At 36.5% G+C, this 72,089-nt stretch overlaps 5 protein-coding genes and 1 non-coding gene across 12 annotated transcripts; 2 read left to right on the plus strand and 4 right to left on the minus strand.

Moving 5' to 3' along the window:
* Window positions 1-861: 861 nt before the first annotated feature.
* Window positions 862-933, plus strand: Trnaa-cgc (transfer RNA alanine (anticodon CGC)). The gene has a single exon. It is a non-coding gene; the product is annotated as a tRNA-Ala (tRNA).
* A 345-nt stretch (window positions 934-1,278) lies between these two features.
* LOC131928727 (uncharacterized) lies at window positions 1,279-8,259 on the minus strand (the record flags this gene model as incomplete). Its single annotated transcript, XM_059284818.1, has 6 exons — window positions 8,150-8,259; window positions 6,396-6,768; window positions 3,583-3,637; window positions 2,790-2,868; window positions 2,255-2,314; window positions 1,279-1,372 (listed from the first exon to the last, which is right to left on the minus strand). Coding segments are annotated over exons 2-6 (645 nt in total), but the record flags the coding sequence as incomplete, so codon positions are not given.
* Window positions 8,260-11,198: 2,939 nt separating this feature from the next.
* Window positions 11,199-32,866, minus strand: LOC131928725 (transmembrane protein 245). Of its 4 annotated transcripts, none has more exons than XM_059284814.1 (18): window positions 32,344-32,866; window positions 30,587-30,800; window positions 29,846-29,952; window positions 29,191-29,322; window positions 28,520-28,727; window positions 28,163-28,311; window positions 27,572-27,676; window positions 26,848-26,924; window positions 26,175-26,265; window positions 25,184-25,297; window positions 24,242-24,382; window positions 22,515-22,637; window positions 21,634-21,767; window positions 21,327-21,427; window positions 20,664-20,838; window positions 19,131-19,288; window positions 17,788-17,857; window positions 11,199-15,358 (listed from the first exon to the last, which is right to left on the minus strand). In XM_059284814.1, exons 1-18 carry the CDS (start codon window positions 32,842-32,844, stop codon window positions 15,325-15,327), a joined length of 2,634 nt encoding a protein of 877 aa, XP_059140797.1. In that variant the 5' UTR covers window positions 32,845-32,866; the 3' UTR covers window positions 11,199-15,324. The 4 variants fall into 4 exon arrangements, with proteins under 4 accessions (XP_059140797.1, XP_059140798.1, XP_059140800.1 ...); XM_059284815.1 differs by lacking the exon at window positions 17,788-17,857 and adding an exon at window positions 18,492-18,513; XM_059284817.1 differs by lacking the exon at window positions 29,191-29,322.
* A 323-nt stretch (window positions 32,867-33,189) lies between these two features.
* Window positions 33,190-37,092, plus strand: LOC131928729 (uncharacterized). Of its 2 annotated transcripts, none has more exons than XM_059284823.1 (3): window positions 33,190-33,352; window positions 34,268-34,318; window positions 35,376-37,092. In XM_059284823.1, the coding sequence occupies exons 1-3, from the start codon at window positions 33,334-33,336 to the stop codon at window positions 36,359-36,361; spliced, it is 1,056 nt and encodes a 351-aa protein (XP_059140806.1). In that variant the 5' UTR covers window positions 33,190-33,333; the 3' UTR covers window positions 36,362-37,092. The 2 variants fall into 2 exon arrangements, with proteins under 2 accessions (XP_059140806.1, XP_059140807.1); XM_059284824.1 differs by lacking the exon at window positions 33,190-33,352 and adding an exon at window positions 34,031-34,138.
* LOC131928730 (uncharacterized) lies at window positions 36,901-39,051 on the minus strand. The gene is made up of 2 exons (XM_059284825.1): window positions 38,685-39,051; window positions 36,901-36,905 (listed from the first exon to the last, which is right to left on the minus strand). The coding sequence occupies exons 1-2, from the start codon at window positions 39,049-39,051 to the stop codon at window positions 36,901-36,903; spliced, it is 372 nt and encodes a 123-aa protein (XP_059140808.1).
* Window positions 39,052-51,362: 12,311 nt separating this feature from the next.
* LOC131928728 (uncharacterized) lies at window positions 51,363-54,914 on the minus strand. Of its 3 annotated transcripts, none has more exons than XM_059284822.1 (4): window positions 54,740-54,914; window positions 54,369-54,532; window positions 52,973-53,249; window positions 51,363-52,010 (listed from the first exon to the last, which is right to left on the minus strand). In XM_059284822.1, exons 2-4 carry the CDS (start codon window positions 54,530-54,532, stop codon window positions 51,492-51,494), a joined length of 960 nt encoding a protein of 319 aa, XP_059140805.1. In that variant the 5' UTR covers window positions 54,740-54,914; the 3' UTR covers window positions 51,363-51,491. The 3 variants fall into 3 exon arrangements, with proteins under 3 accessions (XP_059140805.1, XP_059140803.1, XP_059140804.1); XM_059284820.1 differs by having other exon boundaries at window positions 54,730-54,914; XM_059284821.1 differs by having other exon boundaries at window positions 54,649-54,914.
* Between the last annotated feature and the right edge of the window lie 17,175 nt (window positions 54,915-72,089).

A 72,089-nucleotide genomic window follows, 5' to 3' on the forward strand; every position in this document is an offset into this window, starting at 1 on the left:
AAACGAATTTTTATAGTTATTTCGCGTTTTAGGAAACTGTTTTAATAAATTGTAACAGGAATTGATTAAAATACTCTATGTTGACAGAGTTCAGACAAGGTTTTGGAAATACACGGTATTTTAAGAAAAATTCAGCTGTAATTTTGAGGGGGTTGTAGGCTGAGGTGAGCGGTCCTTTTTAGGGGCGGGGGGGGGGGGGGGGTGGCTGGTTTTTTTTGTGACGGAGGGGCGAGGTAAAATCGTCAAATAAAGCGTGACGTCATATATTGGATGACCCCCTATCCACGTCATCAACCCATCAGCCATGCCTGCCTTTTGGTCTTTTTATTTTTCCATCGGAGTTTTGGCTGTACACCGTACAGAGGCGTAGCGACCCTTCCCGGCGCCCGAGGACAATCTTTTCGATTTGCACCCCCTCACTCAAGATTTTGATTTGCACACCCTCCACCTTTCAATTTATTTTTCCAACCCATTTTGTCCCCCCCCCCCCTGCCTGGTTTTCTTATGGGGGGGGGGGGGGTTAGGGATTTTAACTGAATGTTATGAAATCAGTATCAATAATGCGTTGTATAGAGATTTATTTACGAAGGGACACTACTGAATTAGAATCTTCGGAAAAATAATCATAGCTTGGTTATATCCCCTATATATATAAATACTAAGGGGGAGAGGCTCTAAATTGTGCAACATTATTTTAATTGAGGTCGGGAGTCTGACTTTTGTGACGATATGCGAGTAGGGAAGGAGCCAAAATCTGGTGGTTTTTTTTTAATTGTGACGTCATAAGGTGCCTGGAAATCGGATATCTAAAAGGTGTAGGTTAAAGTATTAAACAATGGAGTAGCTCATATAGGATTCAATGGGGATGTAGCTCAGTGGTAGAGCGCTTGCTTCGCATGTGAGAGGCCCCGAGTTCAACCCTCGGCATCTCCATGTAATATTTTAATTTTTGCAAATTTCACTTTAAGAAAATGTGTTGTTTTATCAAATTAATATACACATTATACAAACAGACGGTGTCTAGATTTTTGTTGAGTTAGAGACGACTGTTCAGTTAATTGCAGTGTTGGTCTAGTGGTATGAGATTCCAATATGGAGACATCAAGAACGAAGAAAAATAAGACTGGCGGCAGCAGTGGCGTAGCGAGGTGTCACCCGGTGCGGTCCGCACCCCCCGCCCCCCCCCCCCCTCGCTACGCCTCTGGGCGGTAGTGCCCTGCTTCATATACAAGCAACCCAAGTAGAAACAATTTAGCCAACCAGAATGAAACCACTCACCACTAGAATAAAGAGAGCAGCGTCGACCCAATGTTTGCGAAGTATCTCCAAAGGGAAGTAACCCATGGCTATAGCAGCAGTCCCGTACATAAGCCTGGAATTATTTCAACAAAACGTTTATATCTGCAGCAGTCCCGTACATAAGCCTGGAATTATTTCAACAAAACGTTTATATCTATTAATATTAGTTCTGGGATCTCTATCAGTTATGACGTCATGCACCTGGTGGGAGGGGTCTCGGATGTTGTGACGTGCCACACGAAGGCAGGGGGCAGAAGAGTAGCGACCCTTTCCGGCGCCCGCGGACAAACTTTCGATTTGCACCCCCCCCCCCTCAGACTTTCCATTTTCACCCCCACCCCCTTTCGATTTGTTTTTTCCAACCCATTTTAACGCCCCCTAAGGTCGGCGCCCGGGGACATGTGCCCCCCCCCCCTCGCTACGCCTCTGCGTGGGTGTCACAGAGGAGGGTGCTACGGGGTAAGATATGAGTAAGATATGAAGCGAGGCATATGTTCTGTATATCTTAAAACTAATTTATAACATGTTGATTTTCGTTTTGTCTTGGTATATGAGGTTGGAAATCTGTCGCAGCCATCCGGCTATATGTGACACTGTGTGACGCTATGTGACGCTATGTGACAATGTGTGACGCTATGTGACACTGTGTGACGCTATGTGACACTGTGTGACGCTATGTGACACTGTGTGACGCTATGTGACGCTATGTGACACTGTGTGACGCTATGTGTCGTTGTTTGACTTTGTGTGACATTAGTGAGGGTGGGTTGAAGAAAAGGCATTACGTCATGTATAAGCGACCTGTGCACACAGACCCTACGTGGAGATGATATTCAGCTATCGAACAAATTATCAGATATCGATCAATTTATAAACTATTGAACAAAAAAATTATCCATTGAACAAAAACAAAGTCAACTATTGAACAAAATACAAAACGCCTTCACCGACTGACAGGGGTGACCATCTTAAAGGGGAAGCATTTCCGTCAAACATGTGCATCCACTCTTCCAAACTGGAGATTAAATAAAAAATGTATGTGAAAATGTAAGAATAAGGAAGTATGTTGACACCCAGGCTGAACGTTAACCTAAACTTGACCCCAACTCTAAATTAATACTGGATTTCACCTGAATCCCAAACCTTAACCTAATCCCAACATAAATCCAAAACCAAACTTTATTTGACCTGACCATTGACGCTCACAACCCGGCTATTTCAGCATCCTCCCCCCTCCCCCACCCCCATATATAAAACTGAAAATAACAGCTTTCTCATATAGTTACAATAATTGGCGACATCACTTTCTTGTGTCATTCAAAGTTTAGTTTGCATTATAGTATTTTATATATATATATATATATATATATATATATATATATATATATATATATATATATATATATATATATATATATATATATATATATATATATATATTTATTTATTTATTTATTTATTTATATATGGCTGTTTTTAGAAAATGTTACCCAAATCTGAAGATAGCGGTAAGCGAAACGCTAAATAAGAGTTGGCACAGAACCGTCAAGAGCATTTTAAAAATCATGACTGTGGATGAAACAATATTAGAATTGTGGAATCAATGGGCTTTTTTTTTTGTTAAAACGCTGCTTCAATTCAGCTCTAGATCTAGAAATTGTGCCACATGACATGACACTTGTGGCTACCACGACACTCTTGTGGCTACCACGACATTTTTGTGTCATCTACGACATTCACTTCTCACTAGATTAGACCGACCCACAAGTTCGTATAATTACGTGTCAATCTACGAAATCTACTCCAAAATTTAAACTAATTAAACCTCAGCTTCAATTTGATTATGAAATAGATTTTCCCTCAAGTACGTCAACTAATCGACTGCCCCCCCCCCCCCCCCCCCCCCCCGAAGAGATGCCTGGAAGAAACTCTGGGCACATGAAGGCTACACACCTCTCTTGTGTTAGGCCCACTACATTCCGGCTGCTTCTGCTTCAATGACGAATTATCTTTTCCAAGATTGTATACCAAGCAGAGGCGTAGCGACGCTACCTGGCGCCCGGGGACAAACTTTCGATTTGCACACCCTTCGAACTTTTCATTTGCACCCCCCCCCCCCCCCTCAAACTTTCAATTTGGCGCCCCCCTAAGGTCGGCGCCCGGGGACATATGCCCCCCCCCCCTCGCTACGCCTCTGATACCAAGACGGCAAAGTTAAATTATAATCACCCAACAACCCCCCCCCCCCCCCCCACACCCTGGAAAGTGTGTATGATAACTCACGTGACCGGATGTGCTCTTTTCTTTCCCAGTTCGGCATGGCGAGAAATTTACTCAACTGTGATAGAAAAATGGCGAGAAATTTACTCAACTGCGATAGAAAAATGGCGAGAAATTTACTCAACTGTGATAGAAAAATGGCGAGAAATTTACTCAACTGTGATAGAAAAATGGCGAGAAATTTACTCAACTGTGATAGAAAAATGGCGAGAAATTTACTCAACTGCGATAGAAAAATGGCGAGAAATTTACTCAACTGTGATAGAAAAATGGCGAGAAATTTACTCAACTGCGATAGAAAAATGGCAAGAAATTTACTCAACTGCGATAGAAAAATGGCGAGAAATTTACTCAACTGCGATAGAAAAATGGCGAGAAATTCACTCAACTGTGATAGAAAAATGGCGAGAAATTTACTCAACTGTGATAGAAAAAAAAATGTGCAAAGTTTAAGTCATAAAACTGTTGTGACCTCAATATTTACCTACCCCTAGAATACACAACTGTGGTGACCTCAATATTTACCTACCCCCGGAATACATAACCTGTGATGACCTCAATATTTACCTACCCAAGGAATACATAACTGTCGTGACCTCAATATTTACTTATCCCTGGAATACATAACTGTGGTGACCTCAATATTTACCTACCCCCGGAATACATAACCTGTGATGACCTCAATATTTACCTACTCCCGGAATACATAACTGTGGTGACCTCAATATTTACCTACCCCCGGAATACATAACTGTGATGACCTCAATATTTACCTACTCCCGGAATACATAACCTGTGATGACCTCAATATTTACCTACTCCCGGAATACATAACTGTGGTGACCTCAATATTTACCTACCCCTGGAATACATAACTGTGGTGACCTCAATATTACCTACCCCCTGAATAAATAACTGTGGTGACCTCAATATTTACCTACCCAAGGAATACATAACTGTGCTGACCTCAATATTTACATACTCCCGGAATACATAACTGTGATGACCTCAATATTTACCTACCCCCGGAATACATAACTGTGGTGACCTCAATATTTACCTACCCCCGGAATACATAACCTGTGATGACCTCAATATTTACCTACTCCCGGAATACATAACTGTGGTGACCTCAATATTTACCTACCCCCGGAATACATAACTGTGGTGACCTCAATATTTACCTACTCCCGGAATACATAACCTGTGATGACCTCAATATTTACCTACTCCCGGAATACATAACTGTGGTGACCTCAATATTTACCTACCCCTGGAATACATAACTGTGGTGACCTCAATATTACCTACCCCCTGAATAAATAACTGTGGTGACCTCAATATTTACCTACCCAAGGAATACATAACTGTGCTGACCTCAATATTTACATACTCCCGGAATACATAACTGTGATGACCTCAATATTTACCTACCCCCGGAATACATAACTGTGGTGACCTCAATATTTACCTACCCCTGGAATACATAACTGTGGTGACCTCAATATTACCTACCCCCTGAATAAATAACTGTGGTGACCTCAATATTTACCTACCCAAGGAATACATAACTGTGCTGACCTCAATATTTACATACTCCCGGAATACATAACTGTGGTGACCTCAATATTCACCTACCCCCGGAATACATAATTGTGATGACCTCAATATTTACCTACCCCCGGAATACATAACTGTGGTGACCTCAATATTTATCTACCCCCTGGAATACATAACTGTTGTGACCTCAATATTTATCTACCCCCTGGAATACATAACTGTTGTGACCTTAATATTTACCTACCCCCGGAATACATAACTGTTGTGACCTTAATATTTACCTACCCCCGGAATACATAACTGTTGTGACCTCAATATTTACCTACTCCCGGAATACATAACTGTGGTGACCTCAATATTCACCTACCCCCGGAATACATAATTGTGATGACCTCAATATTTACCTACCCCCGGAATACATAACTGTGGTGACCTCAATATTTATCTACCCCCTGGAATACATAACTGTTGTGACCTCAATATTTATCTACCCCCTGGAATACATAACTGTTGTGACCTTAATATTTACCTACCCCCGGAATACATAACTGTTGTGACCTTAATATTTACCTACCCCCGGAATACATAACTGTTGTGACCTTAATATTTACCTACCCCCGGAATACATAACTGTTGTGACCTCAATATTTACCTACTCCCGGAATACATAACTGTGGTGACCTCAATATTCACCTACCCCCGGAATACATAATTGTGATGACCTCAATATTTACCTACCCCCGGAATACATAACTGTGGTGACCTCAATATTTATCTACCCCCTGGAATACATAACTGTTGTGACCTCAATATTTATCTACCCCCTGGAATACATAACTGTGATGACCTCAATATTTACCTACCCCAGGAATACATAACTGTGATGACCTCAATATTTACCTACCCCCGGAATACATAACTGTTGTGACCTCAATATTTACCTACCCCGGAATAGATAACTGGCGACCTCAATATTTACCTACCCCGGAATAGATAACTGGCGACCTCAATATTTACCTACCCCGGAATAGATAACTGGCGACCTCAATATTTACCTACCCCTGGAATAGATAACTGGCGACCTCAATATTTACCTACCCCTGGAATAGATAACTGGCGACCTCAATATTTACCTACCCCTGGAATAGATAACTGGCGACCTTAATATTTACCTACCCCCTGGAATAGATAACTGTCGTGACCTCAATATTTACCTACCCCGGAATAGATAACTGGCGACCTTATTATTTACCTACCCCCGGTTTACATAACCGCGCGGTATTCCCTGTGCTGCGCACACTCTGGCACAGCTCTGGAACCGGCACCGCCTCACTTTCCGGACATTCTCCGCAAGGGCTCCTCGCCTGTTCCTCGAGTGTTGACGCCGCCTGCTCGGTCTCAGCCGGGCTGGGTTCCAATGTTTTCAGAACGGAGGTGCTTTTCTTCGCCACATCTTTGAGGTAGACTCCTAGATTTTTAAAAATGAGCTGCGGCATCCCGGACTGGAGGATATTGACCTGGTGGCAGTTGAAGTCGAGTATCTGAGGCTGGGGGTAGATCAGGGGCCATCGCAAGACGTGCGGCTGGGACGTCGAGTTCTGCGATGTGTTCATTTCCGTTCAGGTTGGTCTGGGAGAAGATTTTTATTTTTAGATTTTATCAAAATATTAAAAAAAAAATAACTGGTTGTTTTGGAAGCTTAATCAGATATAGTTGTTAGATCCAAGTGATGTCATCAAAATTTAAAAAAAAAGGTTCTGTACAGTCAGAGGCGTAGCGCGGGGGGGGGGGGGGTGCGGACCGCACTGGGTGACACCATTTAGGGGGGTGACACCAAGGCAAAAAATAGCAAATTATATAGAGAAAAATTATAATTCCACTTAATTAAGTGATTAATTCGAGTGTTAAATAGTCTTTTAAGAGGTGCAAATCGAAAGTTCGAGGGGGGTGGGGGTGCAAATCAAAAGTTTGAGGGGGGGGAGGGATGCAAATCGAAAATTGAAAGTTTGTCCCAGGGAAGGGTCGCTACGCCTCTGTGTACAGTGTTACTTATTGCCATGGATTTAGGCCTACTAGACAAAATACATTGTCTCAGGTACGGCGTTTTAGTAAGTCCTCCCCCCCCCCCCTCCCGTCAGATGAGGCTCGAGGATAACTGGGGACAGTAACTCTTCTAGGAGAGACAACTCTAAAATCCAACAACTGCTGCCTTGTAGTTTGTTCTTGGTTGGGCAAAGGCCATGGAAGCAAATCCAAAAAGAAAAAATCAGGCTGAAATCGGAGTCAACGGCCTTTATCGCCCAACAAGTTGGAACGTAAGATTTGATTGTGTTGGAAGGGGATCCCTTCCAACACTAGAATTAAAAGAGAAGAAAAAGAATTCTGTTACTGGAGAAGAATGTGTGTTTCTTTAATTTTTTACAAGCTTTTATTGAACTCGATAATGATTTTGTATTCGTCATGGGTCGAAACTTGTTAACAAAATTTAAACCACTTCTACCGAATCAATTTGTTTCACACTTAAATCAAAGGCGAAAACCCGATGACAATGCAATGTGACATGAAATTTGACATAACTGGATGCTACATACACGTCTTTTTGCGCTATTACACACACACGCACACACACACTTGGCACACATGTATTGCTAATCATGCAATTTTATTTTATTAACTTGTATTATTTTAAAAAATTAGAATAAAAAGGTTTCTTTATATAATAAAAGTCCACTGTTAAACAACTATAAAACAAAACGCGAGTCACATTGAATATCATCAATAAAATTATATAATCGAGCCTCGCTTTTCTTTATAGTTATTTAATACTATTAGTGTATAAATAAAACCATGAAATCATAAACAAATGCGGATATTATTGTATAATGGCATGTCCTTTGGCAGCGATACTTGAAGAAATAAAAATACATCAGTAGTACAATGACATTATTAATTCCATATTTATTAAAGATGTATTTGAATGACACTATAAATTCCAAAAATCCTGACAAACGTTCAATATCTCCGAAATGTTCTAGAAGCTTCCACGTCAGTCCATTGCCGCCTACAGACTGCCTGCTGTGTTTCGAGTGGGGAGTCAACTTGCTGTAACTACAAGAACTTTCTCCTGACGCCTTCGTTCAATCATGGTGCTCTTCAGTGTGGGCATTTTCACATCTCGAATTATTTTAACGCGCATGATTGAGTGTATTTTTGTATAGGCAGATGGGCTACGTCAGCGTGGAGAAATGACCAGTTAAACATCACCAACATCGATATGGTCTTCATTAATTTAATTTTCAGTCTGTAAAATATTGGATGAGTCATCCAAGACCAACATCGCGAACTGTACCGTAGACTAATGATTTGTAGTTTTTCTCTGATTGGAATGGTTCAGGGTACAGAGGAATCTTCGGGGTTGTTTAACATCCCCGACGAAACAGTGTTGTTTGTGTAAATGTTTTGTATTTACTACTACTAGATCTACTTTTTCGTGTTATTTTGTTTCGAAATTTGACAAAACAAATTCGCAATTGGTACAAATGTGAATTTTTTTGTACAAAACATTCACCTTAAACCACATTTAACCACTTCAACACACACTACAACACATACTCCACCAATCCCACATACGCCACCGACCCCCACAAACACGCTACAACATATACTCCACCAACCCCCACAACCATACGCTACAACACATACTTCACCAACCCCCACAAACACGCTACAACACATAATCCACCAGCCCCCACAAACACACACTACAACACATACTCCACCAACCCCCACACACTACAACACATACTCCACCAACCCCCAAAAACACACACTACATACTCCACCAACCCCCACAAACACACACTACATACTCCACCAGCCCCCACAAACACACATTACATACTCCACCAGCCCCCAGACACTACAACACATACTCCACCAGTCCCCACACACTACAACATATTCCACCAGTCCCCACACACTACAACACATACTCCACCAACCCCCAGACACTACAACACATACTCCACCAGCCCCCACACACTACAACACATACTCCACCAACCCCCAGACACTAAACACATACTCCACCAACCCCCACACACTACAACACATACTCCACCAGCCCCCACAAACACACATTACATACTCCACCAACCCCCACACACTACAACACATACTCCACCAACCCCACACACCACAACACATACTCCACCAGCCCCCACACACTACAACACATACTCCACCAGCCCCCACACACTACAACACATACTACACCAGCCCCCACACACTACAACACATACTCCACCAACCCCCACAAACTCCACCAACCTACACTACAACACATACTCCACCAGTCCCCACACACTACAACACATACTCCAGCAGCCCCACACGCTACAACACATACTCCACCAGCCCCCACACACTACAACACATACTCCACCAACCCCCAAAACAACATATACTCCACCAACCCCCACTACAACACATACTCCACCAGCCCCCACACACTACAACACATACTCCACCAACCCCCACTACAACACATACTCCACCAGCCCCCACACACTACAACACATACTCCACCAACCCCCACAACAACACATACTTCACCAACCCCCACTACAACACATACTCCACCAACCCCCACAACAACATATACTCCACCAACCCCCACAACAACACATACTCCACCAGCCCCCACTACAACACATACTCCACCAGCCCCCACACACTACAACACATACTCCACCAACCCCCACAACAACATATACTCCACCAGCCCCCACACATTACAACAGATACTCCACCAGCCCCCACACACTACAACACATACTCCACCAGCCCCCACACACTACAACAGATACTCCACCAACCCCCACAACAACACATACTCCACCAACCCCACACACTACAACACATACTCCACCAACCCCCACAACAACACATACTCCACCAACCCCCACACACTACAACACATACTCCACCAACCCCCACAACAACACATACTCCACCAACCCCCACAACAACACATACTCCACCAACCCCCACACACTACAACACATACTCCACCAACCCCCACAACAACACATACTCCACCAACCCCCACAACAACACATACTCCACCAACCCCCACAACAACACATACTCCACCAACCCCCACACACTACAACAGATACTCCACCAACCCCCACAACAACACATACTCCACCAACCCCACACACTACAACAGATACTCCACCAACCCCCACAACAACACATACTCCACCAACCCCCACAACAACACATACTCCACCAACCCCACACACTACAACACATACTCCACCAACCCCCACAACAACACATACTCCACCAACCCCCACAACAACACATACTCCACCAACCCCCACACACTACAACACATACTCCACCAACCCCCACAACAACACATACTCCACCAACCCCCACAACAACACATACTCCACCAACCCCCACTACAACACATACTCCACCAGCCCCCACACACTACAACACATACTCCACCAGCCCCCACACACTACAACACATACTCCACCAACCCCCACTACAACACATACTCCACCAGCCCCCACACACTACAACACATACTCCACCAGCCCCCACACACTACAACACATACTCCACCAACCCCCACAACAACATATACTCCACCAGCCCCCACACATTACAACAGATACTCCACCAGCCCCCAGAAACATGCTACAACACATACTCCACCAGCCCCCACACACTACAACACATACTCCACCAACCCCCCCAACACACACATTACATACTCCACCAACCCCCACAACAACACATACTCCACCAGCCCCCACACGCTACAACACATACTCCACCAGCCCCCACACGCTACAACACATACTCCACCAGCCCCCACAACAACACATACTCCACCAGCCCCCACAAACACACATACTCCACCAACCCCCACACACAACAACACATATTCCACCAACCCCCACAAACACACACTACATACTCCACCAGCCCCCACACACTACAACACATACTCCACCAAATTTTAACACAAAACCACGTATCAACTGACTATTTAATATCTGAGACTGAGCTACAAGATAGACCAGAAAAATATGCCTTGAGATCAATCCACTAATCCATCATGCAGTTACAGTAGACTCAAGTAAAGTATTGTACATTGAGGCATCAAAGCACACAGAATTCTTTAAAAATCATATAACAAAGATAATTGTAAAAAACAAAACAAGAAAAAATCCCATAAATTTTAAATATTATTGTTACTAGAAAGTGCAAAACCAGTCATTCCACAGAATGTCTAAAATAGGAAATCAAATTTGGAGGTAAATCCAACTCTACACATTGCAAACAAGGGAAGCATAGAATAGGCATTCTACTCCCAAAACATTTCACAATATTAGACTAGAGTAGGCTACTAATTCAATGCTCTAACAAGACAAGAGGTAGGCCTAGTGAAAATACCGGTACCATTAAAATTTGGAGTAAATATTCACCTATTAGCTTGTGCAAAACACTGACACAAATTTGAATACAAAAGAAATAATCTAGTTAACAATACTCTTAAAAAAGCAATGGTGAAATTCCACTGACTCTTACCCTAACCCTAAACTTAATCTTACTTTTTGAAAAAATCTCTTTCAAATATTTTGTAGTTTAAAAACAAAAAGAGCCTTTATATTGCTAACTCAGTTTTACTTCATTGTTACACATTTTGACATGAAACCTTAAACGAAAATTGACATTTTGCACTTTGCCTTAAAGAGTTCATGTCTATTTGAAGAATGCCTAGGTATTATCATAATGCCTAAGCAAAGTATACAATTATATAGCTCATATAAGATATTATGTAGGCAACCTTGCCTAAAGGCATCACCATTCAATTAGAATATTTAATTTAGGTATTCTATAGAATACATCTGCATTTCACACTTTGTCGGTAATATACATCTTATAAAAAGTAAAAGAAGAATAAGCACCATATTGAATTTTTAGCATTAGTGATCAACTCCAAAAATGAATCAGGATTTTTACAAACTAATTAGTTTTTTTTCTTAATTATGGTTACAGCTTTATATAGTGAAACGTTAATTAAAACAATTAGCTAATTTTAAGCAGGCCTATTGGTAATTAAAAAAAAAAGCTTAGAGGAAAAAGCTCAATCTAATTGTACATTTATCAGTTCAATATAAATACTGGTAGGACATAAGCAAAACTCCCTGAAATAAAAATTATATTAGAAAAATGATTATAAGCATTCGACAATTGCAAAACGGCACAATACATGAAACACAATTATATAATTCTATGACCTTGGTAAAACATTAAAAAGCCGAAAGGATAAAATACCCAATAAAATACAAGGGTGTAATAATAACACAGTGGTAAGATAAAAATAAAAAGCGTAAAATGCAAAACAAAAAGGATGAGTTCAGATATGACTGGGATGGCTAGAAGAACAAGAGGTCTAAAGAGCTACAATAAAGTAGCATAATTAGATCAAATAAATCACGGCAGAGAAAAAAAATGGTATCATGGTTATATTTTGATAAAAGCTTGAGCGTGCAGAACTTTTCAAAGAACACATTCAAACAATCTGGCTAGACAGTGGCGTCACTAGGTCAGGTGTTCTCCCCCCCCCCCCCCAGTAATTGAGGATGTCTCCGCCAAAAATGTGCATTTTTAACGTTGGTGTCATCTCTTTTGACTTCTACTTTATTTTAACTGGATAAAATATTGCTTTGACTGTTAACATTGTTTTGACAGTAAATTTAACAAATTTTTAAATTTGGTGTCACCCTCTAAATGGTGTCGCTTAGTGCAAACCGCAAACCCACCCCAACCTTGTGACGCCACTGAGCTAGAACACTGACCGGGATATAAAAAAAACAATAGTAAAGTATACAATAAACAAAACATTTACTCATAACTCAAAAACATATCAAGAATCAATGGAAAACTAAACTCTAGTTTAACTCATTACTCAAAAACATATAACAGGAATCAATGGTAAACTATACTCTAGTGTAACTCAAAACTCTACAACATATAGCAGGAATCAATACTTTTAAAAACTTATGTCAGTAGCACGCATCCGATTAACAGATAAACTAATTAGTTGTTTAAAAAAGTAAAAAAAAAAAAGTACGAACAACAGATTTCTAAGAACATTATTGTTACTTTAGTACGTGAATGTAAGATTACATATATTTCTTATTTAAAGATCAATACTCTAGATATCGGCAAACATTAAAAAAAAAACATCAGCAGAGTCTCAACAGATAAAGTTATGGGTATTGAAAAAATTGATAAAATAAGCATTTAGCTTATTTAAGATTAAAGTACAGGCTTGAAACAATTTGTAAAATGAACACCGAGTCTGTCTTTCAGCACTTGAAAAAAAGACTTCTGGGGAATATTGCACAATGCAAAAATGTTTTAAAGTTGTTGAATTTATGTCTCGATTATTTTTCACAACCATCTCAACAAATTTATAATGACCAATTTGGTCATTCCTTCAATTTTTAATCTCAACAAATGACTTTTACCATTCAATTTACCATCTGAACAAAGGACTTTATAATGACATATTTGGTCATAACATATAATTTATCATATTGATAACTGACATTACAATGACCAACTAGCTTATACTATTAATTTACCATCTCAACAATTTAATTTTTAACGACCAACTTGGTCATACCATTAATTTAACATCTCAACAATTGACTTACAATGACGAACTTGGTCATACCAGTTTTTCAACACCAGTGATGACAAACTGAGTTTTTAACAATTTGATGGAGAAATATTTGTAAATAAAAATAGACTAGAAAATTTTAAAAATTAGAAAAAAATAGTTGAAATGCTATAATTAGAACAGACATTTTAAATAGTCTGAAATAAATAATTGTGATAATAAAAAAACTAACCCAATGAACACATAAGACAAACTGTACACGAAATAATTCAGATCTTTATTATTTTTATGGCACACAATATTTCTAAGAAACTTTACAAATTATATTCTAACACTTCTTGCTAAAGAGGGAAAATTATAGAAAAATAATTAGACAAAAGACTGAGTTACTGGTGGTATGACATCAATTTTGGTTAATCTAAAATGGGAAATGGGGCTATAAAATAAAGACTGGTCAATTGCGATTCTCTAAAACCTAAACTAATGGACACAACACAGACCTAGATAATTACACATGTACACTTATTGACTTACTGAAAATGCTAATATTTTTGAAGAAATTCTTATTCTCTTGTTAATATTATGGCAATATATTTCTAATTGAGTAGAAAAATAATACACATGAAAGACATTATAATAAGGCTTTTGAGAGTTTAGTTAAAAGATTAAGAAAGATAAAATAAAATCGTGTTCAATATTTAGCATTAAAAGTAAAATTGTCTTTAGTTCTGTTTTTTAAAAAGCATACAGCAATAGTATAAGCTAGATTAGGGTTTAAACTATAATTTTTATTTGTACTTATTTCACTTGTTAACTCATGTTGGGTATTATGAAACTGCTGTTTCTACACTAGTATTCAAATTCTTTAAGAAATTGTGTAATTGCACGTTTTAAAACTTTTCATTTTTAAAAAATTCTTCAAATCAAATTCAAAATAAAAATTAAATTTAAAAATGTGTATAAATATATTTTAAAAAAAAGACAATTAGAGAACTTTTTCTTTATTCTCGAAGAACAAGGTAACACTATAAGGATAAAAAATCATTAAACCAAATGTACCAAAATTGTTTATTCTATATTAAAGAGTAAGTGATTTCAAAGACTTATAAGATACGCATTAGTAACAAAACCTATAAAAACTTTTGCGAAAGTATAACAAGGGTAAGTTTTGTGATGGAAAAAAATGTAAAACCAACTAATGGAGCATACTCACTAAAAAAAAAAATCCAACAGATTAACGATGCATTATCTCTAGGGTCTTGTTATAGGCATGGTAAAAAAAACGAATGTAAAAATATATTGCTGATCTAAGCAGTTTTTGGAGAGTGATCTACACACTTGGTTCAAGCGTCAAAGTCTGATACAGGTACAAGTCCTTTGATGTTGACATCTTCTGGCTCCTGGGATTTCTAATGCATTTTTCTCCATGCAGCGTTCCTCACTGATGACAGCTTCTTGCCCTCTGGCTAGTGCACATGGAAAGAGTCCGAGCTTACAGACCTGAAAATTATAAACAGGAAGCTTTAGTTTCATGAGTGTCTCAGTTTGTACAAATCAGTTACAACACATTGTAACGTGTACACAAACAGTGTTGTTGTGCACAGTGCTGTATAATTAAGGTCACATGCATACAAGATGTGGATATACTTCCATGCTGGATTTCCCCAAAAACTTTACTCTCAAATACTGAAAGCAAAACTGTTACAGTTTGTTACACTGTGTATACAAGTATAAGTAGGGGTGTGTCGTAATTTTTTTTCACCATTTTGTCTGTAAAGAATTATACACAGAGTGGGTCATGCTTATACCATTAATAAGAAATGGTAAGGGTTAACATTCAAACGAGAAAGAAAAGTATCAAATTATTTACAGAGTCCATTGAAATAAAGCTTCCTTTAACTACTTTATGGGTTAAAGCTTAAAAAGAACCTTTTTATCTTTATTAGCAGATAGTAATATTGGATCCTTTACTTTGTGGTTTTAAATTAAAAACAACATAATGTAAAGCAGATTTAATGATTTAAGATAAATAAGCATATTTTGAAAAGTAATTAATATTTGTAAAAACATTAATAGGATAAATTACAAAATTATTCTTACAAATCTCAATTATCGGATTCTAAAAGTTGTATCTCCAAATGTTTCACCAGTTTAAAAACATATTTATATAATTTGCATAGTATTTATCACTTGAATCCTTTACTTAAAATTTTCTGTATCCTTAGTAAGCCTCAAAAAACAATTAACAAGAGAAACTTTAAAACAACTGATTAAAAAAAACATGATACAAACGGGCAACTAATTGTGTTAGTTTCTAATTTAACACGTAACCACCAGAATTTTACAATCTCAGCACCTTTTAATGTACATAAAAAAAAACAACCAACACAGTGAACAACGTATTAATTAATTAATTAATTAATGAGCTGATGACTGAAACAATCTCTATCTGGGAGAAAGCTGTGAAAAACCAAACCAGCCCTAGCTTTACACCGACGACCCAGCCCCAACAAACAAAGCATGACAAGATGCATATCATAAAGGAGAGAAAAAAATTTAACGGCACACAATGAAAATAGAAAGCTGAAATTCTTATTGACATTTATAAGCAATATCACCAACAAAACTTGAAACAAATGTTAAATTTTTTTTCTTTCAATATTTTAAAATTACAACATTTTGTCCCTCACTTTAAAGACAATTTTCCTCAACATTTCTTTTCTCAAATTATGATGTTTTAAGCTATAAAAATGCTTGACAAGTAACTCAGATTCAAAACTACAATTTAGACGTTTTATAATGAGTAAAATATTTTCTTTGACTGAAAACTAAAGAATTTCTTGATTCAACAGTGTAACAACAGTACGTGGTTAAGAAAACACAGCCAGCACATAATGTAAATACGTAAATACAACTGTTTAACACTGCAATGTTATAATAAAAGTCACTTGCACACGTAGACTATGTGACAACTGGGCAATCAGCAATGACTTACACAGTGATCAGATAGACATTTATTGCATTTGAAAGAAAATTGATAAGAGTAATATGTTATTTTAAAGAGGTTTGAGTTGCATAACAAAGTGCTTCGTTGTATGCCAGAATAGAGCAAAATTTCATTATTAATATTCAATATTTAAATTTTTGAATAAAATTTTTAACTTTATAGAAAACAAAGAAATTAAGTTTATTTTTATGAGCAGAACGGTTATTTATCGTATACAATGTTGACAAGTATTATTATCAACTATTGCACAAACAGTAAGAATTCTATGTAAGGAATATTTTTATTTTTTAAAATTTGCAATAACTTTAAATAAAAACAATGACAGTAAATAATAAATAGTCTGTATATGAAGGAAAAAAAGAAGATTTAGACAGACTTTAATTTTGAATAAAACACATGATAAATGTGTACACAACATGACATTTCACTGTGCTGGACATTGCTGAGTTCATCAACAAATTGTGATCTCAGATATGGTAATTGCTCAGCCTACAGCATTTGCACCCCTACGCACAAGAGTGGGGAGGATATGTTTTTTTTTTAAATTTAGAAGTTGTGTGTGAAAGTGCATAAAAGTAATTAGGAATCAGTTATTTTTATGTGTGCCACATGGCATTGTACGTCACTGTATATGAGTCACTATAAGTCAATATGTACAACTGCAAAATACTGGAAGTTACAGGGATTATGTGTACAACTGCAATATAATCGCAAGGATTATGTTTACAACTGTATGATAGCCACAAGGATTATGTGAACACTGTAATATAGCCACAAGATTATGTGTATAACCATACAAAAAACATGAAGAGTCACATATATAGCTGGAGAAGAGCCTGCATGATAATGTGAACAACTGCGATACTGATGAGGGAAACACTGAAAAATTTGCTAAGCAGAAAAAAACAACACATCCAATCACCGTGTGCCCTTATATTGTTCTTTCTGCTGAATTCTGTTCAGTACTGACTGCAGGCTAATGTTTAGAGGTGCTGTGGGTGGGAATATATAAAACATGGAATCACTATTGTGATTTCTTTTAATAACAAAAATTTAATTTTTGATGTAGTAATGATTATTAAAACTGATAATGTATTGAAAAACATACTTTGGGTGAAAAAAAAACCTTATATTCAGAGATTGAAGTTTCAAAACTAATTTTAACATAAAAACTTAAGTAAGACCAGGTACATAAAAAATTTTGCCTGTTAGAGTTTTTAAAAAAATATTTCAGAGAAATTAAAGTTTTAAAAATCACAAATGAAACAAAATATTAGTTCCATAAGCTAGATAAATCTACTTCTTATTAAGCTCCAAAAAACATGAATTAATGCTAGGAAATATATTTCTGACTTAAATAGATGTTATTAATGTCCCACTGCAAATTAAAGAGATGTCGACTGCTGAACAGTGAGTGCTTCGTAAAGATACAGTAGCCAAACAATCTACACTATGAGAATATCCTCACTAAACATCTAATTTAGAAGCTGAAATAGCCACACCAAAACAACTTGAATGTTAAAAAGTTAAAAAAAAGAAATCAACAACCCAGCTCAAAACAGAAAGTAATATGGGGAAATACAAAACATTAACTCTGAAAGAAAATAAAGTGATTAAAATAAAAACCTCAATCTCTTAGGCCACATCACTGAAACAAAGAATAAAAAGAGAAGGAAAGTAATGCTAACTTAAAATAATTTAAATCCTTTACCATGAATTCTAGGCAAAATCATAAGGCAATTTAAAATAAAAATTGTTTTAGACAAATAATGATTTAGAGATTTTAAAAAACTGCTTAGAAAATAATTAGGGGCAGATTGAACTTAAATTATAGAGTTTTGTCTATTCTTAAAATTTAAAGAGTTAAAAAATTTTAATCAATAAAATGAGTGCACTCTCTGTACTAAAGCCATTGAAGATTATAATAAAATAAAACCAAGGGAGAAATGGACAAAAAACATGAAATGGCAAGTTATATAGCACGTTCAAATATTTTTATTGAAAACTAGATCAGATGTGATTATCCTAAAATATTAGTGGAGACTTGATTGACAAGTTTTACTTTAAATGTGGGGATTTTATCTACAAGTTTTACTGTAATAGTGGGGATTTTATCGACAAGTTTTACTGTAAATTATGGGGATTTTATTGACAAATTTTACAGCAACAGTGGGGATTTTATCGACAAGTTTTACTGTAAATTATGGGGATTTTATCGACAAGTTACTGTAAATGAGAAGATTGAACGATCTCAGCTTGACTGACCTGGGTTGGGGGTGGTGGGGTCAGTCTGCAGCATGCTGCTGTACATGTTGACCACCACAATCAGGCAGCACAGGATGATTGGTCCAATAATTGCCCCCTCAAGCCCCATGAACAAGATGCCCCCAGCGATGGCCAGGCCTGTGACGTAGGGGTGACCCCTGACAAAGGGAGACAAATGGAGGATTATACATCTGAACTGACAAACTAAACAAATTTTATACATCTGAACTGTGTCAAACTAAACAAACTTTATATATTTAGACAGTAATTAACTAAACAAACATTATATATCTAAACTGTGATAACTTACAAAAAATTGTTTAAATTATTAAAACAGTTCATACAGTTCTCTATTTATTACAAGCAATGTTAAAATAAAGAGTCATACATTTTTTAAAAAAATAAACTAAAGCAGAGTGTATATTAATCCAGTATATTTTTTCTTAAGCCAGCATTAAAAAGTACAACTTGGTTAAAATAACTAATGTTCATAATGCAAAAAAAAAAAAAAAAAAAAAAAAACTGAACAAAAATAATTAATATACGCTCCAATCATTATTTTACATGGCAGAAGGTTACATAAAGCCAACAATTTTTTTACTCAATCCTTCGTTGACAGGTGCCAGAGAGTAAAATAATAATGGCAGCGATGCCAGACTTACCCCTCTCTGTAGATTGCTGTGTCCACCACATACCCTGGCATCATGTGTGCCACTAACAAGAGAGCATTGACAGACTTACCCCTCTATCTCTCTGTAGATTGCTGTGTCCACCACATAAGCTGGCATCATGTGTGTCACTAACAACAAGAGAGCATTGACAGACTTACCCCTCTATCTCTCTGTAGATTGCTGTGTCCACCACATAAGCTGACATCATGTGTGCCACTAACAACAAGAGAGCATTGACAGACTTACCCCTCTATCTCTCTGTAGATTGCTGTGTCCACCACATACCCTGGCATCATGTGTGCCACTAACAACAAGAGAGCATTGACAGACTTACCCCTCTATCTCTCTGTAGATTGCTGTGTCCACCACATAAGCTGGCATCATGTGTGCCACTAACAACAAGAGAGCATTGACAGACTTACCCCTCTATCTCTCTGTAGATTGCTGTGTCCACCACATAAGCTGGCATCATGTGTGCCACTAACAACAAGAGAGCATTGACAGACTTACCCCTCTATCTCTCTGTAGATTGCTGTGTCCACCACATAAGCTGGCATCATGTGTGCCACTAACAACAAGAGAGCATTGACAGACTTACCCCTCTATCTCTCTGTAGATTGCTGTGTCCACCACATAAGCTGGCATCATGTGTGCCACTAACAACAAGAGAGCATTGCCAGACTTACCCCTCTATCTCTCTGTAGATTGCTGTGTCCACCACATACCCTGGCATCATGTGTGTCACTAACAACAAGAGAGCATTGACAGACTTACCCCTCTATCTCTCTGTAGATTGCTGTGTCCACCACATACGCTGGCATCATGTGTGTCACTAACAACAAGAGAGCATTGCCAGACTTACCCCTCTATCTCTCTGTAGATTGCTGTGTCCACCACATACGCTGGCATCATGTGTGCCACAAACAGCAAGAGAGCGTTGAGACCTTGACCCTTGACTAGCCAAAGGTCAATGACAGCCGGCACAGCCGCCCAATAGGGTCCAAGGAATGGGATGGCTGCAAACACAGCAGCTAGAGCTGGGTTGTGTCAGGGAAAGAGAAAAAAAAATTATTTAACTTACACACTTTTAAAACTAATCTACAAATAATTTAGTTAATAGTTGCTTTTTACATTTGATTAAGACAATACATATGAATATTAAACAGAAAAGAATTCATAAAATTCTGAAGGAACAAAAACTAAATATAATATTGCAAACTAAGCTATTGTTAGAATGATTGTAAAAAAATATTATGAATAATAAAATTAGCTCTATCCTCTTCACCTAAAAATTATTAAAATAATTCTTAGTTTTAAGAGATGAAAAATTAACAGGCTGTTTAAATTATTTTTTATTCAATTGGTTTAGTCATGGCTGGCTTTCTCAAAATAAATTTAAAAAAACAAAACAAAACAAAAAAGCAAATCAAAGATTATTTTTAAACAGATTCTCATTTAATGTTATTTCTCAGATTCTCAATAGTTTTAATGTCACTCACTTGGTGTGTGAAAGAACATAATGTACCTGAGGGGATAAAAATAATATCCAGGCCAAATACGAGATGAATGAGCCAGGTGTATAATCCATAGAATGTGGCCATTTTCAAAGATGCTTTGAAGACACCACTGAAAATGCATTTATTCAGGATTAAAAATTTGGTTCAAGTTTGTAAAAAAATCTGGCAACTATATAATAGTTGACAAAAATGTTTTGGATGACATGTCTCTGTTATAAACCTTAATGAAATGCGTCTCTGATATAAACCTTAATGAAATGCCTATTTCAACAAAAATAAAATAGAAATAAAACAAAAAAGACATGTAAATCTAACCTGATGGCTTTTTCAACAGCTTGACCAAAACGGTTGCCAGTAGAGCCAGGACTCATGTTACAGAAAAGTTCAGCAGGTTTGTACATCTCTCCACTAGAGGCCAGCAGGTAGAATAGGGTGGTCAGGAAAATTATCTGGACAGGTAGAATAGGGTGGGCAGGTAAATTATCTGGACAGGTAGAATAGGGTGGTCAGGTAAATTATCTGGACAGGTAGAATAGGGTGGTCAGGTAGAATAGGGTGGTCAGGTAAATTATCTGGACAGGTAGAATAGGGTGGTCAGATAAATTATCTGGACAGGTAGAATAGGGTGGTCAGGTAAATTATCTGGACAGGTAGAACAGGGTGGTCAGGTAGAATAGGGTGGTCAGGTAAATTATCTGGACAGGTAGAATAGGGTGGTCAGATAAATTATCTGGACAGGTAGAATAGGTTGGTCAGGTAAATTATCTGGACAGGTAGAATAGGGTGGTCAATATAACATGAAATCATACAGCTATCCTAATAACATTAACAATCCACATTGTTTTGAGGAAATGTAGTCTTAAAAATAATCATATTGAGGAAAAGGAGAGTTATAAAATAGCTGTTTTAAAAAAATCTTGTGGAATATATAAAATAAATTGCACGTTGCAGAAATTTCAGACAGTAAGATTTTTAGCCCTGCTGGTAAACAAATAAAATAAATCTATTAATAAAGTGCACTACAAGGTCCTGTTTTTTTTATACCAGTTTTGATTTTGCTTCACATATTGTAATTACTTTACAATACAATCAGTAAGTTGAGATTTTTTAAAATAATTGCTTAATCCAATTGGAAATTTATTTGTCTTCCTGTGTTGGAGAGTTAAAAGTTACCACTATCTGCTACAGTGACTTACAGCCGAAATGACGAAATTTAAAATAGCCGTGCCCCCTCCCAGCAGGGCGGACACAATGGAGGTGATGACGGTCATCAGGAGGGACATGTTCCCTTTCAGCACGGCCCACACTGATTCCAGGACCTACAAGATACAGAGCACGTTGTTAACTTGTTATATAATTGGTTAAATATTTTGGTACGGCCCACACTGATTCCAGGACCTACAAGATACAGAGCACGTTGTTAACTTGTTATATAATTGGTTAAATATTTTGGTACAGCCCACACTGATTCCAGGACCTACAAGATACAGAGATCGTTGTGGGTTAACTTGTTATACAACTGATTAAATATTTTGGTACAGCTCACACTGATTCCAGGACCTACAAGATACAGAGATCGTTGTTGGTTAACTTGTTATACAACTGATTAAATATTTTGGTACAGCCCACACTGATTCCAGGACCTACAAGATACAGAGATCGTTGTTGGTTAACTTGTTATACAATTGATTAAATAATTTGGTACAGCCCACACTGATTCCAGGACCTACAGGATACAGAGATCGTTGTTGGTTAACTTGTTATACAACTGATTAAACATTTTGGTACAGCCCACACTGATTCCAGGACCTACAAGATACAGAGATTGTTGTTGGTTAACTTGTTATATAACTGATTAAATATTTTGGTACAGCCCACACTGATTCCAGGACCTACAAGATACAGAGATCGTTGTTGGTTAACTTGTTATATAACTGATTAAACATTTTGGTACAGCCCACACTGATTCCAGGACATACAAAATACACGTTGTTGGTTAACTTATTATATAACTGATTAAACATTTTGGTACAGCTCACACTGATTCCAGGACCTACAAAATACACGTTGTTGGTTAACTTATTATATAACTGATTAAATATTTTGGTACAGCTCACACTGATTAAAGGACAAAAATGATCAAATACAAAGGAAATTACTGAAGATGATAAACAAGTAGATTTTAAAAAAAAATAATATTTGTGAACAAACCAAACATTTAGCCACATGTACAGGAGTTCTAAAATATTTTGAACAGTACAAACTAAAAAAAAATATAGGACTATAATTTAAAAAAAAGATATGTAGTTAACCATAAAAAAAAGCCTGCACTTTTACCCAAAGAAATAAGTATAATTATAAATTAACATATCCCAAGTAAAAAAATATAAAACTTTATTATTTCCACAGCACGTTAATTATAAAGCATTTTATACATTTTATATAATTCCTCAGAACATCTTTGTAAGTTATACTTTGTTAATAGCTCCTCAGAGCATTTTAATAAGTTATACTTTTTAGATAGTTCATTAGATCATCTTTACATGTATATTTGGTTAGTTCACCAGCCCATGTTTACATTTGTTTACTCAGTCGCCAGCGCCTTACCGACATAAATATGCCTAAATTGACCTTGACAAACTCAATGGCATGTTTACATTTGTTTACTCAGTTGCCAGCGCCTTACCGACATAAATATGCCTAAATTGGCCTTGACAAACTCTACGGCATATTTACATTTGTTTACTCAGTCGCCAGCGCCTTACCGACATAAACATGCCTAAATTGGCCTTGACAAACTCTACGGCATATTTACATTTGTTTACTCAGTCGCCAGTGCCTTACCGACATAAACATGCCTAAATTGGCCTTGACAAACTCAACCGCATGCTTACATTTGTTTACTCAGTCGCCAGCGCCTTACCGACATAAACATGCCTAAATTGGCCTTGACAAACTCTACTGCAGCTGAGATCTGCAGCATGTCCTTGACCCTGTAGAACATGGACATCAGCGTGTCCATGTCCGAGGGCAGCACGGGTTGAGAGCTGGACGTCTGGTTGCGCTGAGGAACAGAAGACATCAAACACTGGTGTTAAACAGGGCTCTAAGTGTACTGAGGAGCAGACATTAGTCACTGGTGTTAAATAGGGCTCTAGTGAAGAGCAGACATTAGTCACTGGTTTTAAAATAAGGTTCAACGTGTAATGGACTTAATGTGTTATGTCAAAGCAATGTACAATAGCTGTGCAAGATTGTTTAGTATGAAAGATTATGAGTAGCATGTGAAGATTATATGTAGTGTGTCAGATTATATGTAGTGTGTCAGATTATATGTAGTGTGTCAGATTATATGTAGTGTGTCAGATTATAGGTAGTGTGTCAGGTTATAGGTAGTGTGTCATAATATATGTAGTGTGTCAGATTAAATGTAGTGTGTCAGATTGTATGTGGTGTGTCAGATTAAAAATGTAGTGTGTCAGAATATATGTAATGTAAAACAAAATTCAGGCACACATTGATCCTGAAAAAATTACAGCCAGCAAATTTGGGAGTAACTTTTAATTCCCCCCCCCCCCCCCCAAGATTATCAAATCAATTAAATTAATTTAGTTTTCTGGAAGTAATTATCAATGCAAATCAAAAGTTTGGGTCATAATAAAAACAAACAAAGCAATATTCATTAAATATATATGCAAATAAAACTTGTACAAGAATTCTATCGGCTTTAGTTTTGCATTACATGTTAACAATGGTGATTGATAAAACAAATTCTATCATTATTTTATCACTAGTTTCTGTCAATATGCTAGGTGAGTGTTTGATTTAATGATAGAAATTCCCTTAGTGCAAGCTTTTATCCTACCTTCTCATTCATGGTCAACATGGAGGCGTAGAGCTTGTCCCACACGTCCAGTACCTGGTTGACCACATTGTCCTTTTCTTCATCTGAGCCATCCACAGGTAGAAACTCATGGACCTGGTGGGTAGACAAACACCTGAGTTTAGTGACACAGACAGGTAGTGGTGATACAGCTAAGTAGTGGTGACACAAATAAATGGTGACACAGCTAGGTAGTGGTGACATGGCTAGGTAGTGGTGACATGGCTAGGTAGTGGTGACATGGCTAGGTAGTGGTGACATGGCTAAGTAGTGGTGACATGGCTAGGTAGTGGTGACATGGCTAGGTAGTGGTGACATGGCTAAGTAATGGTGACATGGCTAAGTAGTGGTGACATGGCTAGGTAGTGGTGACATAGCTAGGGAGTGGTGACATGGCTAGGTAGTGGTGACATGGCTAGGTAGTGGTGACATGGCTAGGTAGTGGTGACATGGCTAGGTAGTGGTGACACAGCTAGGTAGTGGTGACATGGCTAGGTAGTGGTGACATGGCTAGGTAGTGGTGACACAGCTAGGTAGTGGTGACATGGCTAGGTAGTAGTGACATGGCTAGGTAGTGGTGACATGGCTAGGTAGTGGTGACATGGTTAGGTAGTGGTGACACAGCTAGGTAGTGGTGACACAAATAAATGGTGACACTATTTTGGTAGTGGTAGTACTAATAGGGATGAATGGTGACGCATGTTGGTGATGGTGATACAATTAAACATTGATAGTATGGCAGTAGTGGTACTAATAGAAAAATGGTGACACAAAATAATGACACAGTATTACAGTAGTGGTGATACAAACACAGGGCAAAAAGTTAAGAGATAAAAATAAGCAGTGAGCAGCACTGGTGACAGGCATAAATTTGCAGTCAAGTGGTGACACAAACACAGAGTGACATGACTTTAAACTGCTCATCTACCTAACAATGAACAAAATGTCACCATCAAACATGACACCACCTTACTTTGTTTGAAATAAAATTTCTTCCATGCTCGTGTGTCTTCTGTAGCACCTGATCCATTGTTTTCTTCAGTTCCTCAGCATTGGGCATCCATCTGTTGACAAAACAAAAACAACCACCATCTTGGTGCTCAGAGCCATAAACAAGTGTCAAGGACGGTCCAAACGTAACACTTTCTAAATACAACTGAAACATTTGAAAACTGTGTACACGTTACTACTTGCGCAAAGCAGAGGCGTAGCGAAGGGGGGCAGCATATGTCCCCGGGCGCCGAACTTAGGGGGCGCCAAAATGGGGGGGGGGGTGTCCTCAGGCGCCGGGAAGGGTCGATACGCCTCTGGCGCAAAGTAAATTTGTTGTATTTTCATCTAGTATTAATTGTATAGTCCAAGTATTCAAACTTATAAGTATGGTAGCTTGTTATGCCAAGATCATTACATACACTAAAAAAATAATTGGTAATTTAGTTTGGGAGGGTGTAATGTAAAGTAGTTATGGTTGGCTGGATATTAGGAGGGTGTAATGTAGTTATGGTTGGCTGGACATTGGGAGGGTGTAATGTAGTTATGGTTGGCTGGACATTGGGAGGGTGTAATGTAAAGTAGTGAGTGTGACTATGAGAGGTGTAATGTATGTAAAGTAGTGTCTGTAGGTGTAACATTGTGATAGGACTTACTCTGAGAGCTCTGAGTTGACTGTGTTGTTGAGGACATTCTGTGTGGTTGTTATCATATACATGCTCTCTCTCTGGATCTGTCAACAAAGTTGATCGGATTGTAAGGACAGATCATGGTGAATACAAGACAATCAGCTCATGGTGAATGTATTGTAAAGACAAGACAATCAGCTCGTTAACAAATGATAGTTAAATTACGAGTCTTCTAACATTTAAACTATGATTGATGTCTCAGTACATCAATATCAGCGCCATTCCCTTTCAAGTGTCACTAATAATAAAGGTCAATAAATAAAATTTAAAAAATAACCTAGCTACACTTAAAAGACCATTGAATACTAGATCACTACCCAAAAGTCTTGCAGTTGAATCAGTGATTCAAGCTAGTCCACCCATCTCTGATGAATGGCTGAACACTTTCCTTTCATACGCAAAGGTAACAGATGAACTCTACTTCATACATCCTAGGGATAGTCTGGTCTATTTGGATACTATATTTCTTTTTACACTTATGTCTTTTCAAGGAAAAGATCGCATGCTTACATAACATTAAAAGATAGTGCATCCAGCATTTTGCCTACTATTTTCAAATCTACAACAAAATTATTACCCACACAACTTATACACTCATTATTAAAGTTCTTTTGATTTCACATGAACAGCACCTTGTTCATTTTTATCTCGCTGACACCTGACAAAAAGGTATGACAATTTCTGATCTCACCTGAACAGCACCAATGATGGAGAAGAGAAATGTCCCAACCAACAACATCAGAATAAACAAAATACTCGTGGCCTGGTCCAACCCTTGTTCTAGGATTGAGATGATCTAAAAGTTGGGAAGAAATCAAATTATCAATCAATTATCCAGAATAATTGCATCTTCAAGCTTTGAATTTACTGTTCATCTTCAATTATGGAGGTATTTTTTGTGAGCCCATATCACCATCAACAAACATTGGAGATCAGAGTACTTAAGGTTTTTTAGAACAAAATGCCAGGAAGCTGTAGTATTATTACAGATATAGCCTTATTACTAAAATTATGATAAGACACAATGGGCATCTACTTCTGGGATTAGAATTATGAGTTAATTTTTTTTTTTAATTGAGATAGCACTCTTCACATATTTAAATTATCTTCAACAGTAACCATTTTGGTTCAAGCAATTTCTTAAAAGTTGGACATAATTAAGTAGTAGCGATATTTTACCATGATATGACACAAATACTTTCAACACTAAAATGTGAAGCATCAAATACACGTGCTTATTTTGACATTGGATTAACACAGGCATTAAAAAATAAATACAAACCTTTCTATCCCCTTTTGAAAGAAGGGAGCCGAGGCCTCTGAGACACTGTGGCATCAGAGCTTGTTGTCGAGTTTCAAACCACTGGGAAATACTGGCCTTGGCATTTTGAGCAGTGCCATGTAGCATACCATTGGGCTTAAACTGTTGAACTGTGGGACAAAACAGTGTCTCATTTTACCATCAACATGTGAATCATAGCTCAATTCGGCAGCAAATATTGTTTAATTTTATTTATTTTTATAGTATCTTGGCAACCAATGATGAGTTTTGTCAAAATACTTTTTCACATTTTTAACACTCGAAGTGAATAAAACTCATTTCAATTCTTTTGTTTTATACTTATTTAAATTATTTTACCTATTTTCTTGAAACCGACATGCAAAAGTGGCAGCATAAAAAGAAGGGAAATAATCCAGAGATGCATCCACAGACGAACTATAACATGCCCCCACAGCAGGGCTGTGAAGCTCTGGTCCACAATAGACTTGGGAGGGGGCGTGTCTCCAGCAGGGGACTTGACACTGGGGTCAGCTTTAGCTTTAGGCGCAGGAGATCCCTCTGTTTTCTTTACATTTAAGGGATGACAACAATTCAAATCAATAAATTTTATAAACAATTGCTGTCAATACTAAATTGAGTCAAACAAAAAATATAATATATACAAATGCCTATATATATATATATATATATATATATATTTAAATAAATAAATAAATAAATAAATAAATAAAAAAAAAAAATATATATATATATATATATATATATATATATATATATATATATATATATATATATATATATATATATATATATATATATAAAATGTTTTTGGGTGTTAAGAGCAAACAGTTTTATGCACACATGCTGAAAGCTTCATGAAATTAGAAAAGTTTTAAACCATTTCTTTCAAAAATGTGCAATTATTATCATGCTAATTTTAAAAGTATTTTTTTAAATTATTATATTAAAATATTTAGACAGTGACAGTAATGGTGAAAGAGGAGTCCAAAATGCAAATAGATACTCACAATAGGATGGACATGAGGGTCAGGCCTAGCAGGTAGATTAAGTGTTAGAGGCTTTGGTGCAGGTAAAGTTTCTGGGGGTCGGACTATTGGGCTTTCTTCTAGCGTCGCAGTTTTGGTTTCTACCTTGGTTGCCTAATTATTTTACAATCAGTCATAATTAGAGAACTGGCTTTTTCTTATGGAAAAACTAAACACTATGTTATTTAAATATTCATGGTTATTGTAAAATTATTTAAATCTTGAAAGATGAAATTGCTAGGAATGTGAGCTACAGAAGAAAGTAAAGCCACTCTGTATTTAATATATCATGCAAGGTTGAAATAGAGAGCATTGTGATTGGTATAGCACAAAGCAAATAAATTTTAGATAAACATGATGCAATATTTATACTTCTAGACTCCATAACTAGTTGCAATATAAAGTTTGCTTACTAATTATATACATATTTATAACTAACTTAATCCTTTAAACATACGATTAGCCTTGACTAAAAAAATATTGACTGATTTAATGACTTATATTTAATGACTTAATTACTTATATCAATCTTTAAATTTATACTAATTCTTTTCTAACACTATTAAAACAAATGAATTTCTGATCTGTAATTTAAAAAAGTTAACCATGAACATCACATGTCCACAGGATAACTCACGCCATCTTTCTCCCCGTCTGGTGTGGAGTTAGAGTCCTTTGATAGCCCAACAGCTGCAGCTATGACTGAACAGAATGATGGACTTTTCTGTCCCCCAGATGCTGATTCTGTGGAGAAACACAACAAGCTTTAAGAAGTAACTGTCATCAGCATGGCTATCAATTTGTAAACATTAACACGTTTTAAGTTGAAACCTAAGCAAATTTAACACAAATAACTAGTGGAAAAAAGGGCATACATACATTTTAGGAACATTACAGACTAAAAATATGTATGTGGAGAAGGGAAAACAGCATGGTTGTTTCCAGATCAGCATGATTGCTAAAGATAATACTGATTTATTCCATCTAGAAATACTGCCCCTAATTACAATTAACATTTCAACATGGCTATAAATTTTTTTGAATGTGTGTAGCAACAGCCTAAAAAGTTAGATTTAACCCCATTAGGAGATAACATAGTCACATGAAAAAATATTACGACCACATATTTAAAGAAGCTCCATGGACTCTCTGCTGAAAAGCTTGGTAAGAAATATAGTTTGTACAATTTATGAAGTAGCAACATGAGACAGAACACTCATAAGTATAAAAAGAACTTCAAGACCTAACCTCTAACACTAAAATACTGGAGCTATAAATAGTATAAACAATTATTAATTTGTAATAACAGTATATGTTACTCACTACTCTAGAAATAATTTTCTCATTGAAGTGATACATCGTTGAAACCAAAAATTACCTGGAGTTTCTGACGGCCCCATCTGTACAACAACCCCTGCCACCATCACAATGACCATGAAAAAAAACAGCGGCACCTTCAAGGGACCAGCAATGTTGGCTAAATGCAGCAAGACAGAGACCCAGACTGGTGCAGACATCCAGCGCAGCCATGTTGATTCTGGTTTCCAGAGAAAGATCACACAGAGTAGGTGACCTACAAGTAGGGTCCACACCTGAAAAATAAGTGAAATACTTTTTTTTTTCGAGAATTAAAATATTTAAAAAAAGCACCTTAGAGATAGATTCACAGCATACATTTCAACAGATGATCATTCTGGTTGAATTGTATGGGTAAATCAATACTGTAATGAAGTGAAAAACATCAAACATAGGAGGTCAACCATTATTAATTAATATTAATAATTAAATCATCTTAAATGATATTTTTTTTTACCACCACAACTCCCCATCATTGTAAACAACCCCCCCCCCCCCCTTCCTAATCACTTGTATTAGAACATATATGAGCTTCATGGAGCTAGGGTTCTTTATAGTTGCTTTTATATTTCACACTGAAGCAACAGACAATGATAATACAATACTTTCGGGTTTATGGTTTGGCTCTGGTTTGAATGTTTCAAAATAGATTTTGTATGATTAAACATATAAATATGCAGAAGTGAAGAAACAGCTAACAGGCACGTACCCAATAATATTTATGCGTACCATGTTTGTTTTGTTTGGGTTGAAGTATACAGTTTATAAAGATTTGAATATGGATGATTAATAGTCCTGTTAGAACATCCCTTAACCCACCCACCTTTGATAGATATCTGACTCTACTAGTAGTCGGGCATGGTATGGCAGTTAGGCAGAGTAGTGACAACAATCTATATATATAATTCTATATTAATAAGTCACTCAACCATGCAGGACACCACCACGCACGCAGACTCTCTAATCCTCCTCCCATCACCTCTCTCGCTCTCCAGGCATGCGCAACAGACCATATTGCTATCACCCTCGCCAGTCTGGTAAATTAGTGATGGCTATTTTTATAAAGTGTGGCCTAGCTACCAATAACACTAAAGGCGAGTCGGTAAAACCTTAGTTTAGCGTCGGTTATTATTCCGGAATCGTATAGCAGTAAAAAACAGTAAAACAATGCCAAAGTCTGTCACACACTTCCGGAATTCACCGGAAGTACTGTAAACCATACTTTAATTGGCGTCATCTTTTATTTTTATACAGAATGTTTAAAATTTGGATAGATTTATTTTTGTAATCATTTTTACATTTTGTAATCATTTTTACATTTTGTAATCATTTTTACTATTTTCGTAATCTAGATTTTTTTTACTTGGCCTAGCAGCTAGATATCTAGCTAGATCTAGATATAATTAATTAATGGTCGCAAATCAGCTGCAAGCCAAAAACATTAAATTATTACATTTGACTTCATTATTTATATTAATAAATATTTTTTTTAGATCTACTAATTTAAATCTACTATTATATTTATTCTTGTTTCCTTTTGTTGATTAAACTTAAAAAATTAAAACATTAATTTACTACAATCGACTTTCAATTTATTTATATTTTAATGGTCAAATAAAACATGGTTTACCGTAACTCTAGTTACCGAAACTCAACAAACATTACCCGATAATTTCCGACGCTAAACTAAGGTTTTACCGGCGAGTCAAGAATCTTTTTCCGAGTAGTCACTTCATAACACAAAACATGACTCAATAAAAAAGGCAAATAACAGCTTACCCAGTAAGAATTAAAATACTCCACAAAATCGTACAGAAAATTTAGAAAACTGCAGAGAATATCAAACAAATAGCTCAGTGGAATGAAGTGATATAAAATATACATTGCTGAAATCGCGAAGGCGATTCCAAACAATAGCTTGATATTGGCCCATATCATCATAGTCATGGACTCAGCTAAAGTATTTGCAATTTTCAACGGGAGAAGTATCATTCCAACAGCAAAAGGTGTCCCTGAATCTTGTAAACCTTTCAGCCATTGTCGTAGTACGTTCGTTAGACTGCGTTTGAAAGGGTACAAGAAATTTCCGCATAACAGAGCCCAGTACAAGGGTCTAATAAATGGAGCAAGGATGAAATAGACTGCAACAGAAACTGCCCCTGCTAAAACGATAAATATATTAGCAATTGTGTTGTAAAAAGCTTGCTTCAGGGGTTTTTCGTGGCCCTGCGGAAGGTACTGCCACACATTATTCAAGTATTCAAGGGATGGGGTAGACATCTTGGTTGTTGTACAATGTTGACATGTGTCACGTGACTAATATATTTTTAAGAATAAAAGACATCGGCTAATAATAGAGTTACAAAACAAGACAGGGGGAAGCTAACGTTTTACGGATATATACACGTACTTAAAATTGTATATTTCATATGATGTATTTTAAATTAAAAGAAAACAGTACATTGCCATATAAGATTTATTTTATATTTTTTTATTGAAAGTTATTTTGTCTTAGGTAATCAAATAATATGTTAGGCCTAATTAGTATTTTTATTAAAGCTGTTGCTATGCTCTGAAATGTGTTTTTAAATTATCTAGTAAACAAATTTTCCTTTACTAGAAAATCCCAAAATTTTCTTACAAAATTCAACTAACATCGTTTAGTCTAGACAAGTTAGATCTAGATCTACTAGTTAAGTTAATCCTAGATTTAAAAAAAAAATAGATTAGATCTCTCTAGTTAACTCTAGTAAACTAGTATCTATACGAATGGGAAACGCATTTACTGGTAAGTTAACTTAAACTTAATTTTATAATGTCTTAAAGTTAAAGCCCAGGCCTAGATTCTAGTAGAATTAGAAAGTTGAAAGTAGAATCTAGATCTAGATCTAGAATCTAGAGTAGAGAATCTAGACTAAGAGTAGATTCTCTAGATCTAGATCTTCTAAACTTAAGCCTTAAGCTGACCCCAGCAGCTGCCCAGGCGTATCCAGTGTTTCTTCCAGGCTTTTTTCTCAGGGAAGGGGGGTGGGGCACTTGAAGAGATGCCAGGAAGAAACTGGTTGTTTTACTTTCTACTTTTCAGTACGTCATTGTTAGTGAATTGGTCACTACCCTCCCTTCCACCCCCCCCCCCCCCACCTCACCACAGTGAAAGCAGCTGTCCGTGTTGACAGTTTACGGATGACAATGAAAAGATCAAGCAGAACTTATTACCTCCCCTTAGTTTCAAATAGTTTAAAAGCTAAATTATCTGCCCCTTATAGCTGGCTCTATGATTGTAAACATTCGAGGTGAACCTTAGCTCACCAGAATGGTGGGAGTGGGGGTGGTAGCTATATGTCTAGAAAGCGCGAGAGTAACGGCGTGCATTTACATGGTGGTGTATCACATGGCCCCATGAAGAGAACTATATATAGAAATTCTATATAGATTATTTTGAATTTTCAATATGAAACAAATTAAAGTATTATAGGCCTATAAGGTTTGACTGATCATGGAACATTGTAAATAAATGAAAGCTAGGATTGGTCTCTTTCCGCTGGCATCATTACAAAGGCTATAATTTTGAAAAGTAGGTCAAGTAACACTCTACTTCTCCTACTAGCCTACCAAGATCTAATATCTAGGTCAAATTCATTTTATTCTTAAAATAAATTGAAGTTGAATAATTGAATAAAGCAACTTTTTTTTTTAATTTTAGGTTTTGCGCAACCTAAGAAAGCAAAAAGAAAATTGTTAATAGACGAAGAAGGTAAGTTTTCTTGTGTAAGACAGTAGGTTTCTAATAGTTGAATAGTCTATATAAATATAGCAAATATTTGGCCCTACATGGATTGACACTCATTCCATTTATTTTATCTGATTTATTGTGCATTAGTGTACTGGATCTATCCACTATAGTATAACTATAGGTGGATATTTATAATAAACCACAGCCATTTTACTGAATTTTCAGCGCAACAGTGATCACTTTAGAAATATGTATATTAGCCTAATATAAATAAGAAACCGACCCGCTGCGTAGCAAACACTACTATTTAGTGATGGGTGAAGACTTCCTGAAAGACAGTTGTCCAAATGGGGTGGGTGGGTACACACTGTTGAGCATGCCTGGAGAGTGAGGGAGGGGGCGGGATGGAGGGTGTCAGCATGCGTGCGTGGTATCCCCCATGGTTGGCGACGTAGAAAATTATATATAGAGATTACAGTTGCCAAGAAAATTCACAAGAAAACAACATGACTGTGTTTTTCCAGCAGTATCTTGCGAGGTACTTCCTCTATTTGTTCCATACTAGAGGTGTACCAAATTGTTTTATAATACATTGATTTACATTTTTTCATACATACTTAAATAGTTCTTTCACATTGTAAGTCAATGTCTTTCTTTATTTGCATATTTCAAAATTATACAGATCATAGTCTCAATTAAAAATTAAATGATAGGTTTTTTAATGAGGGGTTTCCCTTATATATTAACACTTTACCAATATTTGCTTTACCTTTCTATATTACATCACCAAAAAAAACCAGACACCCCATACTCTAAATATCCATCACAATGTTTCAACTATCTTCACAATCATAATTTTACAAAAATTATGATTTTTAAAAATTATCTCACAAAAAATGTGAATGTTACATTTTTTGACCTTCTTACCCATGTAGCTAATGGTCTCAAAGTTGTAAAGATGTGCTTTTAAGATTGAAGTGTATCAACAGTAATTTTGTCAACCACAACTTTATGATATATCCATCATCAGAAAAAAATACGTTTATGTGACTTTAATTACCTACTTTTTTTGTTTTAGATATTCTTGAAGAAAACAACGAAAGTGGTTTAGAAAAATGCAATTGTATGAGACTAGAAGAAGAGAATGGTCCCAGCTCAAAGCCCAATTTCATCCCTGTCAATGAGTTTACTGAAGCGGATTTGCCTGGGCCCATCCGGAACAGCTCTGTGACAGAATACATCAGACAGCAGGAGAAGCTTGTTGTTCATCTGTATGTCCAGAGGGACAAACCTGATGGGAAACCAAAGGGGAATTCTGGGACAGGTTTTGTGTGGACCTGTAAGGATAACATGGAAGTCTTTGATGTTTGCCCGGCTGAAAAATGCCGGGATAAGTATCCGCACAAAGGATATGGCGGGCTGCTTGTTTACACTAATCACCATGTTGTGAGGGATGACAAGGAGGCAGCCACGTGTGAAGTAACGTTTTTTTATAACTCTGGTTCTTTTATTGTCGTGGAAGATTTCAGCTGTACTCCTGTGTCTGAGCATGTTCCAACGGAGAACTTAACTGGTTCTTTGTCTAGCAAAAACTGCAGTTCTGCGCCTGATTCGAAAATATTAAACACCGTTGAGAAACCTGCAAATACACTCGGAACAAAACCTGTCAGGGCTTATGGCCTGAATTTAAGGGAATGTGAGGAAAACAAAGATCTGGTAGGTTTGAAAATAATTTACCATGACCCTGAACTATTTGACATGGTGCGGGGTGCCAGCAAAACAAATTTGTTGTCGAAGATCCCGAACCAGATCAAGGTAAACTGGAAAAAATTTGCCATTGTTATATCACACCCACACGGAGGGTCAAAGGTCATAAGTGTCGGAGATCTTGTTGCTTTGGAGGAAGAAGATGATGGCGTTGACAGACCTCGCAGAACAACAAAATACACAGCCTCCACATGTAATGGCAGCTCAGGTGCACCTGTGTTTACTGGTAGCTACTCATATAGGCCATTCACGCACCGAGGGAAATATAAAGGGTACAACGTATCCTTCTCATTCTAGGTCTGTGTTTACTGGTAGCTACTCATATAGGCATTCATGCACCGAGGGAAATATAAAGGTACAACGTATCCTTCTCATTCTAGGTCTGTGTTTACTGGTAGCTACTCGTATAGGCCATTCACGCACCGAGGGAAATATAAAGGGTACAACGTATCCTTCTTATTCTAGGTCTGTGTTAACTGGTAGCTACTCGTATAGGCCATTCACGCACCGAGGGAAATATAAAGGGTACAACGTATCCTTCTCACTTTAGGTCTGTGCTTTACTGTGCAGTGAGATAGTCAGTTTGATCATAGGAACTACTTATGAACTTGTTACAGACTTTGTTGTTAGTCAGTTAATTTATAAATATGAAAACTGTTCTAAGGGAAACTTATGTAACATTTGTTACTCACTACAGCATAAATGAAGTTAAATTGACTATCCTTAGTGGGTATTTGAATTCAGCATTGTGTCTGTTACTGCCTAACCAACCAAGCTTTATTCTTATCCTTGTTTTAAACATAATGACTAAAGTCAATTCAATATGTCTCTGTGTATCAGGCTAAACAGAAAAGAGTTTCTGTTAATTTTTGTTAAAATTCTCTTTTCCCGGGCATACCCAATACTCATGATAGTCTTGAACTTTGCATGAACTCTGAGTTATAGGTTAACCAGCACAACTGGTAGTACTGGACCACATTTCTTACATACTAATATGTGATGTTTTTGTTAGTTAATTGTTTTTGTAAATTACATGGCAATCATTGACAACAGCCGTTTGTCTTTCACAGAAATTTGAAGCATTCCCTGATTACTTGTACAGTGCCTACATATTTTATGAAGGCTCAGGACATAACCCCCCCCCCCCCCACCCCCTGGAGCAATAATTACCCCCCTCTCAATTACTCCCCCAAGTTGAAGAAACCTGTCTCGAACTCCAACCCTGTACATATATATTACCTTAATCCTAACCTTAAGAAAAAGATCAAAACCAAAGCATTCACCTCAGCGTAAAACTTACCCAAGCCCAACCCTAGACATTGGTTTAAGCATGACTCTAACACTAGCTGTACGTTAGGCTATGACCGGGGGAGGGGGGTAATGCCCTGTTCCCATTCTATGACAAGCTAACGAACAAAGTTTTCTGTAACTACTAGCCACCTGTTGGTTGTAAATTTGTTTCTGTTTATGTAAATTAAAAAGAATTTTTTAAAAATGTAACAGATAGAAAAACCAAGTATATATTGTAAAATAATATTTTATTTGAAAAGTGATACAGTACCAAATGTGTTGTAAAATATGCCACAAAAACTTTGAAAAAAAAGGACATGGTGTACTTTTTTTTGTTATTTTAAAATGTTACATATTTTTCATGTTTATTTGCTGTTTTATCTGATGCTGTCCCTTTAAATAAGACCTCTGTTGTTGTACTCATTCTTTTCATTAGCTCAATTTGTTCATTATTGTCTTATATAATTTTAGATTTGGTTAAGTTTAAAAACGTACATATATTAAGCCAAATTTAATTTTTGATAACATTTTAAGCCAAATTTTGTTTTTAATGATATTTTTATGTTTTACAAAATAATATATGGGCTCATTTTTGTTTTTAATATTATTTTATAAATTGTGATATAGACAACTGAGAAAACGTTTTCAATGCACCATCATTTGTCCTGTTTTCGAGGTACATAATATATGTACAACCACGGTTGTTGGTATTTGTTGTTTTCTGATGTTTTTATGCTTTGTTATTATTTAGTAATAGCTTTGATATTTACCACTATTGTTGCTGTAGGCTAGAAGTTAGTTTTTATTTATTATCTAGAGTTAACATCACATTTGTGAATTTTTCCTGGTGTCATTTGGGATTATTTACTCATTAAGGCATGCGATTTTCACCCATCTGCTTCAAAAAATCACATCATAAAAACTTCTATTCTCCGGCCTTAAAGAACTGAAATTCAACCAAAAGAACTTTTTTTCTTTTTTTTTTATGGCATGACACTCTCTTTAGTAAATTTAGTCCAAATCACCGTCAACTGTCGCAAGTTATTTTTTGTGACAAATCTATGAGGTGTGTGTGTGTGGGGGGGGGGGTCCATTAAGGACGTCACACCTTTTAAAAGAATGTAATTTCCCCCCCCCCCCCCCCCCCCCCAGCATACCCATCGTCACACATCGCGAAAAAAATATAGACCCCCCACTTCTCCAAAATGGCGTCAGACCACCAACCCCCGCTTGCATTTTCACCCCCCCCCCCCTATGTTTATACTTGTTTGGCTTATACTTCTGATTGTATGGAGCAAAGTCTCAAAATCGGGTAACATCTGTAGTGTACCTAGTTTGGCGATTCTGTATACAACATTTCTGGTGAAAACTTTCTCACTTCCAGTAACTAATTTCCCTTGTTCATCCGAGTCCTTGACAAAAACCTTCACATCTTCCCTCCTCCGGGCTCTTGAGAATGCAACGTAAAGTTGACCATGGCCAAAAACTGGGGTCGGTAAATACAGCCCGACCTTGTCAAGGGTTTGGCCTTGCGACTTGTTGATAGTCATTGCGAAGGCTAGCTTCAGTGGGAATTGTCGTCTCTTCAGTTCAAAAGGCAGTCCAGAGTCAGTCTTTAGACCAATTCTTGGAATAAGAACAATGTTACCTTTCACTTTGCCAGTGGTAACCTTGGCTTCCACGACATTTCTCATCATCTTAGTTACGACCAATCTAGAGCCATTGCAAAATCCTTGGTTCGTGTTCAAATTTCGTAAAAGCATAATTATTGCTCCAACTTTTGGCTTCAATTCATGAGGTGCTGTACCTGATGGGTTTAAAGTGTTCAACAGTTCTGTTGGATAGTCGCTAAGTCTTTTCCTCCCCTTCCAGAATGTCCAAGACCTTTTGGTTTATTGAGTCAACGTCTTCATTTTTGGGACATAGAATTCCAATTCCATAAAACTGTTCCATGTGTTCATGCTTCAAGCATGTCCCGTAAATTGTCTTGACGATGTCGTCTGATTCAATCATTTGTTCTGGGATCTCTATAACGTCTTCTCCTAGATCAAAGTCATTGCCCTATTCACCATTCCCCAGTTTCAACGGCCAATTGCTGTACTCGGGGTCAACTGGTCTAACATTGAGGTCTAATTTTAAAATTTTAAACACGTCCCAGAGTTTCGAATGCTTTAAACTTGCTAGAACTACTTCAGCTGGTTCTTCACCAGGAACTACAGGTAAACATTGGCGAAAATCTCCCCCTGCCAAGATAACTTTCCCTCCAAAAGCAATATTTGATATCGTAATGTCTTCATAAAGCTTATTGATGCATTCAGCAGCAAGTGTTGGACACATTGATGCTTCATCCATAAGAATTCCGACGGCTTTTCGAATTTTTTCAGCTTCTTTAGAAGTCGCTGTAAATCTAGAGACAGAAGTTTCATTTAGTTTTAAAGGCAACCCAAACTGAGAATGGTAGGTTTTACCATTGTTCAAAAGATTAGCGGCAATGCCGGTTGAGGCAACCTCAAGCATTCATTGACCTTTACCTCTGATTGTATGAAGCAAAGTATCATACAGATAAGTCTTTCCGGTACCACCTGGGCCGTCAAGAAAAAAGCATTTGCTTCTTATAGTGTGATCGTTCACGGCTTCCATGACCGCATCAAAGGCAGCACGTTGCTTTTCATTCAGGTTTGCCTCCATCTCCTGCCCTAACATGCTCTCTTGTTCTCTGTCAATGTATTCATTCATTTACCCAATATGGTTAGATTTCGGTGTCGGTAGATGGTAATTTTTACATATTTTTTCTTGACCTATCAAAATCTCTTCGGGGTCGGCGTGGTCGAGTCGGTTAAGCTCATGGTTGCTAAACCGAAAAGTCTCGAGTTCGAACCCTCGGGCAGATGAGGCTCTTTAGCTGGGGACAGCCACTCTTCTAGGAGAGACAACTACAAAATCAAACAACTGCTGCCTTGTAGTTTGTTCTTGGTTGGACAAAGGCTATCGAAGCAAATCCAAAAAGTAAAGCAGGTTGAAATCGGAGTCAATGGCCTCAATGGCGCAAAACCAGTTGACACGTAATCCTTAATTGTGATGGAAGCATGGTCGAGTCGGCAAAGCTCATGGTTGATAAATTCGAAAAAAGTCTCGAGTTCAAACCCTCTGGCAGATAAGGCTCGATCCCTCCCAACACTAAAAATTAAGAACGAAGAAGAAGAAGAAAATCTCTTCAATTTTGTTCAAACCAAAAGAATCACACATGTTGCAGTCAGCTTCAGCAGGGTGACTGTGTCTCAATGCAAAATCTTCTATTAATCTGGCTCTGTGCTGGTTCCATAAGTTGGAAGCATCCGTAATTTCACAGTACAAACACATGTACGCAAAAAGTGCTCGAGCTTCTTTTGGCATAGCAACAATGCATGCCTCTGCCAATGTCTCATTACAAACATTTTCATTAATGACTAAACCTCTCTCCTTAGCAGCTTTATAGTAGCTATCATCGCTAATTCCATCAACTTCTTTTAAATATTCAAAGGATGTTACTCCTGGAACATGGAGAAGCAATAGTCTCAAAAAGTACCTTTCGTTGTCATTAATATTAACGGGGAGGATTCTTCCAATTACTCTTCCCTGCAATCTTTTTCGCACAGTCCAAACTCATTCCTTTTCCTGAAACACATAATGTTCATTGTATCTCGTGGTACTTGAATAGTTTTGCATTTTCATCTATTGTGTTCAACTTGAACCACGCAATCAGCCCCGTGTCCTTTCCCGGGACCGATTCAACCACCTGGCGGATATAGTCGGGGTCAAATGTCACATATGGATCTCCTTCCAAATGGATGGGTAACCGAATTATTGCATGCGTCTGGTCATGCATCTTAAAACGGAATATCCGCCACATGGCTTCTGGGGGGCTTACATATCGTGAGTAGATGAGTCTTGATCTCATCAGCTGTTACCTGAACATTAGCGCTATCAGTGCCTTTGTAAGCATACTTGAACAGATACTTAATGCTTGAAAAAGATTCGCAAATTTCCACATTAATGTGGCATTCATATTTTAAACTTAGATAAGCATTGTAAGGCACTATCCAAGAGTTATCTATTGAATACTTCCCAATCCTAACTGGTTCGTTTTTTCTTCTCATGTATATAGGATATCCATCCTGTACTATCTTTGTTTCCTCTGAGAACTTCTTAGGAAACTTTTTCGAGCATTTTCCATTAACCATGCAGGGAGATTGTGGGTTTACGACACCACACGGACCATGTATCATATTTGAGCAAATAACATGAAAAAGTCTTGGAAACTTTTCCTTATCAGGTAGTTCTGCAACAACAACTTTGTTAACAATGGTCGACGTTCTGGGCTTAAATTCACCTTCAACAGTTATTACTATGTGTGCATGGGGCAGCCCAAGCTTCTAAAACTCAATCACGTGTACTAAATCGACGACTCGACCAAAGATTTTTTTCTCTGAAATGTATTTCAACAACTGTTGCAATTTGAGCTTAAAACCTCGATCTACAATGTCTGGCCTGTTCTCGGGCCTATGTCCTGGTAAAAGGCTTTCTTCAATCTCTGGCCACTTAGGGTTGCATGTCATTGTAACAAAAAAATCTGGTTTCCCAAACTTTCTAACAATGGCCACTTAGGGTTGCATGTCATTGTAACAAAAAAAATCTGGTTTCCCAAACTTTCTAACAATGGCCACTTAGGGTTGCATGTCATTGTAACAAAAAAAATCTGGTTTCCCAAACTTTCTAACAATGGCCATTGCATATTGGTACAACTGTTGCATGTTTCGCGGACTTCCACTGAATGTGGATGGAAGTATCACTCTACGACCAGGTACTGCCGAGTCATTATCGCCGTTTTGAATAAAAGGAATAAGATTTTTGTAGGTATCACATCTCAACTGTTTTTTATGTCTTCGAATAAGTTTAAGTCATTTGACTCGACTTTAACGTAAGCATCGACAATGTATTGTTGTGTAAGTCTCCCTCCCAGTGCTTAACAGAGGGTTAAAATAATCTCGAACTTGCAAGTAGTATGAATAATACATCTTTAAGCTGATTCTAGTCCTCGTATTCCCACTATTCCTGCGCGACCCTGTTAGTCGTAATTCCTCCCCCCATCCTTGTTCGCCTTTAGGAAACAAAAGCGGATAGCATAATGCATTCAAATTCCTATGCAAAATAGAAACTTGTTGCATTCTCTGAACATTTTCTCCGTCAGCTCTCAAATATACCATTAGGTCTCTCTGCAGTGGTTGTTCTCCGTCTGAGCTTGTAAAAACTACGGCAACCTCATTACAATGCTGCGCGCTGTATCGTCGTTGGTCCTGGTCTCGATCCTGGATCAAACGCATGGTTATTTTAGGAAACTCTTCACCGCTTGCAATAGCTCTCTCGGTTTCTTCACGCTCAACTTAATACATCATCCGGTATGCCAAGTAGAATGGGTTTTCCTTCATCACCTCATACAATTTTTCCGTTATATGTCTTCGGCAATTCTTCCATTATATGTCTTCAGCAATTCTTCCATTATATGTCTTCGGCAATTTGCATTAGCAGCGTTATCTTGTCTTTCCGATGTAGCTACTTGCTTATCCAACACATAGAGTTGAGCGAAAACTGGCTTCACTCCTTCTGTGGGGTGTAATGTCCCGCTTCTGTGATAAACCTGCCCGTGAATTCTAAACGTGAATGGTCCACGGCCTCTAGGAAAATCAATTTTTGCTCCTACCGAAACCAACGCAAAAGCACTGTTATAATTATAAGATCGTATATGTTGCATAAAAATTTTGGAATCTCTGCCATGTCGAAGCATAATGTTCTTTAAATACTCATGACTTTCAAATTGTGGTAACTCTATTGTTCCCTTATTACATCAAACTGTAAACATTTTATCAGTAGGTCGCTCTTTTTGAAAAAAATCTTGCCCTGCATTTTTCACAGACCTGGTCCATGTGTCCACAATCGTTTATTTGAACGTTACCTTCTGTCACGGCCCTTTTGTATGACTGGATTCATGGCACAAACTAAAGGCAAATACAAACCACATTATTGGTGATTTTACAGTCTTTTATTGATATCAGATATCCAGCAGCTACACTACTAGAACCACGACTTTCAATTTCGTCATCTTTTTTATTCTCCCTCTCACTTCCCCTCTTTTGCGCATGCGCCTGCCCACGCTATATATTAGATTTATATCGCCTTTTTACACCTTCATTCGAAACATACATTCATCCTACATTTAACTGTTACATTTTCATCGAAATCATCGAAATCAGTCCAAGGCAACGGAATATCAGTCGTTCTATTTCTATTCTGTCTCATTCTATTTGTATTTTGTGCTCTTTGTTCTTGTGTGACATTTGCATGTCTTTCTCGAAAGCGGGCAACATCTAGGATTTGTCTAATTTGGCGTTCTTCTAATGTTTCTCTAGCAATAGCTTGTTTTTTTTTCTTTTATTGCCTTGTTGTTTTCGTCGAAAAGTTTCATCCGAAGACTCATTTTCAACAGCGATTGCATGTCGCTCAGCATCCCTTTGCCTTCTGGCTTGTGTTTCTTTAGCTGTTTCATTAGCTATAGAAATAGCATGACGCTTAGCGTCTGTTTGCCTTCTGGCTTGTGTTTCTTTAACGGTTTCATTAGCTACAGAAATAGCATGAAGCTTAGCGTCTGTTTGCCTTCTGGCTTCTGTTTCTTTAACTGTTTCATTAGAAACAGAAATAGCATGAAGCTTAGCGTCTGTTTGCCTTCTGGCTTCTGTTTCTTTAGCTGTTTCATTAGAAACAGAAATAGCATAAGCTTAGCATCTGTTTGCCTTCTGTTTGCGTTTCTTTAGCTGTTTCATTAGCTATAGAAATAGCATGAAGCTTAGCGCCTGTTTGCCTTCTGGCTTCTGTTTCTTAAGCTGTTTCATTAGCTACAGAAATAGCATGAAGCTTAGCGTTTGTTTGCCTTCTGGCTTGTGTTTCGTCCTCGGTTTCATTCTTACGTTTTTGCCTTTTTATAGCAGCGTCCCTTTCCCTCCGTCTCTGTGCATACTACTCTGCTTCAGTCGCCCTTGAACTACGCTTTGTTTGTTGTAATATTTCTTCATCTGTTTCATTATTGAGTTTCTTTTGTTTTCCTTCTCCCCTGTCAGTTTTAAGGCGAGCAGTTATAATTTCCGGACTTTCGTTCTCTGTTCTGATCCTCGCTTGCTTCGCCATATCCAGAGTTTCTTCCAGGCATCTCTTCGGGGGGAGGGGGGGGGGGGGGTGAATTCCACCCACCCCCCCCCCCCCCCCGAACGAAATGAAATTTATATAATTTATATAGAAAATATATACTTTTAACAGTGTCCACCCCCCGAAGAAAGTCTACCGCCCCCCCCCCCCCCCCGAAAATTTCAAGTGCCCCCCCCCCCCCCCGGAGAAAAAAGTCTGGAAGAAACACTGGCCTTATCTAATGGCCTACTCCAACTTGCACCCCGCTTTCTTTTAACTCCCGGCATAATTTATCTTTTTCCAAAACTTTTTTTTCACAAATAGAGTCGGAAAAATGTTTATTTTAGATTCATTTATTATATTTTGATTACTTTATCAGATTTTGATCAAACAATCAACCATTTGTTAGTTTTCCCGTGCATTCGCTGTAACAATAACACGATCTTCTTCTATAAATAGGGATACCATCATCATAATGATATCTCACTGAAAAACTTTAGTTCATTTTGTCAATCAATCATTTTAACTTTTACATCCAAATAATATTATAAACATAATCTTACATCTTTTTATAGATTGAAATACCAACAAAATCATGAATGTAAAAAACAAAACATTTCATAACTTCAGTTAATTTGTTGTCAGTTTGACGTCTTCAAGTGTACAGAATAAATGCTTAGTCGCCCTTACAAATGATGTGCTTACGTCATAATTTCTCGTTGCAAGAGCGTCTTCACTACTCTCTCTAAAAATGTGCTATTACGTCATCAGTATCTGCGTGGCATTTGTTATTGTTTTTTATTGCGTCATTAACACTCGTGTATAATTTTAACTAATCTAATGGTGCTATACATTACATATGAAGACGAACCTTTTCTAAGCTATCTTAACAGTAGCAAAACTACATTATATTTTATAATTCTTGGTGGCTAAGAAAACAATTTTATTATTGTAATAGATTGAAATAATTGTGAGGTCAAGGGAACTCACTCTTCTGTATTAGTTATATTTATAATATTGTTATCTTGAGTGATGTCCCTTGTCTACTTCCTTCCGTCCTCTCTGTGTGTTACCATCATGAGGTAGTTAGACCCAATTAAACGTGTTATATACAACCACAGGCTTCTGTCGTCAATCTATTATAACTGGCGACGAGGATGGGATAAACATCTACTAGAAAGAGCACCTACTTACGCAAAAAAGAGGTTTGCTAGAGCTTATTAGCTAATTATTTCTAGAATTATGGCGCTGTATGGCCAAATAAAAGAATTTGATGCGAATGATGAAATCATTCAAGATTACCTAGAGAGGTTAAGCTTTTACCTAGAAGCTAACGACGTGACGATAGAAGCCAAAAAGAGAGCTGTTTTGTTAACAGTCATAGGGCCTCAACAATTTAGGCTACTAAAGGACTTATGCGCACCAGCTAGTCCAGATACCAAGAGCTTTAACGAGCTGAGCAAATTGCTAACAGACCACCATGCGCCTACCCCATCAAAGTTTTTATGTAGAGCTAGATTTGACAGTAGGACTCGTCAACCAAACGAGTCAATATCAGAATATGTTGCTGCCTTACGTCATTTAAGTGAATTTTGTGAATTCGGAGACACGCTGTCTGACAGACTATGTGAAAAGTTTGTGACAGGTGTAAACAGCCCTGATATTCAAAGAAAGTTGCTGCTCGAGTCAGATCTAAAATTAGAAAAAGCAATACAACTCGCAACTTCAATCCAGCAGTCATCAGATGCGGCGAGATCTTTAGCACCTTCAGAGATCCATGCAGTAAACAGCAGGTTAGTCAATAAACATCAACCCCAACAGAGCATTCCAACTTATGCTAAACACCCTGCTCGTTCAAATCCTAGATCTAAATCTAGTAATAATTATCAAAAATGTCATCGATGCAAAGGTCCCCATGCATCTCATCGGTGCAAGTTCAAGTTAGCAACTTGTTATAAGTGCGGTAAGCAAGGTCACATTGCCAAGGCCTGCTTTGCAAAGTCTTCGTCTGTTGCTAAATCTAGCCAGTCAAGACAGTACCGCAACCAAAAGCAGCACTATGTTAACTCTCACCAAGACTACCTAACCCAACCAATGAACCACTCTACCTGTGAAAATGCTCAAACTGATTCGCAGCCGGATTTCAGCCTGTTCTCTGTTAAATCAATAAGTCATGCTCCCATCAATGTACAAGTTAATATCAACGGTAAGAGCATCAGCTTCCAACTTGACACTGGAGCATCTCTAACAGTCATAACAAAGAAAGATTTTGACGCTGTCGCAGGAGGATCAGTGCCTCTACAGCCATGTCACAAGTGCCTAACAACATACACTGGTGACAATGTTCCGGTAATAGGAGAGTGTATGGTTCATGTAAGTTATAATGGTCAAAGTGTTAAACTTCCTCTTCTTGTGGTTGAAGGAAATGGACCGCCATTACTAGGTAGGAACTGGTTAAGTGATCTTAAGTTAAATTGGGAGAGTATTTGTTCATTGAAGAATGTAAAAGAATCTAGTCTTACTTCACTAGATAAAGTTATATCTGAAAATAAATGTGTTTTTGGTAACTCTGGATTACTAAATGATAGAACAGTGAAGTTAAGCATTAAAGATACAAATCCAAGATACTGCAAAGCTAGAGTTCCACCTTATGCAATGAGGAATAAAATTGAAAATGAGCTAAGTAGATTGGAATCTAATGGCATTATAAAGAAGGTAGACTATTCCGATTGGGCAACGCCCATTGTGCCAGTGTTAAAGAAGGATGGTTCTATAAGAATTTGTGGAGATTATAAAACTACACTGAATAAGCAAATAGAGCTAAATAGGTACCCTATACCTAACATTGAGGAAATTTCTTTGAATTTGGCAGGAGGAGACAAATTCACTGAATTAGACTTTAGTCATGCTTACACTCAACTAGAACTGCATCCAGATTCAAAAGTCTATACGACAATAAACACACATAAAGGACTCTACCAATATGAAAGACTATGTTTTGGCATATCATCTAGCCCTGGAATTTTCCAAGCTGTCATGGACAGTATTTTTAAGGACATTCCAAATGTTTGTGTGTACTTTGACAATGTGTACATAACTGGTAAGAATGACACTGAACATCTTAAAACACTAGATAAAGTCTTGAAAATTGTTGGTGAAAAAGGTTTAAAGATAAACAAAGATAAATGTCAATTCATGTTGACAGAAATTAGTTTTCTTGGTTATATATTGAGCAAACAAGGCATCAGACCTCAACCTGAGAAAACAAAAGCCATTAAAGAAGCACCCAAATCTGAAAATACCCAACAACTAAGAGCTTTTTTGGGCTTGATAAATTACTATGCAAAGTTCATAGGAAATCTGTCTGGTAAACTATCACCACTGTACAAGCTGCTACAGAAAAATGCAACTTGGCACTGGGGTAAACAACAAGAAGCTGCTTTTAATACAGCAAAAGAGGCTTTGTCTGCTGACACCTTACTAACTCACTATGACCCAGGGAAAAGACTTATATTAACATGTGATGCTTCACCAGATGGTGTAGGAGCAGTCTTGTCCCACATGGATGAGAAGGGTGACAGACCCATTGCTTTTGCCAGTAGATCTTTGAACCAGGCTGAGAAAAATTATTCTCAGTTAGATAGGGAAGGCTTAGGCATCATTTTTGGTGTTAAGAAATTTCATAAGTTTCTATTTGGTAGGAAGTTCACCATCTTTACAGATCATAAACCATTGCTAGGTTTATTTGGAGAAAACAAAACCCTACCTGAGCATGCCTCACCAAGAATTCAAAGATGGGCTATCACACTAACTGCATACAATTATGAATTGAAATACAAACCTGGATCTGAGAATAGTGCAGATAGTCTTAGTAGATTACCTTTAAAAAACCAAAGCCTGAGCTATGTACCAGAAGATGTATTTGTTCTCTTCACTATCATGGATAACTCCAATATAAATGTGAATAATATTAAGAGAGAAACACAAAAAGATGAGTGCTTAATAAAAGTATATGATTACTGTAAGAATGGTTGGCCTGAAGAGTCTGTGAATGATGACTTAAGGCCATATAAAATAAGAAATTAAAACCCTTTGTGAAGATAATATAAAAGATGGAGAAGATGCAGTCCATTATCAGTCAGAGTTGCCTAAACAAAGTATTTGTAACTTAATAAATGATTATGGTGATATGGCAATTTCAAATGTTTTAAAGAGAATACATTAGTAAGAAAGAATGTGATCATCAAACAACTTTGCTAACATCATTAGCACTTACAGAAACTAAAAGGGTAACATCAAAAGAAGAAAAAGATTTTTGCCATTTAATACACCCACTTCAAATACTGGATCACAGTTGCAAAGTGATATGGTCCAGAATATTACTCATAAACAGTATTTTTGGTTACCAAAAAGCACTATCAGATTACATGAGGAAATTGATCAATCAAAGAAATCTATGTCAGTTAAGGATCTGAATAATAGCATAATACTTTCAAATGCCAATTCAAAAATAGTTCCATTAAATCATGACAAACATTCATTGAAAGAGAATTTGGTGTTAATGAGAATGTGTATCTAAGAAACTATGGGAGAAGGGAAAAATGGATACCAGGTCAAATTGTTCAATGTACAGGACCTGTGCCTTATAAAGTTAAAAATAACTTGTGCAGATAATAAGTGTGAATCTGTCAATCCCACCAAATCTGAACAGTTCACACCAACTCAGTGTTCCACAACCAAGTTCTGTTGATATGAGTGAACCAAGTTGTCTGGAGTCAGAAAATGTAAATTCTGGAGTTAATGATTTAAATCCTAGACCTCCTGAGATAGAGAATCCAGATGGTCAGAATCTTGAGTCACCAAATCAAAAGCCACTGAGAAGGTCAAGCAGGACAATCAAGGTCCCAAATAAGTTAGACCTATGATTCTAAAGGTCAAAAGGACTTTGACATTATTGTTTTGTATTTTGATTATGTTGTAGCATATGGTGCATTGTTTGTAAGGATGTAATCTACCATAGTGTTCATGTTACAATATAATTGGTGATTTTAGGATACTATCAATTGTTCTATTGAGAGATGTGTTATTGTGTTCTAAGGGTAAAGGGATGTAATAGATTGAAATAATTGTGAGGTCAAGGGAACTCACTCTTCTGTATTAGTTATATTTATAATATTGTTATCTTGAGTGATGTCCCTTGTCTACTTCCTTCCGTCCTCTCTGTGTGTTACCATCATGAGGTAGTTAGACCCAATTAAACGTGTTATATACAACCACAGGCTTCTGTCGTCAATCTATTATAATTATATTAATTTAAATGCCAAAACTGATTGACTTTAAAAAACTCGGCTTTTCAATTGTATTCTTTTTGTTTTTAAACTGAAATTTTTATTATGTTTCTATTATGTATAGGTCTATAGATTTAAATGAAATTGAAATATAGTTCATTTCTTCATCGGTACTGGTGAATTATAGACCTATAGACCTATATTTTAAATATTTTAAATTTTATACTTGTTTGAGAAATACATTTCATACCGATACAATTGTATGTATTTCATAACGTACGTCTTGATGAGTAGATCTATAGATCTAGATTTAAATCAAATTTGAATGAAGTAGTTCCTTTCTTTATATTCTAAAATCGGAAGATTCACATATAATAAAAAAATATTTAGGCACCTTATAAAACACAAAGAATAAAAGACGTATTTAAAAAACTTAACTTACGCGAATATGCCTATTCTTTCAAATTATTTTTTTAATCCCAAATTAGCCAGTTCCATAGCTAAACAAACTAAGATTTGTATAAAATAATTAAGGCCTGAAATAGTTTAATATAGAAATTTATTATTTGAATAGATTCTAGAGTAGATAGAGTCTAAATCTAGATCTTAGCGTCTTCGTCTAGTTTTTGTCTAGGTCTAGATCTATATTCTAGATCTAGAATCCAAATAGATAAAATAAATTTTATACGTTTAGGCCGGAAAAATTGTATTGTATACATTTCATAGCGTACGTAGATCTAAATCAAATTTGAATGAAATAGTTCATTCATTTCTTTTTATTCTAAACTCGGCAGATGACGTCATTAGTTGATGTATAAACATTAGTGACGTCATTATTTCATGGGTTCTTTTTCACAACTATAAACACTTTTCTGTTGCATAATTAAAACATTTTTTCTACATTCGAATATGCCTTTACTTTTTATTTTTCTTCTTTAAATAAAATGTTGGTTATACATTTAAAACATCTACCATATTATTTTCAACAAAAGTCTGTATCAAGTTCTCCATATATCGCTGCAGATTCTGATGTGATATCCGGCGAAAATATTTTGCGGACAGAGAGAGAAGTGCGCACATGGACTTTATATATTAGGATATTGGCCTACACAAAAGTCATTAAAAGTAATACAACATTTCATTAATTCTTTCTGAACTGCCGCACCCCTTCCTCTCCCCCAGGAGTGTGACGTCATAATGACTTTTATTAATCTTTAATTAACAGGATAGGTAATGTTTGTCTCATCAGTCATTAGCATCTCGTCTTTCAAGTTTTGAAAAACATGTTCAAAGCATTATTAAAAACACGTCCTAAACATATCTTTGTCAATTTGTATTTCTTTATTGTTTTTCATTTGTAGACATTTTGTTATTAGACCCCTCTCTAAAATGGATATTTCATATTTTTCCGAGACGTAGTTTTAAATGGAATTTATATAGAAAACATACTTTTAACAGTATCTGTCCCCCGAAAAATTTAGCCCCCCCCCCCCCCCCCCCCCGAAAATATCAAGCGTCCCTCCAGAGAAAAAAGTCTGGAAGAAACACTTCCTGTCCTACGCCCTAAAACTATCTAGCTTTTCCTCAGTCATATGATGAGATATTAAATATAGAATATTCTTAGATAATTGACAGGTTTAAATTACTCCATTCAAAGTATCGCAGCCTTGATTCCGGATATCATCGTCAATTAAAGTTTGTTTTATTATGGCCAAGTAATAAATATCCAAGTTCCAATCACTGTGTGCAGGTTTGATTTTTTTGCCTTTCATTTTTACCGAATTTCGCGGAAAGGAGAATGTACGGAACTTAACAAAAAGAAACAGTAAAAACAAACACACTAGTAGGCCTACTACAACTAACACGACAGATAACCAGAGGGAGCTGTGACTAGTGAAGATTGTCTCCCATGGTACTGTTGTATTGATGGGCTTGGTGGTTTCAATAAGGGCTGTAGACGAGCTATTTGTTCTGCTATTAAAAGAACTATTAGTTGTGTTGTTGACGTACGCTGTTGATGCTGCTGTAGTTAGAGTTGTCTGTGTCGTTGTGCTCTCAGAACTAAATGTGCTGCTCAAAGGCGTGCTAGAGGTATGCCGTATATTGTTGTTCGTGGTTGTTTGTATACCTGTAGTTTTCACACCCGTGGTTATGGTCTGAAACAAAACATTAAATGGATATGTGAACATTTCATCAATTAAAGGCACAGATATAATTACCTTAAGTTGTGTATTTCTTGTATAAAGTGTTTCTTCCAGACTTTTTTCTACGGGAGGGGGGGGGGGGGGATGGGGCGGGGCGGACTAAATTTTCCGGCGGGAGGCGGACACTGGTAAAAGTTTGTTTTCTATATAAATTCCATTTCGTTGAGGGGGGGGGGGGAGGAAACGCGAAGAGATGCCTGGAAGAAGCACTGCTATCTTATAGTATTGAGGAGAGGGGTGGGTGAAAAAAACCTCTCTCAGTTGATGTTACATATAAACTCTAAATGAAGTTAAGCCAACATTGTTACCTAATCTGCTTGCGCAGAACATTGTTGCTCATAGTGTTTAAAACATGCTACATGCGTCGGCTGGGTTATGTTATAAACATGCTACTCTGGTTTATATATATATATATATATATATATATATATATATATATATATATATATATATATATATATATATATATATATATATATATATATATATATATATATATATATAAACATGTATATTCTGTAACGATTTTATAACATGAAATTACGGTACCTTGAACCTGAAAGTATTGAAATTCAAGCGCGTGTTGATTAATAGCTGTCTTTCTTTGCAAGCTCCCCACCTCCCCTCCCATCTGTACATCGATTCTCTAGCTTAACGCACCTGCCACCACTCACGTTTATTATAATTAATTAAATAAAGTTTTGTTTCATTTCCGTCTGTTAAAAGAGTGAGTTTTGATTCCCTAACATTTGAAAAATGCTGAAGCGCCTCGAAAATATGGAACTAACGCACTTTCTGAAATACTGTTTTGAGATAGATGGTGTTTAAATTGGCCAAAAGATATTCGTATTTATATTTTATAATAGCCTTTTAAGAAACACAAGTATAAAAATATTGTAGTAAATAGAAAGTACCTGCACATCTGCACAATCTAAGCATGGATCGTTGCATGATGCATTGATAGTAATATTTTTTCTGTCGATTGTTTCTTCAACCTGGTTGCATTTTAAACTGTGCACACGGTTAATTTTTGATAAACTGCAGTGATAGATTATATCAGTAGTTCCATCTTTCCTCCGCTGTATAGTAAATAGTTTTATTTTTCTAGTGCGGTCAAGATGACTGTAAAGTTGGCAGTTAATATCTAATATACAATTGTTTTCCGTTCTTGTATTTAAACATTGACAAAATCTGTGAGTAAAAACAGAAAAAAAAAACAATCTTAAAATAATAGACATTTTCCTTGTCCTCATGTTAGTTTATGTAACACTTTTACGGCTACCACTTCTCATATTAGTTACTTTTCTAGAACCATTCTACCATACCAATGGTGTAATCGATGGGGTAGCGGAGTTATTACAACCCCCACCCCCTGTTAACATTTTCATGTGCCATAATACCACAGTTACTTTCTTAAATTTATTTCTGATTATAGATGTGTATATCTAGATATTATTACTTACATCCCAAAAGAAATAGACACCGTGTTAACTTGAACGGCGATTCCCCTCTCCCCCCCCTCCCCACCTGAACAGGACAGATCGTAATTCTTTAAATTGGCATTAGTGTCACACCAAGGTGTAGGCGGGGTAGGGTTAATGACCTGAGGTGATTGGAGAAAGGTAATTGCAATGTAAGTGTGCCTCACACCTGACCTGATCAGGGAAATAAATGTGGGAAAACAGTGTGTTATCTTAAAGACAGAGCCATTATTTACTGAGCGTAGACCCAGTAGCGTAGCGGGGGGGGGACATATGTACCCTGGCGCCGACCTTAGGGGGCGCCAAAATGGGTTGGAAAAATAAATTGAAAGGTTGAGGGGGTGCAAAATCGAAAGTATGAGGGGGGGGGGTGCAAGTCGAAATCTTGAGGGGGGTGCAAATCGAAAGTTTGAGGGGGGGGGGGGGGCAAATCGAAATCTCGAGGGCGGGGTGCAAATCGAAAAGTTTGTCCCCGGGCGCCGGGAAGGGTCGCTACGCCTCTGCGTAGACCAAAACAGTCGAGAGGACCATAGTGAGATAGAACAGTGCAGGGTTGGATGAAACGAGTCATTCAGTGATACAATTTAATGTCAAACTGTTAAGTCTCACGCGTCTTAATAACAGGCCATCCCTAGCAAACCATCCAAGAGAATTCTTATAAGACGTAGCTAGGTGCCTTTTACTTGAGTGTAATATTGTAGGCTACAACTAAAATTAGCTCTTTTCGGCGGCACTGGTTTTATTTAATACATAACTTATACAATTATAGGAATAACATGAAAAACATACGATGATAAAAATGATCCGGCATTGTAAAACATATACTTACCTTGTGAAGTTGCGTACTTGTGAAATATTAAATTCAGACAGAAGTTTGTCTTCTTGTTTGTCAAATGCGCATTGGGAATTTGCATGGGGGGCAAAGACGTTAGAAAACCATATTATGTAAACACATGATTTTAGTATTGCTTGACCTAAAACAACAGGTTTCATCTGAAATATAATGGTACATTTCTAAAAAAATAATTGCCATTCAATTAAATATAAATAAGGTCATTCAATTAGATTTATTTAACTTTCTAAGGTAATTTTAATCGTATCAAACTCACTACGCATGCCTTTTAGACTCATACTCTGTGCGCTAGGAAAAAAATTAACTAAAACGTAATAGGATCAAGCTAAAACTTAACCATGTTTTACAACAGTTCAAATCTCTCTTAGAAGTTAGAAAAGGCATCCGAAAACTGCAACACATTGCACGTTTTCATACACAACAAATCCTGCATGAGATTACATCAACACAACAAATCCAATATGAGACTACTCTGTAATTACTCTAACACAAAAAATCCTACTTGGGATTACATCAACACAACCTATAGCTACACATTGCATAAAATAAAATAAAACTAGGATGTAAATTGTTTCGTATATCTGAGTGTGCATTAGGCCGAGCATGGGTGTAAACCTCTGATTATCATCTCAAGTGGACGACTCTCATTGGTGCGCATGTCTTGTTTTATGTGAAAATATCATGTGTCGTCACGTGTAATTGAGGCTTGGCTTAGTCAGAAGTAGCCAACGAGAGTTCTCTGGCCGTCCAACACACATTAGTTTGTTATTGATATATATATATATATATATATATATATATATATATATATATATACTAGCTGCATCCCGTGCTCCGCCACGGTAAATCTTTTTAAATGTACAACTTTGGAACAGAACAAAACGAACAAAAACACAACCACAACACAACCACAACACAAACACAACCACAACACAACCACAACACAACACAACAACACAACCACAACGCAACCACAACACAACCACAACACAACCACAACACAACCACAACACAACACAACCACAACACAACACAACCACAACCACAACACAACCACAACACAACCACAACACAACCACAACACAACCACAACACAACCACAACACAACCACAACACAACCACAACACAACCACAACACAACCACAAAACAACCACAAAACAACCACAGCCACAACATTAGAATCACCACCTTTATTTAAGTCACAAAAATAGATTCTACTCTATAACTTACAATAAAACAATGCAATGCAAATAAATGTACGGCAAGTGGTGTTTACTTTTATGGTTCTAAGAAAACACATTGGCAATGGAATTAGAATCACCACCGAAAAACACGCTTTTCCCAGGCGTCCGCGCCCGTAGAGAGCCTTTTCAGCATTCTCTATACTATAATCCTAAAATTTCACCATCTGTTAACACCGAAAAACAAAAACAAAAAAATGTGATTTTGAGAGATCATAGACTAATTAGAAAATAATATAAATAATCTTAACATTTTTCTATTTTACTTATGAACCTTAACATATAATAATCAATGTGGAAGTAATAAAAAAATAACTTAAATTATTGAGAGTGAGTTAAATATTAAAAAAAAAAATTTTCCCATACGTCCGCGCTCAGAGAGAGCCTTTCCAGTCTTCTCAAAAAGTCAAATTTTACCATCTGTTTTCATAACACCGAAAAACAAAAGCAAAAAGAAAGTGATTTTTGAGAAATCATAGACTAATTAGAAAATAATAATAAATAATATAAATAATCTTAACATTTTTCTCTTTTAATTATGAACCTTAACATGTAATAATCAATGCGGTAGTAATAAAAAAAAATTAACTTAGATATTGATGAGTTAAATATATTTTTAAATTACCTCCCTTGCAAAAAAATTACCAAACAAAAGTTGAATTAATTAGTTTTTTCGACCTACTTTCATGAAAATATATCCATTTTTTCTAAGAATATAAACGAAAATGATATTTAACATTGATTTTTTAAGTATGTTTTAGCCATTTTCGTGTATTTAATATTTTCTTTAAGTTATGCAAAAGAGTAAACACAGTGGCAATTATAAAATAGCGCTATGTGGCTATATAAACAAACCCTACTCTACTACTTATAATAAGACACTGCGGTGCACTGTAGTTTACTTTTATAGTCCCAAAATCTATAGCGATGACGGACGGAAGGAAGGAAGGACACGCTCAGCCCGCTTATATATATACTAGCTGCATCCCGTGCTCCGCCACGGTAAATCTTTTTAAATGTACATTTTTGGAACAGAACAAAACGAACAAAAACACAACACAAACATAAACACAAACAAAACACAACCACAACACAACCACAACACAACCACAACACAACCACAATACAAACAAAACACAACACAACCACAACACAAACACAACACAACAACACAACCACAACGCAAACAAAACACAACCACAACACAACCACAACACAAACAAAACACAACCACAACACAACACAACCACAACACAACACAACCACAACACAACACAACAACAACGCAACCACAACACAACCACAACACAACCACAACACAACCACAATACAACCACAACACAACTACAACACAACCACAACACAACCACAGCCACAACATTAGAATTACCACCAAACAACACGCTTTTTTAGGTGTCCGCGCCCAAAGAGAGCCTTAATTTAAGTCACATAAATAGATCCTACTCCATAACTTACAATAAAACAATGCGATGCAAATAAATGTACGGCAAGTGGCGTTTACTTTTATGGTTCTAAGAAAACACATTGGTAATGTAATTAGAATCACCACCGAAAAACATTAAAACATTATTAAAAAATAAAACACATTTTCCCATACGTCCGCGCTCAGAGAGAGCCTTTCCATTCTTCTCAAAAAGTCTAATTTCACCATCTGTTTTCATAACACCGAAAAACAAAAGCAAAAAGATAGTGATTTTTTGAGAAATCATAGACTAATTAGAAAATAATAATAAATAATATTAATAATCTTAACATTTTTCTCTTTTAATTATGAACCTTAACATATAATAATCAATGCGGTAGTAATAAACAAAAAATTAACTTAGAATGATATTGATGAGTTAAATATATTTTCAAATTACCTCCCTTGCAAAAAATTACAAAAAAAAAAGTTGAATTAATTAGTTTCTTTGACCTACTTTCATAAAAATATATCCATTTTTTCTAGGAATATAAACGAAAATGATATTTAACATTGATTTTTTAAATATGTTTTAGCCATGTGCGTGTATTTAATATTTTATTTAAGTTATGCAAAAGAGTAAACACAGTGGCATTTATAAAATAGCTCTATGCCTCTATATAAACAAACCCTTCTCTATTACCTATAATAAGACACTGCGGTGCACTGAAAAGCACAGCATGGTGCGTAGTTTACTTTTATAGTCCCAAAATCTATAGCGATGACGGACGGAAGGAAGGAAGGACAGACACAGCCCGCTTATATTATAGATATCTATAATATAAGCGGGCTGTGTTTGTCCTTCCTTCCTTCCTTCCTTCCGTCCGTCCGTCCGTCCGTCATCGCTATAGATTTTGGGACTATAAAAGTAAACATTCGCACCATGCTGTGCTTTTCAGTGCACCGCAGTGTCTTATTATAAGTAACAGAGTAGGGTTTGTTTATATAACGGCATAGAGCTATTTTATAAATGCCACTGTGTTTACTTTTTTGCATAACGTTATGAAAATATTAAATATTTGCACATTGCTAAAACATATTAAAAAAATCAATGTCAAATATCATTTTAGTTTATATCCCTGAAAAAATGGATACATTTCCATAAAAGTAGGTCGAAAAAACTAATTAATTCAACTTTTTTTGTGTGTGGTAATTTTTTCAAGGGAGGTAATTTGAAAATATATTTAACTCAACAATAATTTAAGTTAATCTTTTTTTTTATTACTACCGCATTGATTAGTCTATGTTAAGGTTCATAATTAAAAGAGAAAAATGTTAAGATTATTTATATTATTTTCTAATTAGTCTAGGATTTCTCAAAATCACTATTTTTTGTTTTTGTTTTTTGGTGTTAACAGATGGTGAAATTTTATAATTATAGTATAGAGAATGCTGGAAAGACTCTCTCTAGGCGCGGACGTCTGGGAAAAACGTGTTTTTCGGTGGTAATTCTAATTACATTGCCAATGTGTTTTCTTAGAACCATAAAAGTAAACACCACTTGCCGTACATTCATTTGCATCGCATTGTTTTATTGTAAGTTATGGAGTAGGATCTATTTATGTGACTTAAATTTTTAATGTTGGAAAGGCTCTCTTTGGGCGCGGACGCCTAAAAAAGCGTGTTGTTTGGTGGTGATTCTAATGTTGTGGTTGTGTTGTTTTTTTTTTGGTTGTGTTGTGGTTGTTTTTTGGTTGTGTTGTGGTTGTTTTTTTGGTTGTGTTGTGGCTGTGTTGTGGTTGTGTTTTTGTTGTGGTTGTGTTGTGGTTGTGTTGTGGTTGTGTTGTGGTTGTGTTGTGGTTGTGTTGTGGTTGTGTTGTGGTTGTGTTGTGGTTGTTTTTTGGTTGTGTTGTGGTTGTGTTGTGGTTGTGTTGTGGTTGTGTTGTGGTTGTGTTGTGGTTGTTTTTTGGTTGTGTTGTGGTTGTGTTGTGGTTGTGTTGTGGTTGTGTTGTGGTTGTGTTGTGTTGTGGTTGTGTTGTGGTTGTGTTGTGTTGTGGTTGTGGTTGTGTTGTGGTTGTGTTGTGGTTGTGTTGTGGTTGTGTTGTGGTTGTGGTTGTGTTGTGGTTGTGGTTGTGGTTATGTTGTGTTTGTGGTTGTGTTTTTTTTTGTGTTTGTGTTGTTTTTGTTTGTTTTGTTCTGTTCCAAAGTTGGTACATTTAAAAAAGATTTACCGTGGCGGAGCACGGGATGCAGCTAGTATATATATATAGTTGTGTGTGTATATATATATTGTATTGGGTTTGTGTTGGTTGTGTTAGAGTGTATTTTGCTTCTTTTTTTGTTCTTAATTGTAATGTAGGACGGGATTTCATCTAGCACCAGTGGCGCAGCCAGGATCGTCTCAAGGGGGGGGGGGGGGGGGGTCCAATTTTTACCCGGGGACAAGCTTTCGATTTGCACCACCCCCCCCCCCCCCCCTCAAACTTTCGATTTGCACCCCCCCCCCCCCTCATACTTTATATATATATATATATATATATATACCGAGGGGTCTATGGGGGGGGAGTTATGACCCCCCCCCCCAACCCCCCCCCCCCATGCCTACGCCACTGTCTTGCACGTGTTTTACGTTTTTAATCACCCTACGTTCAATTATTGAAAATCTTGTGGAAACGTTAAACAGAAATTGAAATCCGAAATTTCAAAATTAACGAAACAATCGAAAGAATCAAAACGACATTGTTATACAACACTGTTATTAACCACCATCCGCCCCATTAAACACAATGTAACAAATTAATAAACTACCCCACCCTTTCGTTCGTATTGTATAATAATATGCAAAGTTAAAATAGAAAGCATCGTTTATGCATGACCCGTAATAAAAAAAACTTTCAGCCGTCTGGAGGCATTGCCTAGATCTACTAACTTACTAAGTCACAACTACACCTTCCAACTCCACCCCACCCCGCTCCCCACCCCAACACATACATATACACTAAAGTGTACTAATTCAATGAATATTCCGTTTAAATATTTAATACAAATCTGAATAGTCTCTTATACATTGGTATTTATTAAGCAAGCATAAAAATGACACGGGTATATTAAGTGAAATAAATATGTATTGAAAATAATATATGAATTCGGTTGTTACAACAATCATAAAACACGAAAATGAAGTTGATACTTCAACTCATTAGCAGATAACACAAAATATTTAGGTTTATATACATACACACATACATACACACACATACATCCATACTTTCATGTATATTGCTACACATACAGGCCTATAGGTCTGCACCCTCCCAATTTCACACTTTACTACATACTTGTGTGTGTGTATATATATATATATATATATATATATATATATATATATATATATATATATATATATATATATATATATATATATATATATAGGCCTATATATATAGGCCTATATATATAGGCCTATATATATATAGGCCTATATATATATATATATATATATATATATATATATATGTATATATATATATATATATATATGTATATATATATATATATATATATATATATATATATATATATATATATAGGCCTATATATATATAGGCCTATATATATATATATATATATATATATATATATATATATATATATATATATATATATATATATATATATATATATATATAGGCCTATATATATATATATATATATGAAATATATATATATATATATATATATGAAATATATATATATGAAATATGAAAGCCATTAAGACTAGTTACCTTAGCTACAAGGCTGAGATCATGAAGTAACGAAAGATGAATTTATTTATTTTTTATTAAAAAAACCAAATTTAAAAAATCAATAACAATGAAACTATGGATAACTGAAACATTTATCGTTTAACACAGTGACAATGAAACTATAGATGACTGTTATGAAAGCATCAATGGTTTAACTTAAGCCATATATTGTAAAACATCTGAGCAATGCTTTTATAATTAATTAAACTTTTTAAGTTTACAATTTCAATTGTTTTGATGAAAGGATGGTAAAATTAACAGTTTTTTCCTTAATTATAATGTATTCATATATTTTTAGATTATAAAAAAAACTACAAATGACATGTGTATTACTTTACAACTACATTAACAAATCATTGAGCAAGAAATATTAAGTACAACATTGTTTGTCATTCAAGGCTACAGACACATCTGTTACATTCTATTCAGGGCCCCTATATCACAGCAGGATTTGTCACATCATGGGTCTTTTTTTTTTACTTTAGGGGTCGTTTATACATAAGGGGACTTTTCACATCATGGGCCCTTTTTTACTTTAGGGTGTCTTTTGTACATAAGGGGACTTCTCACAGCAGGGGACATTGATATATCAGTGGCTATTTTAGCGTCAAGGTGTAAGATGCTCTCTGTAAACCAGGGTCATTTGAATACGTGAACTTGTCAAAAAATATTTTTTTCCCCATACATTCGTAACGTGTCGGAGTGATAAAAACAATCAAATGTTACACTGAGGACTAGTTTATATTTTACAAATAACTTCACTTTTGTTTTCAAGGTTTCTTTCAGACTTTTTTTCTTTGGGAAGGTGAAACTTTTGGGTGGGCGTTGGACAGAGAAGGATTAAACTATAAATTTTCTATATAAATCATATATCATCACAATTTGGTTTGGGGGTGGACCGTGGACGTGCCACCCCCCCCCCTTCCCCATCCACAGTTAGAGATGCTCGAAAGAAACTCCGAGGGCTTCCCTGAGAAAATATACATAGACATACTTGGTGGTTGACCTACATTCCATGTCACTTTTGTTGAAATTGCCATTAAGGAAATGGATGATTAATGAAGTGCCTGGACCGTCAATGAATTAACACAGTTTTAAAACTACATGCATGGCACATTAAATATGTTCCACTGAAGCTTAAAAGCAGAGACACTGATGACGTGGCACTCACTGTAAACACTTCAACCCGTTCCATATTCACGCTTATTTTTTTTTCTTCCTGAGCAGTTTGAGCTTAACGATAAAATACGTTTTCATATCCAAAAAGTTGATGGTACACTATACCAATCATCTTTTTCTTTTTGTGCCCAAGACACATGGGCCCGTCAGTCTCCGGTAATTTTCCTGGCAGTCCCCCATGACCGCCCTGCCACTGCCAGCTGCTTCCTGGCAGTCCCCCATGACAGTCCTGCCTCTGTCAGCTGCTTCCCCGCCGTGCGCCTCCACGTCTCCCTTGGCCTTCCGTGTTTTTATTTTCCCCGAGGCGTCCAGTTGAGCGCCATTCATGCAATATCATCTGGGTTCATTATTTAGCACGTGCTCCATCCAGCGCCATTATTTTTTCGATTATTTCGTAAACTGCTTCAGTTTCCATCTCTCCTAGTAGTCCATAATTTCATTGGATATGGTGTTGGGCCTATGGGCGCCTTTTACCCTTCGCAATCACTTAGTTTGGAAAAAGTCCTGATCTGTTGGTCACGTTTGTTACTTGACAGCATTCGCTGGCATACAGTAAAACGTGTATCAATAATCCATCATATAAATTTTAATTTTATTTAACCGTTTATTTTTTTTAAATTAAACAGCACTACATAGTAGTGTATGTATAATGTAGTTTCAGTCACAGAAATGTATTCCTACGCAAAAGTAATTTCAAGTACCCACTCAATCACGTATACGGTTTAGTTTTCGTCGAACGATCACGAGGTACACAGTAAGTACACAGTTCAACACGGCTAACATACAGCACACTACAATCATGATTATAAAATAATCGCATTTTGATTGTACACAAGGGGGAGGAGGGGTGGATGGATATGGGGTAAGGGGGGTGGTAGATGAAGATGTGGTAGTGACGGGGGTGGGGGAGATGGTCCATGGAGGTGTACTTGTGACAGGGGTGGGGAAAGTGTACAGTAAATGTGGGGTTGTGGTGGTAGCGAGAATTGACGTGAGGTCAGAGTGACATTGGTAGACGGTAGTGGTCTCAGTGACTGTGAGGGTAACTTGGAACCCGGAAACTGAATGTGATGTGCTCCGAAGATCTGAATACGTATATGTACTTTCTATTGATGGATATGTACTATCTGTTGGCGATTGCATACTGTCTGATATTGTGTGTGTATTTGTAATTGGCTGATGTGAACTGTCTGATTTAATTAGCGTACTGTATGTTGATAGGCTGTATGTTGATAGACTGTCTGTAGGTAAATATGTACTGGATGTTGATAGACTGTCTAGTGGTAGATATGTATTGTATGTTGATAGACTGTCTCTTGGTAGATATGTACTGTATGTTGATAGAATGTCTGTTGATAGATTGTCTGTAGGTAGATATGTACTGTATGTTGATAGACTGTCTGTTGATAGAATGTCTGTTGATAGATTGTCTGTAGGTAGATATGTACTGTATGTTGATAGACTGTATATTGATAGACTGTCTGTTGATAGACTGTCTCTTGGTAGATATGTACTGTATGTTGATAGACTGTCTCTTGGTAGATATGTACTGTATGTTGATAGACTGTCTCTTGGTAGATATGTACTGTATGTTGAAAGACTGTCTGTTGATAGAATGTCTGTTGATAGATTGTCTGTAGGTAGATATGTACTGTATGTTGATAGACTGTCTGTTGATAGACTGTCTGATATTGTGTGTGTATTTGTAAGTGGTTGATGTGCATTGTCTGTTTTAATTAGCTTACTGTATGTTGATAGGCTGTCTGTTGGTAGACTGTCTGTTGGTAAATATGAACTGTCTGTAGGTAGATATGTACTGTATGTTGATAGACTGTCTGTTGATAGACTGTCTGATATTATGTGTGTATTTAAAGTTGGTTGATGGGCATTGTCTGTTTTAATTAGCGTACTGTATGTTGATAGGCTGTCTGTTGATAGACTGTCTGTTGGTAGATATGTACTGTATGTTGATAGACTATCTGTAGGTAGATATGTACTGTATGTTGAAAGATTGTCTTTTGATAGACTATCTGTAAGTAGACTGCCTGTTGATAGACTGTATGTTGATAGACTGTCTAGTGGTAGATATGTACTGTATGTTGATAGATTGTCTCTTGATAGACTGTCTGTTGATACAATAAATGTTGATAGACTGTATGTTGATAGACCGTATGTTGACATACTGTCTGATAACAGACTGTCTGTTGATAGACTGTCTGTTGATAGAATGTATGTTGATAGACTGTCTGTTAATAGACTGTATGCTGATAGACTTTCTGTTGATAGACTGTCTGTTAATAGACTGTCTGTTGATAGACTGTATGTTGATAGACTATATGTTGATAGACTGTCTGTAGGTATATAAGTACTGTATGTTGATAGACTGTCTGTAGTTAGATATGTACTGTATGTTGATAGACTGTCTGTTGATAGACTGTATGTTAATAGACTGACTGTAGGTAGACTGTATGTTGATAGACTGTATGTTGATAGAATGTATGTTGATATACTGTCTGTAGGTAGATATGTACTGTATGTTGATAGACTGTCTGTTGATAGACTATATGTTAATAGACTGTCTGTTGATAGACTGTCTGTAGGTAGATAATTACTGTATGTTGATAGACTGTCTGTTGATAGACTGTATGTTGATAGACTGTCTGTAGGTATATAAGTACTGTATGTTGATAGACTGTCTGTTGATAGATATGTACTGTATGTTGATAGACTGTCTGTTGATAGACTGTCTGTTAATAGACTGTCTGTTGATAGACTGTCTGTTGATAGATAAGTACTGTATGTTGATAGACTGTCTGTAGGTACATAAGTACTGTATGTTGATAGACTGTCTGTTAATTGACTGTCTGTTGATAGACTGTCTGTTGATAGAATGTATGTTGATAGAATATCTGTTGATAGACTGACTGTTGATAGACTGTATGTTGATATACTGTCTGTTGATAGATATGTACTGTATGTTGATAGACTGTATGCTGATAGATTGTCTGTAGATAGACTGTCTGTTGATAGACTGTCTGTAGTTAGATATGTACTGTATGTTGATAGACTGTCTGTTAATAGACTGTCTGTTGATAGACTGTCTGTTGATAGAACATATGTTGATAGACTGTCTGTTGATAGACTGTATGTTAATAGATTGTATGTTGATAGACTGTTTTTACTTAGATATGTACTGTATGTTGATAGACTGTCTGTTGATAGACTGTATGTTGATAGACTGTCTGTAGTTAGATATGTACTGTATGTTGATGGACTGTCTGTTGATAGACTGTCTGTAGGTAGATATGTACTGTATGTTGATAGACTGTCTGTTGATAGACTTTCTGTGAATAGACTGTCTGTTGATAAATATGTATTGTATGTTGATAGACTGTCTTTAGGTAGATATAAACTGTATGTTGATAGACTGTCTGTAGGTAGATATGTACTGTATGTTGATAGACTGTCTGTTAATTGACTGTCTGTTGATAGACTGTATGTTGATAGACTGTCTGTTGATACAGTGTCTGTAGTTAGATATGTACTGTATGTTGATAGACTGTCTGTAGTTAGGTATGTACTGTAAGTTGATAGACTGTCTGTTAATAGACTGTCTGTTGATAGACTTTCTGTTGATAGAATGTATGTTGATAGACTGTCTGTTGATAGACTATATGTTGATAGACTGTATGTTGATAGATATGTATTGTATGTTGATAGACTGTATGGTAATAGACTGTCTGTTGATAGACTTTCTGTTGATAGACTGTCTGTAGTTAGATATGTATTGTATGTTGATAGACTGTCTGTAGGTAGATATGTACTGTATGTTGATAGACTGTTTGTTGCTAGAATATATGTTGATAGACTGTATGTTGATAGACTGTATGCTGATAGACTGCCTGTTGATAGACTGTCTGTTGATAGATATGTACTGTATGTTGATAGACTGTCTGTAGGTAGATAAGTACTGTATGTTGATAGACTGTCTGTTAATTGACTGTCTGTTGATAGACTGTATGTTGATAGACTGTATGTTGATAGACTGTCTGTTGATAGACTGTCTGTTGATAGAGTGTCTGTAGTTAGATATGTACTGTATGTTGATAGACTGTCTGTTGATAGAGTGTCTGTAGTTAGATATGTACTGTCTGTTGATAGAATGTCTGTTGATAGACTGTATGTTGGTAGACTGTCTGTTGATAGACTGTATGTTGATAGACTGTCTGTTGATAGACTGTTTGTTGATAGACTGTCTGTTGATAGAATGTCTGTTGATAGACTGTCTGTTGATAGACTGTATGTTAATAGACTGTCTGTAGTTAGATATGTACTTTCTGTTGATAGAATGTCTGTTGATAGACTGTATGCTGATAGACTGAATGTTGATAAACTCTCTGTAGGTAGATATGTACTGTAAGTTGATAGACTGTCTGTTAATAGACTGTCTGTTGATAGACTGTCTGTTGATAGAATGTGTGTTGATAGACTATATGTTGATAAACTGTATGTTGATAGACTGTTGGTAGGTAGATATGTACTGTATGTTGAAAGACTGCCTGTTGATAGACTGTCTGTAGGTAGATATCTACTGTATGTTGATAGACTGTCTGTTGATAGACTGTCAGTTGATAGACTGTCTGTAGTTAGACTGTATGTTGATAGACTGTATGTTGATAGACTGTATGTTGTTAGACTGTATGTTGATAGACTGTATGTTGATAGACTGTCTGTTGATAGATATGTACTGTATGTTGATAGACTGTATGCTGATAGACTGTCTGTTGATAGACTGTCTGTTGATAGACTGACTGTTGATAGAATGTGTGTTGATAGACTGTATGATAATAGACTGTCTGTTGATAGACTTTCTGTTGATAGACTGTCTGTAGTTAGATATGTATTGTATGTTGATAGACTGTCTGTAGGTAGATATGTACTGTATGTTGATAGACTGTTTGTTGCTAGAATATATGTTGATAGACTGTATGTTGATAGACTGTATGCTGAAAGACTGTCTGTTGATAGACTGTCTGTTGATAGATATGTACTGTATGTTGATAGACTGTCTGTAGGTAGATAAGTACTGTATGTTGATAGACTGTTTGTTAATTGACTGTCTGTTGATAGACTGAATGTTGATAGACTGTATGTTGATAGACTGTATGTTGATAGACTGTCTGTTGATAGAGTGTCTGTAGTTAGATATGTACTGTCTGTTGATAGAATGTCTGTTGATAGACTGTATGTTGGTAGACTGTCTGTTGATAGACTGTATGTTGATAGACTGTCTGTTGATAGACTGTTTGTTGATAGACTGTCTGTTGATAGAATGTCTGTTGATAGACTGTCTGTTGATAGAATGTATGTTGATAGACTATATGTTGATAAACTGTATGTTGATAGACTGTTGGTAGGTAGATATGCACTGTATGTTGAAAGACTGCCTGTTGATAGACTGTCTGTAGGTAGATATCTACTGTATGTTGATAGACTGTCTGTTGATAGACTGTCAGTTGATAGACTGTCTGTAGTTAGACTGTATGTTGATAGACTGTATGTTGATAGACTGTATGTTGTTAGACTGTATGTTGATAGACTGTATGTTGATAGACTGTCTGTTGATAGATATGTACTGTATGTTGATAGACTGTATGCTGATAGACTGTCTGTTGATAGACTGTCTGTTGATAGACTGACTGTTGATAGAATGTGTGTTGATAGACTGTATGTTGATAGACTGTCTGTAGGTAGATAAGTACTGTATGTTGATAGACTGTCTGTTAATAGACTGTCTGTTGATAGACTGTCTGTTGATAGATATTTACTGTATGTTGATAGACCGTTTGCTGATAGACTGTCTGTTGATAGACTGTCTGTAGTTAGACTGTATGTTGATAGACTGTATGTTGATATACTGTATGTTGTTAGACTGTATGTTGATAGACTGTATGTTGATAGACTGTCTGTTGATAGATATGTACTGTATGTTGATAGACTGTATGCTGATAGACTGTCTGTTGATAGACTGTCTGTTGATAGACTGACTGTTGATAGAATGTGTGTTGATAGACTGTATGTTGATAGACTGTCTGTAGGTAGATAAGTACTGTATGTTGATAGACTGTCTGTTAATAGACTGTCTGTTGATAGACTGTCTGTTGATAGATATTTACTGTATGTTGATAGACCGTTTGCTGATAGACTGTCTGTTGATATAATGTGTGTTGATAGACTGTATGTTGATAGACTGTCTGTAGGTAGATAAGTACTGTATGTTGATGGACTGTCTGTTGATAGACTGTCTGTTAATAGACTGTCTGTTGATAGACTGTATGTTGATAGACTGTATGTTGATAGACTATATGTTGATAGACTGTCTGTAGGTAGATATGTACTGTCTATTGATAGACTGTCTGTTGATAGACTGTCTGTTGATAGACTGTCAGTTGATAGACTGTCTGTAGTTAGATATGTACTGTCAGATGATAGAATGTCTGTTGATAGACTGTATGTTGATAGACTGTATGTTGATATACTGTATGTTGATAGACTGTCTGTTGATAGATATGTACTGTATGTTGATAGACTGTCTGTTGATAGATATGTACTGTATGTTGATAGACTGTCTGTTGATAGACTGTTTGTTGATAGACTGTCTGTTGATAGAATGTCTGTTGATAGACTGTCTGTTGATAGACTGTATGTTAATAGACTGTCTGTAGTTAGATATGTACTTTCTGTTGATAGAATGTCTGTTGATAGACTGTATGCTGATAGACTGAATGTTGATAAACTCTCTGTAGGTAGATATGTACTGTAGGTTGATAGACTGTCTGTTAATAGACTGTCTGTTGATAGACTGTCTGTTGATAGAATGTATGTTGATAGACTATATGTTGATAAACTGTATGTTGATAGACTGTTGGTAGGTAGATATGTACTGTATGTTGAAAGACTGCCTGTTGATAGACTGTCTGTAGGTAGATATCTACTGTATGTTGATAGACTGTCTGTTGATAGACTGTCAGTTGATAGACTGTCTGTAGTTAGACCGTATGTTGATAGACTGTATGTTGATAGACTGTATGTTGTTAGACTGTATGTTGATAGACTGTATGTTGATAGACTGTCTGTTGATAGATATGTACTGTATGTTGATAGACTGTATGCTGATAGACTGTCTGTTGATAGACTGTCTGTTGATAGACTGACTGTTGATAGAATGTGTGTTGATAGACTGTATGGTAATAGACTGTCTGTTGATAGACTTTCTGTTGATAGACTGTCTGTAGTTAGATATGTATTGTATGGTGATAGACTGTCTGTAGGTAGATATGTACTGTATGTTGATAGACTGTTTGTTGCTAGAATATATGTTGATAGACTGTATGTTGATAGACTGTATGCTGAAAGACTGTCTGTTGATAGACTGTCTGTTGATAGATATGTACTGTATGTTGATAGACTGTCTGTAGGTAGATAAGTACTGTATGTTGATAGACTGTCTGTTAATTGACTGTCTGTTGATAGACTGAATGTTGATAGACTGTATGTTGATAGACTGTCTGTTGATAGAGTGTCTGTAGTTAGATATGTACTGTCTGTTGATAGAATGTCTGTTGATAGACTGTATGTTGGTAGACTGTCTGTTGATAGACTGTATGTTGATAGACTGTCTGTTGATAGACTGTTTGTTGATAGACTGTCTGTTGATAGAATGTCTGTTGATAGACTGTCTGTTGATAGAATGTATGTTGATAGACTATATGTTGATAAACTGTATGTTGATAGACTGTTGGTAGGTAGATATGCACTGTATGTTGAAAGACTGCCTGTTGATAGACTGTCTGTAGGTAGATATCTACTGTATGTTGATAGACTGTCTGTTGATAGACTGTCAGTTGATAGACTGTCTGTAGTTAGACTGTATGTTGATAGACTGTATGTTGTTAGACTGTATGTTGATAGACTGTATGTTGATAGACTGTCTGTTGATAGATATTTACTGTATGTTGATAGACCGTTTGCTGATAGACTGTCTGTTGATAGACTGTCTGTAGTTAGACTGTATGTTGATAGACTGTATGTTGATAGACTGTATGTTGTTAGACTGTATGTTGATAGACTGTATGTTGATAGACTGTCTGTTGATAGATATGTACTGTATGTTGATAGACTGTATGCTGATAGACTGTCTGTTGATAGACTGTCTGTTGATAGACTGACTGTTGATAGAATGTGTGTTGATAGACTGTATGTTGATAGACTGTCTGTAGGTAGATAAGTACTGTATGTTGATGGACTGTCTGTTGATAGACTGTCTGTTAATAGACTGTCTGTTGATAGACTGTATGTTGATAGACTGTATGTTGATAGACTATATGTTGATAGACTGTCTGTAGGTAGATATGTACTGTCTATTGATTGACTGTCTGTTGATAGACTGTCTGTTGATAGACTGTCAGTTGATAGACTGTCTGTAGTTAGATATGTACTGTCAGTTGATAGAATGTCTGTTGATAGACTGTATGTTGATAGACTGTATGTTGATATACTGTATGTTGATAGACTGTCTGTTGATAGATATGTACTGTATGTTGATAGACTGTCTGTTGATAGATATGTACTGTATGTTGATAGACTGTCTGTTAATAGACTGTCTGTTGATAGACTGTCTGTTGATAGAATGTATGTTGATAGACTGTCTGTTGATAGACTGTCTGTTGATAGAATGTGTGTTGATAGACTGTATGTTGATAGACTGTCTGTAGGTAGATAAGTACTGTATGTTGATGGACTGTCTGTTGATAGACTGTCTGTTAATAGACTGTCTGTTGATAGACTGTCTGTAGGTAGACTGTTTGTAGGTAGATAAGTACTGTATGTTGATAGACTGTATGTTGATAGACTGTATGTTGATAGACTGTCTGTAGGTAGATATGTACTGTATGTTGATAGACTGTCTGTTGATAGACTGTCTGTAAGTAGATATGTACTGTATGTTGATAGACTGTCTGTTGATAGATATGTACTGTATGTTGATAGACTGTCTGTTAATAGACTGTCTGTTGATAGACTGTCTGTTGATAGACTGTATGTTGATAGACTGTCTGTAGGTAGATATGTACTGTCTATTGATAGACTGTCTGTTGATAGACTGTATGCTGATAGACTGTATGCTGATAGATTTTCTGTTGATAAACTGTCTGTAGGTAGATATGTTTTGTCTGTTGATAGACTGTCTGTTGATAGACTGTCTGTTGATAGACTGTCAGTTGATAGACTGTCTGTTGTTAGATATGTACTGTCAGTTGATAGAATGTCTGTTGATAGACTGTATGTTGATAGACTGTATGTTGATAGACTGTATGTTGATAGATTGTATGTTGATAGACTATATGTTGATAGACTGTCTGTAGGTAGATATGTACTGTCTATTGATAGACTGTCTGTTGATAGACTGTATGCTGATAGATTTTCTGTTGATAAACTGTCTGTAGGTAGATATGTACTGTCTGTTGATAGACTGTCAGTTGATAGACTGTCTGTAGTTAGATATGTACTGTCAGTTGATAGAATGTCTGTTGATAGACTGTATGTTGATAGACTGTATGTTGATATACTGTATGTTGATAGACTGTCTGTTGATAGATATGTACTGTATGTTGATAGACTGTATGCTGATAGACTGTCTGTTGATAGACTGTATGTTGATAGACTGTCTGTTAATAGACTGTCTGTTGATAGACTGTCTGTTGATAGAATGTATGTTGATAGACTGTCTGTTGATAGATATGTACTGTATGTTGATAGACTGTCTGTTGATAGACTGTATGTTGATAGACTGTCTGTAGGTAGATATGTACTGTATGTTGATAGATTGTCTGTTGATAGACTGTATGTTGATAGACTGTCTGTAGGTAGATAAGTACTGTATGCTAATAGACTGTCTGTTGATAGACTGTATGTTGATAGACTGTATGTAGGTAGATAAGTACTGTATGTTGATAGACTGTCTGTTGATAGACCGTTTGCTGATAGAC

The sequence above is a fragment of the Physella acuta genome, unplaced genomic scaffold (assembly GCF_028476545.2).
Source record: "Physella acuta isolate Inbredline_101_S28 unplaced genomic scaffold, ASM2847654v3 ptg001535l, whole genome shotgun sequence".
NCBI lineage: Eukaryota > Metazoa > Mollusca > Gastropoda > Physidae > Physella > Physella acuta.

Bases quoted from the DNA above. Each gene is read 5' to 3' on its own strand.
- LOC131928730 (XM_059284825.1), bottom strand. From the start codon at position 39,051: ATGATGAGAAATGTCGTGGAAGCCAAGGTTACCACTGGCAAAGTGAAA.
- LOC131928725 (XM_059284814.1), bottom strand. From the start codon at position 32,844: ATGTCTACCCCATCCCTTGAATACTTGAATAATGTGTGGCAGTACCTT. The intron at 30,801-32,343 runs GTAAGCTGTTAT...CTTATTTTTCAG, and splicing joins AGTATTTTAATTCTTACTGG to GTGTGGACCCTACTTGTAGG. The intron at 29,323-29,845 runs GTGAGTTATCCT...TAAAATAATTAG, and splicing joins CAGACGGGGAGAAAGATGGC to GCAACCAAGGTAGAAACCAA.
- LOC131928728 (XM_059284820.1), bottom strand. The intron at 53,250-54,368 runs GTAAGTATATGT...TTTTACTCACAG, and splicing joins CAAGTACGCAACTTCACAAG to ATTTTGTCAATGTTTAAATA. The intron at 52,011-52,972 runs GTACTTTCTATT...GTTTTGTTTCAG, and splicing joins TAGATTGTGCAGATGTGCAG to ACCATAACCACGGGTGTGAA.
- LOC131928729 (XM_059284823.1), top strand. The intron at 34,319-35,375 runs GTAAGTTTTCTT...TTTTTGTTTTAG, and splicing joins ATTGTTAATAGACGAAGAAG to ATATTCTTGAAGAAAACAAC.